Source organism: Nicotiana tabacum, chromosome 24 (assembly GCF_000715075.1).
Source record: "Nicotiana tabacum cultivar K326 chromosome 24, ASM71507v2, whole genome shotgun sequence".
NCBI classification, from domain to species: Eukaryota; Viridiplantae; Streptophyta; class Magnoliopsida; order Solanales; family Solanaceae; genus Nicotiana; species Nicotiana tabacum.
In genome coordinates this window covers 91,327,270-91,399,358 of record NC_134103.1, presented here as the reverse complement: position 1 = coordinate 91,399,358, position 72,089 = coordinate 91,327,270, and the positions used below count along the sequence as shown (strand labels likewise).

The 72,089-nt window shown below is 39.3% G+C and overlaps 2 protein-coding genes across 2 annotated transcripts; both read left to right on the top strand.

The window, feature by feature from the left end:
• Window positions 1-48,563: 48,563 nt before the first annotated feature.
• Window positions 48,564-51,479, top strand: LOC142178308 (uncharacterized). The gene is made up of 6 exons (XM_075247639.1): window positions 48,564-48,679; window positions 48,734-49,490; window positions 50,014-50,252; window positions 50,463-50,502; window positions 50,620-50,989; window positions 51,157-51,479. Exons 1-6 carry the CDS (start codon window positions 48,564-48,566, stop codon window positions 51,477-51,479), a joined length of 1,845 nt encoding a protein of 614 aa, XP_075103740.1.
• Window positions 51,480-52,213: 734 nt separating this feature from the next.
• LOC142178307 (uncharacterized) lies at window positions 52,214-52,627 on the top strand. The gene is made up of 2 exons (XM_075247638.1): window positions 52,214-52,372; window positions 52,445-52,627. Exons 1-2 carry the CDS (start codon window positions 52,214-52,216, stop codon window positions 52,625-52,627), a joined length of 342 nt encoding a protein of 113 aa, XP_075103739.1.
• Window positions 52,628-72,089: the final 19,462 nt, after the last annotated feature.

Here is a 72,089-nt window from a genome sequence, read left to right as displayed (position 1 = left end):
CCGGATGTTGCCTTATATGTAAACGACCTCGGATTTGAATTTTAATGGGTCTGTTAGCTTCGTTAGGTGATTCTGGACTTAAGAGCATGTCTGAAATGTGATTTGGAGGTTTGTAATAGAATTAGGCTTGAATTGGAGAAAGTTGGAATTTTGGCGATTTTGGCCGGTAGTGGAAATTTTGATATCGGGGTCGGATTTGATTTCCAGGATTTGGAGTAGGTTTGTAGGGTCATTTAGGACTTGTGTACAAAATTTGAGATCAATCGGACGTGGTTTGGTAGGTTTCGGTGTCGTTTGCGGAATTCGGAAGTTTAGAAGTTCTTTAAGCTTGAATCCGGGTGTAATCAGTGTTGTGATGTTGTTTTGAGTGATTCGAAGTTCAACTAAGTTTGTATTGGGTTATATGACTTGTCGTCATGTTTGGTTGAGGTCCCGGGGGCCTCGGGTGGAATTCGGGAGGTTTCGAACTTGGTTTTGGATTTGAAAGGGGCAGCTGAAGTGTTGTTGTTGCTGGTGTAATCGCACATGCGGAGTGAAAACTGCAGGTGAGAGCTAGTAGAAGCGAGGATGGGACCGCAGAAGCGGCCAAGGTTGAATTGAGCAGAAGCTGCAGGTGCAAAGATTTTCCCGCACCTGCGATGGTCGCAAAAGCGGGCAGCTAGGCGCAGGTGCGAGTTTTTGCCGCAGGTGCGATGGGTTTCCGCACCTGCGATAGGCGCAGATGCGGTCTTGTAGCCGCAGGAGTGGAATCTGGGATTTTAAGTGGAATCCGCACCTGCGATGAATTTTTTGCAGGTGCGGCGTCGCAGATGCGACAATGGGTCTGCAGATGCGAAAAGTCTGGGCAGAAGGTTTAAAATCAAGGGTTCGCAATTTTAGTCTTATTTCACCATTTGAGACTCGGACTTAGGCGATTTTGGAGAAGATTTTCGAGGGGATTATTGAGGTAAGCTTCTTGTACTCATTTTTTATCATAAATCTTGATTCCCCATTGATTTCCCTACCCAATTAGTGAGATTTTGAAGTGAAATTTGGGAGTTTAGGGCTTGAGAATTGGAGAGTGGATTTTGGGGATTTGGAGGACCAGATGATGTCGGATTTTGATGAATTTAGTATGGTTAGACTCGTGAGTGAATGGGCTTTCGGGTTTTGTTACTTTTATCGGATTTTGAGACGTGGGCCTGGGGCCGGGTTTGACCCGATTTCGGATTTGGGTTATAATTTAGTAGTTTTCTGGTGGAATTGATCCCTTTAGCCTATACTGATTATATCGTACTGTTTGTGGCTAGATTCGGGGCATTTAGAGACTGATTTGAGGTGCAAAGGAATTTCGGAGTAGGATTTTGCCTAGTTGAGGTAAGTAACACTTTCAAACTTGGTTCTGAGGGTTCGAAACCCCAAACTATATGCTTTACGATTGGTATTGAGATGACGCATATGCCAAGTGACGGGCGTGCGAGCGTGCACTGTGAGAATTATGGCATGGTTGATTCCATGGTACTGTATAGTGACTTTATTTTGTTGATATCCGTGTTTTCATCTTATGATAAAGTAATTGAGCTGTCAATCACGCTAGATATTATGTTTAGGCTTTATGCCGGAACTGTTGGGACCCCTAGTGGTCGTTTCTTGCTGTCATCTCACTGATTTCATTGATATTATGTACTTAGTCATGTTCATGCATTTCATATCCTATCTCAATCTAAGTTGTTATTTACGGATACATCATATCATTGTTTCGGGTTAGTTTTCATGTTATTGTGAGCCCGTGAGTGAGACTAGAGAGAGTGATGACTGAGTGAGGTTGAGAACCTGATTATGAGTGACAGTTATGGGATCGGGCTGCACGCCGCAACGATTATACTAATTTTATGATATCGCTTGGGCTGTAGGAGCCCCTCCGGAGTTTGTAACACACCCCCAGTGAGCGCGAATGATATTATTAAGGGATGGAACTTCCCTGGACATGGATCCTATCCGAAGTACTTGATACCTGGAGATGGATCTTCTCCACATGGCTAGATTGGCCTTTCCTCGGTACTGGGTGACATATGGTCAGTGTTGTATATGTTCTGGGATGGATCTTCCCTGGGTCGTGTGGGCCATATACAATACCGAGTGGTTGAGATATTGAGAGTGTGAGCACTTGAGGCTGTCTGCATGGTGCATCACTTACAGTATATGCATTGGCATGTAGAGATAACAAAGTTATATTCATTACACTGTTCGGATCTGCTTTACTTTACTGTTTGAATTGCCTATGTGATTTGAGAGCATGCTTACGTTTCTGCACAGTTATTTCCATTTTATCTGTACCAGTTGAGTTCGTCACTACCTTTCAGTTCAAAGTTTGAACTTATTACTTACTGAGTTAGATGTACTCACGTTACTCCCTGCACCTTGTGTGCAGATCCAGGCGTTCCTGGTCACGGCGGCGGCTGCTGATTGAGGCATCAGAGTTCGGGAACTATTGAGGTAGCTGCATGGTGTTCGCGGGGCCTTGATTTACCTTCCTTATTCTATCTGCACTTTCAGTTTTATTCTCTAGATACTATTGTGGACTGTATATTGGTTTTAGACGCTCATGTACTTAGTGATACCCCAGTTTTGGGATGGATTGTATCGTATCTTGGTTAAATTCTATTTTAAAATGGCTTTTCCTTTAATATAAATTGTTCCACTATTATTTCTAAAAGAGTGTTTTACTTTGTTGAAATTGTCGAGTTGTGGCTTGCCTAGTTCCACGATAGGCATCATCATGATGGTTATTTTTGGGTCGTGACAATTGCCCTAACCACGGGCTGAACTACAACAACATGCTATGTCGGCATGACACCTGGAACCTGACCAACGTGGACTCGCTGATCTGGAGTATAGACGGCGGGAGTCTAAGCTCCTCCCCTGGTCTACGAAGTAGCTAGTACAACCGGAACTAACCCTGCCTCAGCCAATATTCCAAACATGCTTAGGAACTGTGCTAAAGTCTCCTGAAGTCCCGGGGTAACAACATGCTCCCCCGGTACCTGTCCCCCAACAAGAGCTACTAGCGGTACCTCAACTGTTGCTCTAACAAGTGCTCTAGCTGTAGCACGTGCTCCTCCTCGGCCTATGCCTCTGCCTCAGCCCCTAGAAATACCGGCTCTGGGGGCAGCACCATCAGTAACTGCAGCTTATGTTCCCATAATCTGTGAGAAAATAGAATGACAAATGCTCAAACTCTGAGATCAATAAACTCGTACGATATGAATGAAAGAAGTGAAACTGTCCTAATAGTTTCGTAGACTCTCGAAGATAAGTACAGACGTCTCCGTACCGATCCGCAAGACTCTAAAACACTCGCTTATGACTCGTAGCACCCATGAACCTAGAGCTCTGATACCAACTTGTCACGACCCCATTTTCCTACGTAGAATATCGTGATGGCACCTAGTCTTAAGGATTAGGTAAGCTTAACACTTATTGAATTAATGGCAACTCAACCAACAACTACTAAATATGGAACATAAGTTCTTTACAAAGCCAACAATCCCAAAATCGGTAGTACAAGTCATAAGCTCTATTGAGTTTACGAGAATAGTCTTCTAAGTACAACTGTTCCGGAAAAGGAATAGACAGTTCAAGTACAATATCAGAAGGTGACTACGAGGCATGCGAACGCGACGACAGGTTTACCTTGAGTCTCTAGAGCAAACCCAAACAGTAGCTAGTGACCAACCAACTCCGAAGTACCTGGATCTCTATAAAAATATGCAGAAGTGTAGCATGAGTACACCACAGCGATACCCAATAAGTATCAAGACTAACCTTGGTGGAGTAGTGATGAGGGACAGTCAAGACACCTAGTGGACTAAACAACCTGAACAAGTATAAATGTGAACTAGCAGAGGACAATATCAATGTAGAGCTACGCATGATAAAAATAACAAAACAATGCTCGTAATAGGAAACTAAAAGCAACGATTAACAACAGGGAACAAATAGGTAATAACATTATGGAGTAAGCTGAATACAATTTAAGTCCAGTGAAACCAAATAAAGGAAATCAAGTAACAACTAAATAAGAACAACCTCTTTCACACCATATTTATTCAAGAATTTTCACGAGGTGCCAAACCTCATAATCACAAATCACGGGTCCCAATTCATGAACTTTAATCACTTGGCATCTTGTGCCCACATTACAATTCATAACCGCACGGACGACTCACGCGCCAAGAGAGTTACAATATCTAATATCCGCACGCACTACTCACGTGCCAACAATAACAATGACTCATGACCGCACGGACAACTCACGTGCCAATAGAGCAACTCTCCCATAGAAGGCAAGTAGACGAGAGTACATGTAAATGGTCAATAACATCAGGATTCATCTTCTTAAACCGATATGGGTGGTTAATTACGTGTATGCTTGTGCAAGTGTTCTATCACAAATAAAGTCAACAAGTAAGAGTAGAGACAATGAATGGCACATAAGAAACGATCACCACAAAATCTACAAGGTATAACTCACACAAGGTAGGAACACCGCTACACAAACAATCAACAGTAACAATGCCCCAGGCCATCACAAGTCATCACAAATCATTCTCCGACATAGCCCACCTTGTCTCGCCACGTGCGTAATAATAAAGTAAATGCCCGCCTTCTCTCGCCACACACGCATAATAATATTTCCACTTTGTCTCGCCATATACGCAAACCCACATATATAGCCCGCCTTGTCACGCCACATGTGCAAATATCAACAATAACAATAGCACGGATAACTCACGTGCGAACACCCCGACAATCCTCTCAATAATACAACGTGTGCCAAAACATAACAACACAATAAAATGACTTTCACAACATGTTCCCATATGCTACAAAATTTCCTCAAAACAGTTTCAATACCACAACCACGCATAGCCCTCACCTCAACAACACTGAGTACAACAACAACAATAATGAAAGGGATGGAAAAACTTCAATTAAGACTAAGCAATTACGGAAAAAATAATAATAACTTCAAGTAAGGTTAAGCAATTTCGGGAGAGATAATAATAACTTCAATTAAGGTTAAGAAACTATGAAAGAAATAATAATAACTTTAATTAAGGTTAAGCAATTTCGGGACAAGACAACAAGGCAATAAAGAGGCAACGACTTCAATTAAAGCACATAAGAGTTTAATTAGCAACAAGGGTAGAACATGAATCAATCAATTCCAAATAAGACACGTAAGGGAGAATTTAGTAAATGGAGGATTTAGCATCCTAAAACAACTTCACATCTAATGAACATAAGAACCTAAGAGTCCTAAACGGTCAAATTTCCACAAATAAGCTCGAGTACGTACTCGTCACCTCACGTACACAACCTTCACATGACACAATTAGCAAAAATGACTCAAATTCTAAGGGGTAGTTCCCCCACACAAAGTTAGGCAAGATACTTACCTCAAAGAAGTTGGACAAATACTCTAAAATGACCTTCTCGAGCAAAACAACCTCCGGACGGCTCAAATCTAGCCAAAATAACTTCAAATCATAAATAAAACTCATACAAAATAATTTCGGATAATAAAGTTTTGATTTTTAATAAAAAAAATTAAAAAGTCAACCCTTGGGCTCGTACCTCGGAACCAGATAAAATTCATAAAACCCAAACACCCATTCTGATATGAGTCCAACCATACCAAAATTATCAAATTTCGATATCGAATCGCCCTTCAAATCCTCATTTTACATATTTAAAAGATTTTACAAAATTCTCATTTTCTTCCATTTAATTCACTAATTAAATAATGAAAATAATTATGGAATCATGAACCAAGGAATTGCTTGAAAACCCCATGAAATATCGCTCAAATTCGAGGTCCCTAACTCAAAATATGCTAAAATACATGAAACCTTCGAAATAGAGTACTCAAATGTCTGTTCCAGGGGTACTCTTCGCGATCGCGATTACAAAAATTTTTCAGGACAATTTTACTCTATGCGATTGCGGCACTTTTTCCGCGATCGCAATGAACAAATTTCTATTAACTCTCCCCAATCTCTTCCAGATTATCTGTAGTTTATCAGTCATAACGTTTTGTACAAAACTCTAAATAACAAATGGTTTGATTTTTTTAAAAGTAGACACAAAGAGCTACAACTTTTATTTTTGAATCATCTACAAATTCCTTATATATTTCAAGATATAAGCTTCAAAATTCGGGTTAGTGACAACATAATTTTGCCTCTAGGCGAACGCGAAAAATCTTCCGTGATCGCGATTCACATGCTCATTTTCCTATTTTACTCTTCGCGATCGCGACCAATTCTACGCGATCGCAATGCACACTGTTGTAGCCAAAAATCAGCGACTAAAAATGGCCTAGAAATGGTCCGAAACTACCCTGAAACTCACACGAGCCCCTCGGGACCCCATCCTAATATACCAACAATACCCATAATATAACGCAAACCAGCTCGAGGCCTCAAATCACATCAAAACTATGAATTGCATCTCAAATTGAACTAAATGAGCTTATGAACTTTCAACTTCCACGACTCGCACCAAATCAACCCGGAATGACGTTAAATTTTTTATCCAAGTTCCAAATAACATAACGGAGCTATTTCAACTCCCAGAATCGCAATCCGAACCCGATATCAATAAAGTCAACTCCCGGTCAAATCTTTCAACCTTCCAAACCTTTAACTTTTCAACTTTCGCAAAAATGCATCAAATCAACCTATGAATCTCCAAATACGGACATTTGCCTAAGTCCAAAATCACCATACGAAACTATTGAAATCATCAAAACACCATTCTGGAGTCGTCTACACAAAAGTCGAACTGCGGTCATCTCTTTTCACTAAAGCTTCTAAATCAAGAATTGTTCTTCCAAATCAATCCTGAATCATCCGAAATCGAACTCGACCACACATGCATGTCATAATACATGATACGAACATGATCGAAGCCTTAAACCACTGAACGGAATGCTATTTCTCAAAATGACCTGTCGGATCGTTACATTGGGCATATGTGTTGTGATTACACGTTTAGCAAGTTTTTTGAGATGTTTAAATTTCTAATTTGACCAGGTACCTTTTTGTCAGCATCAATAAGTTTTACAAGAAGAAAAATATGAGAGAATCGAAGTATAAAAACGATAATATAGCCAAAAACGTTTAAGGTAATAAACAAAACTTCATGATAGTTGTTGTGCAGACCAAACTTGACAATGCAGACATTGTTGTCCTTTCCCATCATAACTCCACCATCAAGCAAAGAGTCGATGACCACACCGAATATGTGAATTTCTTTAATACCTCACCCAATTTACCTCAAGAAAATAAAAAACAATATTCAAATATAAAAGATAATTATCCAACAAAAGATTAACAAAACAAAGTGAAAGAAACTCATCAGAAAACTCTCTTGAATTACAACCCAAATTCAAGGCAGTTATTAAGTGCGTCAACTCTCCACATATCTTTTTTTACAAACTAACTACCTAATTTTGAAAACTGGATAATGACTCAAGGATCCACTCCTCTCCAACTCAATCTTTCTCTTAACATGATTTGTATGCCTTGATCACGTGACAACTGCCGTTATATTTTTACGATCAAATGAGGTATTTTGAGGCCTTTTGTACGCCGGAAAAACATTGTCCCAAAGCCCCTTTATATACCACCTTCAAATTCCACTTTGCATATAAAAATTTCATTGTTAATCTTTTTTATCACTTTATAATGTCCGGTAGCTCTTGAATGCTCCACAATTCTACAAGAAAAAAATAAGGTTTCTTTCTATCAAAGTGCATGTTACAAGTTGATTGGTGCATTAGGAAGTCATTTAACGATGAATTTGCAAAATGAACCTATTATTGATCAGAAACCAATCATATGATAGTACACCCTTATTTTCAAGTATTTGTATTCATGCTAGTGTAAGAGAGCACATACATGCAATGCAATAAGCAAACTCAAAGAAAAGTATATCGAAAGAATAGAAAGATCATCTCTATTAAAAGAAATAATTTTTTTTATTTATGATTGGAACTACAGAAGAAGCAAAATATTTCATAACTTTGTTAGCAAGAGCTCTATCTTTCAAAAGCTCACTTCAGATTACGGTGTGTACCTATTCTACCATGGTAAAAGTTTGGAAAAATTACGTGATAAAACAAATATATATATTGTATTTATCATTCGTAGCTATACTTTCAAAATATTATCATTCATAGCTAATTTTGAATTTTATAGTAAATTCACTTGTAGTACTGAAGCAAGAGATCAATTGTTTTGAACTAAAACAAAAGAGCAATAAGCTCTGGTAGCTAAGTTGGTTAGAGCACCCTGCTTAATAAGCGGAGGTCTTGAGTTCGACTCGCGCTGAGAGAATTCTAGTATTATGTATTTTGCCTTGGTTGTATTCGTCGCACAAACGAATACAGTCGATACAGGTTGTAGCTTTTATATACACTCATGTATTTGTTGTCCGAATGAATATAGTTGCAGGAATAAATATAATTGACACATGTTGTATTCGTTGCGCGTCTGAATACAAGTAATAAAAGCTGGTAACAGTTGTACAGTAACTATGAATGGCAATTAGGCAATCTATAGTTACATATGATAATTAGTCTCTAAACTATAGTGCTTTATGAAAATTCCTCTAAAAGTTTTCATCCTAAAATGAAACATATTTGGAAAAAAAGTATGAAGAAAAAAAAAACATGTAGGCAGTTAAAAATAATACGACATAATGGCGAACCTGTTGTATTTCTCTGGCTGGCACTCCTCGCCTTATGCAGCCAACCGCTTCACTCCAACTAAAACTTCCTCTTAAACCTTGTAAATTTAGACATTAATTTGGTCAAGAATATATTGTATTGGTAAAAATAAATATTATACTTGGAGTTAATTATGTGGTTGACATGGTAAGGCATGTGGATCACTAGAAAAGCGACAGCTGGAGAGGAGCACTAAAAGAGACACGAGTCGCATCAGATACGAACAATTCACCCATGAGATGAAAAGAAATGGTTGCTCGAGTCTCTTTAAGTTATATAAAGAGGCACCGGTGGAATGAACCAAGACAGTAAAAAGGGCAGATTCATGGATCTTCAATTAATGAGTGTGGATGATTACAAATGTTACAGAATCTTTACGAACATTTACGATTACCAATTATAAAGTTTTATTAATGTCATTAATGCTCATAATGACTCGGTCATAAAAGGAAAAAGACGTTGTACTTGAAGACCTTTATATAAGGGAAAGAAATGTCATTTGTAGGGACACGTTCTGATTATTATTGGAATATAATTACTTTCTTGTGCTTTCTATTGATTACTTTGTCATTTCTTATTAAATTTCCTTTCTTATTTCTGAGAGAATATTGAATTTCTTGATTATCAGTAACCTGAGTACTTCTAAAAATAGGCTTTGACTAAGAATCTAATTCTTTGGTTAAACAAATTGGTTCCGTTATCGGGAATCTGATAATCTTCTCTTACTTTCCAAATCACTCTCTCTTAACTGAATCATGTCGAATGTCAATAACAACAACCAGCAGGTGGAAGGAACTCCAGTTCTGTCACCTCAAGGAACCCCACACAGTTCAAGAGAAGCATCACCAGAAAGATCCACTACTCATAACAACGAACAACATAAAAATGAACAAACTGTAGAGCAGGATGCTGTGAAGCAGTTAATTGCTGAGTACGTGAATGATGCTCTCCAGGCTTTCATGAGGGGACTACCAACTGTTCCACCCATACCTCCACCAAACAATACTGCAACTGTAGAAATTCCACGATCAGGGTTGGCTAATTCTGGAAGCGGAGGAACTCCCAAAGAGTCACGTGATTGGAGACCAAGTACGCCTAATAATTCTGATTTACAAACTTTAATACTAACCTTGCAGAAACAGATGAAAGAACAAAATGACTGTATTGAGAAAATACTCAGCGTACCACCTGTGATCAAAGGAGTTGATATCGACAAATATTCACAACAACCATGGAAACCAAGTGCAACTCCATTACCAATTCCCAAAAAGTTCAAAATGCCTGACATCCCAAAATACGATAGAACGACTGATCCACGTGACCACGTTACTGCATTCACCGCAGGAGTAAAAGGCAATGATTTAACCAAGCAGGAGATTGAATCTGTGCTGGTCAAAAAGTTTGGGAAAACACTTACCAAAGGAGCGTTAACATGGTACTCTCTTTTACCTAAAAATTCTATTGACTCTTTTGCTGAGCTTGCAGATCTATTTATAAAAGCACACTCGGGTGCACAAAAAGTTGAAAAGAGAATGGAGGATATATTCAAAGTAAACCAAGGATATACAGAATTGCTTCGAGAATTCGTAGATAGATTCTAATGTGAAAGAATGTTGCTACCAAGAGTACCTGATAATTGGGCAGCCATGGCATTTGCAAGCAATTTAAACGAGAAAAGTTCAGAAGCTATGAGGAGGCTTAAAGAGAGCCTACGAGAATTCCCTGCCATGACATGGAATGATGTCTATAATAGGTACAGTACCAAGTTACGGATCGAAGAAGATATCATAGCTCAGTCAAGGGTTGAAGAAAAAACAAGTTCAAGGCGGTCAGAATCTGAGAAGAGGTCCGGTAAGAATAGGTACGAGCCTTATATAGGACCTTCGAGGTGAGAAGCTCGTTTCAAATTCGAAAACGTGCGGGCTGATCACAGGTTCGCAAATAGAGATTCAGGTTCGTTATCATAGAGATTCAGAAAAGATCGAGGTGAACGTAACAGAGATGCTAATACAAATGCAAGGATTGGGGACTACAATTTTAACGTGAGTACCTCCGAGTTGGTCGTTGTTTTAAGAAGCGTGGGGGATAAGGTACGATGGCCTAAAGAGATGAGATCAAATCCAAATAGAAGAAACCCAGATGTTTGGTGCGAGTTCCATAATGATCACGGCCATAGAACATCAGACTGCAGATTATTACAAGGTAAGGTGGAACATTTATTGAAGCAGGGCTATCTGATGCAATTGTTCAGCGAGAAAGGAAAACATGCTTACATGAAAAATAGGCAAGAGCCCCTAAAACCTCTATCTCCAAAGAGAATAGTAAATGTGATAAACGGTAGAGAAGAATTCGTGTAACCTATACAGCCACGAGAAAAACAACAAAGTTTATAATAACTCACGGGAAGTGAACTCGCCAAACTCTGGAAGACGGCGACATAACCTTTGATAATGCAGATGCCGAAGGATTAATGATTCCTCACAACGATGCACTAATAATATCTTTACTTATACATGATACTAATGTAAAGCGAGTTTTGATTGACCCAAGTAGCTGTGTGAATATCATTCTATTACGAGTAGTGAACGGAATGCTGATGGGCGATCGTGTAGTTCCAAAAGCACGTTCCTTATCTGGGTGTGATAACTCAACCATTATTGCAAAGGGAGAGATTGAACTAAGCACATACACAGAAGGGGTTATCAAAGAAACATAATTTCAAGTGATAGACACGGATATGGCCTATAATGTGATTCTTGGGAGACAGTGGATTCATGATATGGATGTTGTGCCATCCATATTATATCAGGTTATCAAATTTCCTTCAAAATGGGGAATTCAACAGATTCGAGGAAATCAACAAACTTCAAGGAGCATCAATTCGGTGATACAGCCAAGTCAAAAAGATACGAATGCAAGTCAAAAAGATACGAGTGCAAGTCAAAAAGATGCGGGTGCAAGTGAGAAAGATGCGGTAAATCAAATTTCAATAGAAATTGTATCAAAACAAACAGACGTGGACTCTAGACCAGATGTAATTTAAGAGCCAGAGGAGAACGAAAACATTAAAACAACGATTGAGGAGCTTGAAGTTGTTCCACTATTCGAACAATGGCAAGATCGAAGAATTCATATCGGAGCAAGGTTAAACCCAGAAATGAGAGGTAAGTTAATTGAATATTTAAAAGCTAACGCAGATTGTTTTGCACGGTCCCATTCAAATATGACAGGTATACCTCCGGAGGTGATGATTCATAAATTAAATGAAGATCCATCATTCATACGTGTCAAACAAAAGAAGAGGAAGCAAGGATCATTCAAAAATTAAGTGATCGATGAAGAGGTACAGAAACTCTTAAAGATCGGTTCAATACGCGAGGTAAAATATCCTAATTGGTTAGCTAATACTGTACTAGTTCCGAAAAAGAACGGTAAATGGAGAGTTTGTGTGTATTACACTGACTTAAATAAAGCATGCCTGAATGATTCGTTCCCTGTACCGCATATAGATCAATTGATTGATGCTACCACAGGCCACAAATTATTAAGTTTTCTAGATGCGTATTCTGGTTATAATCAAATAAAAATGGACCCCTTAAACGAATAAAAAACTTCATTTATTACAAACAGGGGGACTTATTGTTACAAAGTCATGTCTTTTGGCTTGAAAAAAGCTGGAGCCATGTATCAGAGGTTGGTGACCAAGATGTTCCGAGAACACCCGGGGAAGACGATGGAAGTGTACATTGATGATATGTTGGTCAAATCTAAACAAGCGGAAGATCATTTTCGACATATTTCAACTACCTTCGAGATCCTCCGCAGATATAATATGAAACTGAACCGAGAAAAGTGCGCTTTTGGCATAGCTTCAGGTAAGTTTCTAGGCTTTCTCGTATCTAATAGAGGAATTGAAGTAAATCCTGCACAGATTAAAGCTATTGAAGAAATACCTGATATACTCACAAAAAAGGGGTACAAAGATTGACATGTAGGATTGCAGCTTTGGGAAGATTCATTTCAAGATCTTCAGAGAAAAGTGTTAAATTCTTTTCAGTATTAAAGAAGCAAAATCAGTTTGAATGGACTGAGGAATGTCGACAAGCCCTCAAAGATTTGAAGGCATACTTAACAAATCCTCCCCTACTGTCTAAACCAAGGGATGGAGAAAGACTATTTGTATATCTTGTAGTTGCAAAAGTAGCTGTAAGTACAGTTTTAGTAAGGGAGGACAAAGGTAAATAATCTCCTATTTATTATGTTAGTAAATCTTTATTAGATGCTAAAACTAGATATCCTCATCTAGAGAAGCTACCTTTAGCATTAGTCATGACAGCTAGGAAATTGAGACCATATTTTCAATGCCATCCTATCTCCATAGTAACTGCATATCCATTAAGGAATATTTTGCATAAACAAGAATTGTTAGACAAACTAGCCAAGTGGGCAATAGAATTAAGTGAATAGGACATTATTTATCAACCTAGAACATCAATAAAGTCTCAAGTTTTAGCAGATTGCTTCGCAGATTTTAATATAAAAATAATTCCTGAAGTATAAAAGGAATTACAAATTTTTACTGGAGCTAATCTAGGTACGTGGACTTTATTTACTGATGGCTCTTCAAATGTCAAAGGGGCCGTTTTAGGTATTGTCTTAATCCCACCCTCAGGTGAAAGCATAAGAAAAGCAATTAAATGTTACCCTATTACTAACAATGAAGTAGAGTATGAAGTTGTAATTATAGATTTGGAACTAGCACGAGAACTCTCCATTGAGCAAATCATGATTAAAAGTGACTCTCAACTAGTAGTCAATCAGATGCACGGGACTTACACTGCTAGAGAGGCACGAATGCAACAATACTTGGAAAAGGCACGAGAATTGGTCAGGTAATTCCAATCATAGAAGATCGTGCAAATACCCAGGGAAGAAAATGCAGAAGCAGACGCGTTGGCTAACCTTGCTTCAGTTGCAGAAGTAACGAGTGAAGAAAATGCTATTGTAATACATTTATTTCATTGAGCACTTGACCAGGATAAACATGAGGTAAGCTTTAATAATTTAACATGGGATTGGAGAAGCGAGATTGTTAATTTTTTGCAGTACGGGATCGTACCTGAAGGAAAGAATGTATAAAGCTGCTCGTTACTGCCTAATTCGAGATAATTTATATCGAAAAATGTTTGGCGGTCCTTTAGCAAGGTGCCTTGGACCCAATCAAACGGAGTACGTGATGAGGGAAGTACATGAAGGACATTACGGAAATCACGTAGGTGGAAGATCTTTAGTTAAAACACTAATTTGGGCAGGATACTATTGGCCTAAAATGGAAGAAAATGCGGAAAATTTTGTAGCCAAATGTGATAAGTGTCAATGATATGCCAACAATATGCATCGACCTACAGAGTACAGTTATTTCCCCATGGCCATTTATGAATTGGGGAATGGATATAGTAGGGCCTTTACCACAAGCTAAAGGAAAGGTACGGTTCTTATTAGTGTTAACAGATTACTTTTCAAAATGGGTAGAGGCAGGAGCTTTCAAACAGGTACGAGAAAAGGAGATGAAAGACTTTATTTGGCAAAACATTATATGCCGGTTTGGAGTTCCAAAAGAAATCGTATGTGATAATGGCCCACAATTTATAGGCTCGAAAATCACGGAGTTTTTTCAAAGTTGTCAAATCAAACGAATAACCTCTTCACCTTACCATCCCGTGGAAAATGGACAAACTCAGTCAACAAATAAGATTATCATCAATAATTTGAAGAAGAGACTAGAAAAATCAAAAGGGAATTGGCCTAAAGAATTACCAGGAGTGTTATGGGCTTATAGAACCACAACAAAAATAGCCATGGGAGAAACTCTATTTTTGCTTGTGTACGATTCAGAAGCTTTAATCCCAGTTGAAATAGGAGAACCAAGCACGAGATTCACATTAGCAACAGAAGAGTCGAACGATGAGAAATTAAGAACAAACTTGGACTTACTCGAACAAAGAAGAGAAGCAGCTTTAATATGGATGGCATCACAAAAGCAAATGATAGAATGATACTACAACAAAAAGGCTCACCTCAGGTACTTCAAAATTGGGAAGGACCCTATAAAGTTCGAGGTATCGCTGGAAAAGGTGCCTACGAGTTAGAAACCATGGATGGCAAGGTTTTACCCTCGTGTTGGAATGCTGTTCATTTAAATAAATACTATTTCTGATCAAAAGAAATACCCACAGTTAGGTATCGTTCAATTACGATTTTTGTTTTGTACAGTTAAAATTATACTAACAATTTTAGATGATAGGAAAAAAGCTAGCCCACACCAAATGAAGATATTAGACCTAAAAGACACGCAGGAGCAACATTATTCCCGGTCTAGGGTTGCGACCTTTCTGATGGAAATATAAAGGGTTAAGCAGTCATCATCTAAATTATATATACCTCCTATTCCCGTATGTTTTTCCTTTTCAGGAAATGGACCACATGGAAGGAATAATCAAGTGCTCGAGATTTCATACTTCAAAGCTCAAACACTTGGGGGACTATATATATAAGGAAGGAAAAGAAGACTGGAAAAGTATATATATATATATAAGACTGGAAAAGTCAGAATTCAAGTCAAGCCTATGGTCTACCCAACGAATCGAAAGTTAAGAGCAAAGTCAAGAGCCAAAAACGCAAAGCCTATGGTCTACCTAGCAAATCAAAAGTTAAGAGCAAAGTCAAGAGCCAAAAACGCAAGCCTGATTCAAAAACCTATGAAGAATACACTCATGGATGTAAATTTCAAAATCTTACGAATGGCAATATTTAGTCATGGTTTGCAAGATGTACCCTTGAATTTTGTAAAATCTATTGTAAAGAAAATAGTTACGAACGAGTTATAGATGATATTTGAATAAAATCTATTGCAAAGAAAATAGTTACGAAAGAGTTATAGATGATATTTCAAAAGATACAAAACTTTCTCAAAGTTATTCAAAGAAACGTGTGTGTTCCTATTTCTTCTTTCGTATGTTTACACCATTATGAAGTTGAGACGTCTTTTTCATTAAGTTTCATTTATAAAAGGGCCCTCTTTTATAAATCGTTCTTGTTTCAAAAAGTCACGAAGTACTGAAGCATTTTTAATGCATAACAAAAGAGTAGTACAGAAACTCTGAATAAAATATCATAGAAGTTGAACAAAAACTTAGAAGATGATATTATAATAACTTGGTTAAAACTAAGTATGAACTTAGTTCCAACTTAATTGTCTTATACAAAAAACCCCAAAACGGACTAGGGGTAAGATTTTCCAAAAACATTACCCCCAAATGGGACCAGGGGTAAATCTCCAAATGTTCAACCAATAAGAAAAAAAACAAAGAAACATTTCAAACTTTTTAACTTTCACTGTGGGGTAGAATCTGAACCGGTAGGATGAAGAGTGGCATCATCACCAGAAGGAAGAGCAACTTGAGCAGGAGAAGGTGAATAACAGCCTCACCAGGTGCGATTTCATCACCCTCGGGAATGCCAACCTCAGGTGAAGAAAAGATTTGACTCTGCTGGGTCTTTTCAATCGTCTCTCTAGTCTTTGCAATCTCAGCATCTAAGTCAATGCCTTCCCGGCTTACTTTCATTAACGTTTCGAGGCGAGTGTTCAAAAAAGCCCAGCTAACATCAACAACTACTTTATCTTCAAGGGCCTCATAATCGTTTTCCCACTGCTCAACCTTAGCTCTTAATTTATCCTTCTCATTCAAGGCAGCATCGTAAGAAGCCTGCAAGGGGCAAGAGATCTCTCTAAAAACTGAACCTTGTCTGAGAATACACGAAGATCTTCTTGAGTTTGCATGAGCATTTGAACAAGCTCCCCAGAGTAAGCTTCATTTTGGTTTAGCATATCCTTTAAGCTCCTAATTTCTTTAGAAGCCTTGAAAAGCTGCTCAGCAAATAAAGACTAGAGAAGATTCTTGTCTTTGCCCACCTGATTGGATGAGGCTTTCTCAACCGCTAGTTCCGCTGCCATAAACTTTACTTGCTTCTCTAAGGTGCACTTTTCTTCCTCTAAAACCTCCATCTCAAGTTGAAGCCCCTCGAACTGCTCTTTCCAGTTGTCCGCCTCAGTGTGATAATCATTCATCAACTGCTCTATTTGGACGATCCTTTTCATCATCTCCATTTCGATGAGATTGATCTACACAATGAAAAGAGGAATATGATACCGGTAAAAGAGAAATCACGTAAAATAAAAAGACAAGGTTTATACCTTTAAAGACGAATGCACAATATCATTCATCTACATTAGAAAGCTGTGAATTTCCAGTTTTGACTTCTCAACAGGGCCAATCAGTGGTTTCAGCCATACATCAGCTTGGCCATATTTCTTCAAAAGATTACTATCTTCAGGAATCTAGATGGTAACTTATTTCATTGCCTTACTGTTACTGGAGGAACCAACTTCAACATGGGAAGTTGTATTAGTAGGGGCAAGTAGAGGAAGTCAAAATAGCCATGGGCACAAAACAGTGGTAGCAGCAGCAGGAACGGGTAACTGAGGTTCAATCAGAGCAGAGGCATGAAAAGTGGCAATAGGCGTTTCCTCAGATATAAAGCCAAAGCTTTCTTCATCAAACCCACGAGAAAAGAGTTGTTCAGTAGAGTCATGGGGTACAGCAGGCGTCTCTTCATCTGAACTCACTAAAGTAGCATTTTCAGGCTCGGACATGGGAACAAAACTAGGAGGGGGAGTAGCTTCGTCATCTGAAATGACCCGTCTCCTAGCCTGTGGCTTACGAACCAACGAGCCTTCGTCCCGTTCTTCTTCATCCTCAGAGTTCTATGGTCTATAAGCTTTTCTTTTTGACGAAGAACTCAAGATTATCTCTTGAGCCTTTGATAGAGAGAGCCTCGAAGCAGTGATTGAATCAGCACTCACACCTCGAATGGGAAACCATAACAAAGAAATGGGTTAATAAGTTCCAAAATAAACATGGAAGTAAGGAAGAAAGTGAAAGAGAAAGTTACCGTGAGTCTTAACTTTCCATCCAAATTTGTTTGAAAGGTATTTCCATGACCTTTCTTCCAAAGGAGCAACGGTTAACAACTTCTCTACCCAACCACGAAAATTAGGAATCTCCTCAACAATTCTCATGGTTGCTGAAAAAGAAAAGTAAAACAGTTACGAGATTACAAGTTCTTCACAAAAAAAAGAGAAATAAAAGATTGAAAGAAAGACTTACGTGCAAAGTTCCACTTCTCAAGGAAAGGCATGTTCTCTTCTCCTACTAACCCACTTGTAGGAGCAGCAACAAATCGTCCATACCAGCCACGATCTTTGTCGTCTTCAAGGCTAACCAAAACCCTCTTACTCCTCGCCACGAGAGTAAAAATCCCTTGACGAAATAATTTGGAAGAGTAAAGATGAATCAGATGGTAAAAGGTGAAGGGTAAAGAAGCCATATTTGGCAAGTATCTAAGTCATGCCACAACTCTCCATACAATAGGACCAATATGTCCTAAACACACAACGAAGAAACGACAAAACTCAATAATAATTGGATCAATAGGTGGCCTAAAACCTAATGTGAAGGGATACGTATACACAAAAGAAAAACCAGCTTTAAAGGAAGTGATCCTTTGATTTTCATGGGGGACCAGAATCGGGAAGTCAAATTTCCAATAGCAATCTCTCCGTACAATAGAAACTAAACCCTCAGTAATATGGGAAGGGTAAACATCAGCACGATCGTGAAAAGTCATGGAAGTGACCTGATTTTTAATTAATTCTCTATCAGTGACAAAGGAAAGTTCAGTGGGAATAATCTCATCGACCGTAGGTTCACGAAGCGGTTCACTAGAATCCCTACTTCTAGTGGAAGATCTATGTGAAGAAGAAGCCCTAGTTCTAAAAGATGATGGGGGAGTAGTACTAGATAGAGAAGGAAAACCACGTACAGACACTGACCCTAAACTACGTAACCTACCACCTCTCCTACTCCTGGTAGGAGCAGAAGAAGGGGAAAGTTCATCTACTATGAAAACTTTTCGAGGATCAGGATTTGAAGAAGACATAGTTGTATGGAGAAGTAGTACGTAATGAAGAACAAGAGTAAGTTATGAATAAAGAACATTGAAGAAAGTTTGTCGTAAAAGCAAAGGCAAAGGATGTATTTATATGCAGAAGCAACCGTCATGTAAAGAGGGTAATGATGGAAACGTCATTATGAAAACAGTCATTTCGTAACTGATACAGCCGCAAAAAAGCCCTAAAACCCGCTGAAGAGTTGCAGAACCAATCGATGATTGCCACGTGTCACATACATTAAATGGAATTGAAATACGACGCATTGGTTCAGAGGAAGATGCAATGGTACGTGAGAAACGGCGGCAAACAATTCCCGCCATAAATGTGATCCACTTCCCAAATATTCAATTGCTGAATAATTGGTAAGTGGGGAGACTATCTGTATTGGTAAAAATAAATGTTACACGTGGAGTTATTATGTGGTTGACATGGCAAGGCACATGGATCACTAGAAAAGCGACAGCTGGAGAGGAGCACTAAAAGAGACACGAGTCACATCAGATACGAACAATTCACCCACGAGGTAAAAAAAACGGTTTCTCGAGTCTTTTTAAGTTATATGAAGAGGCACCGGTGGAATGAACCAAGACAGTAAAAAGGGCAGATTCATGGATCTTCAATTAATGAGCGTGGATGATTACAAACATTACAGAATCTTCACGAACAGTTACGATTACCAATTATAACGTTTCATTAATGACATTAATGCTCATAATGACTCGGTCATAAAAGGGAAAAGACGTTATACTTGAAGACCTCTATATAAGGGAAAGAAATGTCATTTGTAGGGACACGTTCTGATTATTATTAGAATTTAATTACTTTCTTGTGCTTTCTATTTATTACTTTGTCATTTCTTATTCTATTTTCCTTTCTTATTTCTGAGAGAATATTGAATTTCTTGATTATCAGTAACCCGAGTACTTCTAAAAATAGGCTTTGACTAAGAATCTAATTCTTTGGTTAAACATATATGACAGACCAATTGCCCCTACAGATGATTGACTTGAAAACTAAATAGATATCTACTTTAAAATCAATGGGTTCAACCATTAAATAGTTTGCAATTTACTGTAGCAATAACTTAACTAAAAATCTATTTGGTTGGACAAGAATGACAGCTAGATGTCCAACTTACAACAGAAAGTATTTAGCAGATTCTACTGCTTCAACTGAAATATTTATTGAATTTTATGTTTTATTAACCAAATGTGCCTTCCTACAGATTCCCTCTAAAATCAGCATTTTTCTCAAAAGACCAAAAAGAAAGCAACCTTACTATAATCACGCTTCCGCTATCTATATAATATATGACTGCCATTGAATTTATAATGATCTGATCGGTTGTTTTGAGCATTTTAGCTCTATTTCCCCTACTTTATCCTTTACATATGTGTATTTATGGTCACGTGATTTGTCGGGGAATTGGTTTGCTTTCGAGAAATTTTGGAGTAAATTCGAACACTTAGTCCCAAGGTTGGAAGCTTAAGTTGTAAGGGCTGACTGAAGTTTGACTTTTATGTAGACGATCCCGTAATGGTGTTTTAATTGTTCTAATAGCTTCGTATAGCGATTTTGGACTTAGGCGTATGTCCGGATTTGAATTTGGAGGTTCGTAGGTTGATTTTATGCTTTTTGGCAAAAGTTAAAAAGTTGAAGGTTTGGAAGGTTGATAGATTTGACCGGGGGTTGACTTTGTTGATATCGGGCTCGCATTTCAGCTTTGGGGGTTAGATAGGTCAATTGTGTCAATTGGGTCTTGTATGCAAAGTTTTAGGTCATTCCGAGTTGATTTGATATGATTCGACACGAGAATTTGAAGTGAGAAGTTCATTAGTTCCCTTAGGCTTGAATTGAGGTGATATTCATGATTTTGATGTTGTTTGGTCTGATTATGGGCCTGAAGTAGGTTCGTGTTATGTTTTGGGATTGGTTGGTATGTTTGGACAGGGTCCCGAGGGCTCCGGAGGTGTTTCTGATCGAGTTCAAACCATTTTTGGACTTAGTTGCATTGATGAAGGTTCAGGGCTTCTGGTGTTTTCGCATCTGCAGGGGGACTTGGCCAAAGATGCGGCCTTTGTTGCGCAGGTGCGAGGTTGGCATGGCCTGAGGAAAGCCCGCAGATGCACACATGCTCTTCTGCGATGATGGGGCTACAAAAAAGGAATTTGGTTGGAGGAGCACGGACCGTAGATGGAGAAGGTTTACCACATAAGTTGGTGCGCAGGTATGAGAGGTTGACCGTAGAAGTGGTAGGTTGGGACTTAAGTGAAACTCGCAAAAGCGAGATTTTGACTGCAAATGTGGTACCGCATGTGCGATGTTATGGACTGCAGATGCGGTTTTACTAGGAAAAATACATATATCAAAGGGTTTGGTCTATTTCTCTTTTTTGGAATTATAGAGCTCGATTGATATGATTAGCACGTGAGTTTTCCGTGCGGATATGAGATACAGATATTATTGGCATGTGAGTTGTTCGTGCAGCACGTGAGTTGCCCGTGCGGTTTATACATTATTGGCACGTGAGTTGTCTGTGAAGCACGTGAGTTGTCCATGCACCATGTGGATATGGATCCATCCCCTTAGGATCCATCCCCCTAGGGTCACCCTCTCATGTGCCTTGTTGATGGTGTACACGCGAACAGTGGTTTGGTAGTGTTATGAAAATTCTTAGGAAAAGCTGGCCAATGTTTGATTTGGTTGTTGCATTGCATCTTTATATGCAACTTCCTAGACTGTTATCTGCTTTGCTTGCATATCTTCTTTATATGCTAGATGTTTGACTGAACAGAGTATGTTAAGAAATTTTTTGCACCAAGGTGGTTCTTTCTGTGAATCATGAATTGATCATATTTTTGTCTTGTACTTGTTGGATTTATGAACCGTACATGTTATTAGCGAGTATCATTTATAGTTCTTAATTATATTACCTCGCCGAGGTTAGTTATGATACTTGTTGAGTACATATGGGCGATTGTACTCATACTATACTCTACACTTATTTATGCAGATTCAGGTGTTGGACCGAGCCGCCAGTAGCGGAGTTTTGCTTGCTGATTTATCTGAGAAACGATGTAGAGCTGCATTTTGACCACAGTCTTGGTGTCTATTTTCATTTTGTACTGTTGTCCTTATTTCAGACAATATTGTTATTTTGCATTTCAAACTTGTATTTTCCTTTTAGAGCTCATGACTCTATATTTACGAGTTCTGGGTATTTGTTTGTATCGACGTTGTTGTTTATATTATTTGGCTCTAGACTTGTACTATTTTTGTTAATTCAGTATCTTTATTTCATTTTGTTCTGCTTGGCTTGCCTAGCAAGTGAGTTAGGCGCCATCACGGTCGGTTGGTAGTTTTGGGTTGTGATAAATTAGTATCAGAGCCCTAGGTTCATAGGTTCTACGGGTCATGAGCAAGTTTAGTAGAGTTTTGCGGATCGGTACATAGACGTATGTACTTATCTTCGAAAGGCTACCAAACTGTTAGGAAAACTTTATTTTTTCTTGCTTTCTTGTCATGCGAATTTGTTATCTCCAAAGTTTGAACCGTTAATCTTATATTCTCTCACAGATGGTGAGGACATGTGTAGTCGGATCGGGCGGATAGGCACAAGTACCACCAGGAAAGGCCTCAAGAGGCCCATGCCTAGGTGGGGCTCGTACTATAGCTAGAGTAGCATCTGTGGAGCCACCAGTCGCTCAAGTAGAGGAGCAGCTTTCGGAGACTGTTAAGCTGATGGGACTAACTCAGACACCGACGGTACCTATTGTTATACCTAGACTTCAGGTTGCCTTGGCTCAGATCTTAAGTATGTGCACGAGTTTGGCTCAGGCAGGAATAGTACCAGTTGCACCAAACTCCTGCCGCCCTTAGACCGGAGCAGCTAGCTCAGGATTATCAGACACTAGGGGTATTACCAGTTTATCCAATTGATGTTGATCGGGCCGAGGTTGGTCCACCTATGACTGATGAGGAGCAGAAGAGGTTGAAGTAGTTTAAGAGGCTTGATCCTAACGAGTTCAGTGAAGGAGAGTCAGATGATGCTCGTGGCTTTCTAAATCGGTGTCACCGGATTCTTCGCACAACGGGTATTGTGAACACTAGTGGAGTTGCCTTTACTACTTTTCAACTGACAGAGGCAGCCTACATATGGTGGTAAACTTATGAGTCAGGCAGGCCAGCTGGAACAACACCACTTACATGGCATGAGTTCTCAGTTCTCTTCTTGGAGAAATTTTACCACAGACTCGCGGAAAGGAGTTGCATAGGGAGTTTGAGCAGCTACACCAGGAGGGTATAATTGTGACTTAGTACGAGATGAGATTTGCAGATTTGGCACGTCATACTATATGGTTGGTTCCCACTGAGAGGGAGAAGATCAGGAGGATCATTAATAACCCCAACTATGGCCTTACATTATAGTTTGGCTCGAGAGGCCGAGAAGGATGCTAGGTTTGGCTAGGTGGTCGAGATTGCTAGGCGTTTTGAGTAAGTTCGCAAGCTTGAGTTTGAAGAGCGGAAGGCCAAGAGGTCTCGTGGTTTGGGTGGTTTTAGCATTGCCTCACTTGAAGGCCAGTCATATTACAACAAAGGTTGTCCGGTAAGACCCGCCAGGCAGCTCGTCATATTCCTTGTGGTTTATCAGTTATCCATAGTTCATATAGTGCTCACCTAGTTTAGTCTTCAATCAGTGCACTGCTGGCACAGAGTTCTTACCGTGCTCTATCTGCTCAGGGTTCCACAAGCACTTACTCGTATTATCAGGGTCAGCATCTTCGTCAAAGAAGGGGTTGTTTTGAGTGTGGAGACTTGAGTCATCTCAAGAGAAATTGCCCTAGACTTCTGAGTAGAGTTCCACAGCAAAGCATGCAGCCTATGATGTTAGCACTAGTAGCTACACCACCCGTACAACCAGCTAGGGGTGGGTCTTGGGCAGTTCGAGGTCACCCTAGAAGGGGAGGTCGGACAGGCGGTGGTCAGGACTGTTGCTATGCATTTCCTGTCATGCCAGAGGCAGTTGCTTCTGATGTCATGATCACACGTTGTACATTTATACACCTTAGCAAGTCACGTATACCAGTCCAGGAGTATGAAATATGATATTCATTGATCATATACTTGTATTCTTGTATATTTACTTTCAGTGTGATATGGTTTGGACTAGTAGCTAATGACCATACCTGATGAACTGTGATATTGAGCCAGTGACCACACCGGGCATATTGTGATATTGAGCCTGTGACCACGCCGGACGAATTGTGATAGTGGGCATGTGACCACGGCAGGCGGATTATGATATTGGCATATGAGTTGTTTGTACGATTAATATGATTAGCATATAAGTTGTCCGTGCAGCACTTGAGTTGTCCGTGCGGATCTGAGATATTGATATTACTGACACGTGAGTTGCCCATACGGTTGATACATTATTGGCACGTGAGTTTCCATGCAACACGTGAGTTTTCTGTGCAGCGTGTGGATAAGGATCCATTCCTCTAGGGTCACCTCTCTTTATAACGACCCAGTCAGTTGTTTTGAGTATTTGCATTCCATTTAGATATTTGAAGTCTTGAACAGTATCATATGATGTATTATGACTTATGTGAAATGTCGGTTTTGGTTCTCACATTATTCGGAATTGATTTGGAAGAATGAATTTCATGATTGAAGTTTTAAAGTTGAAAGAGTTGACCAAGTTTGACTTTTTAGCATTTGACCTCATATTAGAGTGTTAATGGTTCTGTCAGGTCCGGATGGTGATTTTGGACTCAGACGTATGCCCCGATTTGCATTTGGATATTTCTAGAAGGTTTCAGCGCTAATTGGTGAAAGTTGGAAATTTGAAGGTTTGGAAAGTTCATAAGTTTGACCGAAAGTTGAATTTGATAATATCAGGTTTGGATTGTAGTTTCGGGAATTTGAATAGCTTAGTTATATCATTTGGGACTTGTGTGCAAAATTTGAGCTCATTCCGTGTTGATTTGATATGTTTCGACACAGGTTTTGGAAGTTGAAAGATTCAAAGTTCATTAAGTTTGATTTGAGGTGCGATTCGGCATTTCGATGTTGTTATGTGTGATTTGAGGCCTCGAGTAGGTCCGTGTTATATTTTGGGACTTGTTGGTATATTCGGACGGGGTCCCGGGTGGTTCGGGTGCGGTTCGGATGGGATTCAGATCATTTTGTAACTATTTGGTTAAGGCGGTTTGGCAAAGATTCTGGTGTGACTGTACATGCGGAGCTATGGGCACGGGTGCGGAGCCGCAAAAGCAACGAGTGAGTCACATAAGCAGAAGGTGTTTCTTGGGAGCAGAGTCCGCAGGTGCGGAAATTTGAGCACTGAAACGCGACCGCAGAAATGGAATTGTGAGCCGCAAAAGCAACGTGTGGCGCAAAAGTATGCGTGGTTGTCACACCTGCGTGTGCGCACAAGCGGGGAAAATTCTGCAAGTGTGATGGGCTGGTCTTCAGTGATTTCTCGCAGGTCCGAGTCTTTTACCGCAGAAGCGGAGGTCGCAGGTGCGATTACTTGTTCGCATTTGCGAAAGGTCTGGGCAGAAGCTATTAAATCGAGGGCTTGGTCATTTTATTCATATTTGTAGTTAAGGAGCTCGGATTGAGGCGATATTTGAAGCGATTTTCACCATATGGATTGGGGTAAGTATTCTCTACTCAGTTTTGATTATATTTCATGTATCTATCCCCGCTTTTGGCATTTAGTTGATGATTTCAAAGAGAAAATTGGGGGGTTTTGTCTAAGATTTTTTAAAGTGAATTTTTGAGATTTAAACATCGATTCGGAGTCATATTTGTGTGAAACTAGTATGGTTGGACTCGTAATTAAATGAATTGTCAGATTTTGTCAGGTTACAAGTTGCGGGCCTGGGTATGACTTTTTGGTTGACTTTGGACTTTTGATTAAAGATTCGACCTTTATCGATTGGGTTTGTTTCATTTGGCATTATTTGATGTTTTTGAGTTGTTTTTGGCTAGTTTGAGCCATTCATAGGTCGGTACACGCGGGATGGCATTTTTGGAGCATCGTTTGGCTTACTCGGTATTGGATTTGGCTTGTTCAAAGTAAGTAACACTTCTAAACTTGGTGCGAAGGGTATGGACCTCTGAATGTACGTGTTATGTGTTGGTGTTGAGGTGACGTGCATGCTAGGTGGCGGGCGTGTGGGCGTGCACCGTGTGAAATTATGACTCGATTGATTATGTGATACTGCGTAGTGACCTAATCTTGTTTCCATTTATGAAATTTATACGTGCTAGAGTAATTGAGCTGTGATCCATGTTAGAAACCATGTCTAGGCTATATGTTTGTCCTGTTGGGACCCATTGAGGTCATTTCTGATGATGAGTTATTTGCTTACATTGCAATTACATATTCAGTCATACTCATTCATTTGTATATCATATCTTAGTCTCTGTTGCCATTTATTAATACATCATATCATCATTCTTGGGTTGTTTTTTATGACGTTGTGAGCCCGAGAGAATGGAGAGATTGATGACTGAGTTGGGGCCTGAGATTCGGATTGTGAGTGATATTGATGGGATCGAGCTGCATGCCGCACCAAGTGTTATTGATTCATGATGGGATCGGGTTGCACGCGCAGTAGGTATTACTGATTCATAATGGGATCAGGTTGCACGCCGCATCAGGTATTATTGATTCACGATGGGATTGGGTTGCGTGCTGCAGTAGGGTTTATTAGTGCTTAGGCTTGATCTGCCCCGCCGAAGTTTACTGACCCACAGTGAGCGCAGATTCTATTAATTTATGATGGGATCGGGCTACGCACCGCAGCAGGTACCATACAATGCTGATTGACAGAGTGTATTGAGTGATTAAGAGTGATGAGTGGGAGTGTGAGATAGTAAGATTGAGTACTCTAAGAGAGTGAGTACATGAGTTTATCACTGTGATGCATTGCATTGACATGTATACGTGACACACAGACATAGATATGCATTTCCTCATGTTACGCAATTTTGTGACATTTATAACTTCACATGCACATTGACATGTAAGCATAAAGACGTACTTCCTCATGATATCTGAGATTTAAAACATCTTATCTGTTGTTAAAAGTTTTTGGGAAAAAAACATAGATTTCTGACTTACTCATATTTTGGTTATTTCGGTGAAAGATTTGGGTTTTACTATTATATTTTAAAATCATGCTTATTTTCTGTAATTGTGAACGAGCTGAGAATCATATCTTTGAGTTGATTCTTGTACTACTTTTATTATATCATTATGAATTGATGTTGGTTATTAGTGTTGGACAACAAGTCACTACTTTCAACCTAAGGTTAGATTTGTTACTTAGTGAGTACATCGGTTGTACTCACAATACACTTCTGCATCTTGCGTGCACATTGTAGATTCTGATATTGTTGTGTATGGCGGGAGCTGGCATTGAAGGCGTACCTGCCTTCCGGTCATAGTTTCTTCTTGTTCTTGGTAGCTTTAGAATTATTAATCTATTCATGTATATTTCAAACAGATGATGTTTTAATTTCATACCAGCTTTGTAAACTCTAAATCTTATAAGCTCATGATTTGTACTACCAGTCCACGGGAATTTTGTATAAGAGTTCAGTTATTTCATCATTTATTTCTTTCTCTGTAGATCTCCTGGGGTGGATTATTACTAATTGGCTTACCTAGCGAGTTGGGCTAGGTACCATCATGACTAGTTGGATTTTGGATCGTGATAAGTTGGTATTAGAGCTCTAGGTTCATAGGTTCTACAAGTCATGAGCAAGTGTCTAGTAGAGTCTTGCGGATCGGTATGATGACGTCCATACCTATCTTCAAAAGGGTACAGGGCATTTAGGGTAAACTTTCCTTCTTTCTTTCCTTATCATGCAGTATTGATTTAGCTTGAAGCATATCTCTTTGGATTCCCTCACTCACTCGTATGCGTATATGAGCGCTCGATATCAGCAGTTCATCGACGGTTTGTGATACCATGGATGAGATGCGAGATGTGATTTTTGTGTGTTGATGATGGGCCAGTTTGGCGGACTTGAGGCTGGGTTTTGACTGTAGCTTAAGCACTGGGATTTCAGTTTTGTGAACACGTTCTTTTGGACTTATATGTATGGTAGTGTCCCTATAAGTGGAATTTGTGGCTCGATGAGTGGTTGGATGGCTATATGATGAGTATGATGTGATTGTGGGATGTGTTCATATGGCATGAATTTGACGAGAAGAGTTTTCTTGAGATGTAAAAAAGACTATTGGGTGCTTGATTTTTGTTCTGATGTGATGTATAGTATCGAGTTATGAGTGTATTGAAGGATCTTTCATGTTGTTAAATTGTGGAACAAATTAGATTCTCATGTCTTGTTGATGAGTTCAGACTCAAAAAGACTAAGTGATTACGTAGTAATTGTGGCTGCGAAAGGGTATAGAAAGATGACAATTTGAGGCTGAGCAGGTAGGTTATCTCATGCGGGGTGGTCTACGGAGGTATGACCCTTATACTGTTGCATGGAGGCTTTCTTTTCTACCAGTAGGTTATATGTGTTGATCTTGGATATTGGATTAGTTGTGGAAGTTGACTTGACTATCACGATGATGAATGCGAGCTTAGCAGATGATTTGAGGCATTTTATGGGTTGTGTTGTAGGAGCTTGTGAAGGATTTAGTTGAATCTCACCACGATATTATGTCAGTAATAAAGTATGGGCATTGTGAGTTATCGAGTGTTTTGATCTATGGCCTTGAGCCAAGTGGGGAGTCTACTATCGACGTTTTAGTTACATGGTTATGTGTTGTATTGGTTTTGGTTTGAGGCATACTTGTGGATCAATTATGACTTGCAGAGACTGGTTTTGAGGATGACATAAGCAAGAAAATTCTAGATGCATGGTGTACTACACATTATGGATATATAGTAATCTCGGAAAGATTCGAATTTGTTGTTCGTGGTAGATGTGATGTATGAAGAAAAGGGATTCACTCGGTTGCTTAGAGGTGTGGATTACTTCTTTGGGTGTTGGCGTGTTGATGGGGCACAAGTCGTTCGGCCCTTTTGGGCGGTGCAATTGAGATTTGAGCAGAGTGGATAGCTCTCAAGAAGGTTCTAATGGATTCAAGATTTATATATAGCAATTGAGAATTTATTCAGATTTGCATATGGCAAGATCTAGGATCTGCATTGGATGGTGTTGAGACTCGCGGTATTTCTGTATCACTATGAATTCTATATTTCAGTATCGGGAAGGTAAAGGAAATAATTTTAGGTTCACATAAGGTCTCTTTAGAGTGGGTGTCTCAATTGTGGTACTTTGGCGGTGCTAAGAGGGAACACAATGGCTTATGGGCTTTAGGGCGGTGTGGTTTAATGCTAGAATCTTTTGTGGTAAGCTTTGGGTAAGGATCGTGGTGTTCTAGCAAGGAGAAGTGTTAACGTGAGGGTCATTTGGAAGGAAATCAGAGAAGTAGGACAGCTTGGTAGTAGGTTGGATAAGCACAATAATGGATATGATCGGTTCTTTGGGTACTTATTATGTGGTGAGTCTCTACAAGTATTTTGTGGCAATACTCTTGGGTTTGGTGACCTGTGTGGCTTAGTTGATTTAGAGAGGTTCAGTTCTGATGGCGTGGTTATGTGCAATGAGTTTCGAAGAGTTCTTGATGGTTTCTACCATGGTTCGAGACGGATATTTCCTACCGGCGTAAAGAGCACGTTGCGTATTGTGATTTTCTCCTAGATGAGATCAAATGGAAGGTTTCTGACTGACCGAGTATGTATTCTACTTGTGGCTCAGAGTTGATTATGAGATTCTCGTGCTTTTCATATGATGGCATGATAGATGCGCTGTGTTATGTGGGATTGAGATTGCATGTGCAAGATAATGGTTCAGTTTTGAAGGGAATGTCTTGAATTCTTAGACACAATGGATGGTTTCTGATGTTAGATGAATGCTATAACTACTTGGTATTGCCTGACAAGGGTGTGCATTTCAGAAGGTGCACTGTGTTCTAACTTCGGATGCTTCATTAGTGTTGCGATACTCGTCTGGTTGATCGACTACTGATATTAAGATTTTGCTATGTGGCACGGAAGAATTATAGAAGTATTCCTCGTGGGATGACAGTGTATGAGAGATGTGTTAGACATTCGGACGGTGGAGTTGGGATCAGACATGGTGATTCGTGTGTTCTATGGATTTGGATACTGGGAGTTCTCAGAAGTAGATTGTTTCGTGGTTGTGGACTGCGAAAATATGGCCAAAGCTAGCCAGACGATAGTATGTGTTATGGTTAGGTTATTGTGGATTTTTTGTGGGACACTTATCCATTTGGGGATGACCGTAGGTGATTTAGGGGACCATTGGTAGACCCAATGGGGATGTGTATTCTACACCGGGTCGGATTAGTTGACTCAGCATGGTTAGTGTTGAGGGGTGAATCATTTGGTTAGAGTTGAGCTTGTTCATATTTTGATATGTTCGACGCATTCCTCTTCTATGCTACGAGGGGTTATGATTTGTGGGTTATATGCACACATGGTGCGGTTCTGTTTGGGCCTCGAAATTCAAGCGAGATGGTGATTGGGGTATGGAATGATTGATTGCGCCTAGGTTGTGGTCTTTTCGGGCTGTGGTATATTGTGTTATTTGCTTCTTCGTGGTTATGGTCATGCACTTGTGTACTTGACATCGAATTGCATGTGGTTGTTGATTTTGAGCATTGTGCCTTGAGGCATTTTATATGAATCGGTGTTTGGATGGGTCATGTATTACAGTTGGGTTATGATAGGATGTGATCCTTTGTGATATATTTGTGTGTCTTGGTCCTATTATGTGTGATGGGTTCTTAACATTGCGTTGTGGTGGTACTTGTTGAGCCTTCAACACGGTTCTCTCATTTGAGTCATTTTTCATTTTTGAGTGCATTTGAATTATTGCGTATTGGTGCATGGATTGCACAGTTTGTGGCTTTCGGTAGTATTGGTGTGGCATGTCAGTGGAGTAGCTTGTATTTGATGAGATGAAGTCTTTGGGCCTAAGGTGGTTTCTATCGAATTTGATTACAGTGTGTTTGGAGGAATAATATCGGAAGTCGACTTAGGATTTGGCTTTGGATTCTTGTCAGACGAAAGAGGGCACCATGACTTGTTGATCTGATAAAGTGGTTATGAGTTTCCGTGTGTTTCCTTTATCATTGGCAATGTACGAAGGTTTTAGAATGAGGTTTTGTTTGATATGAGGTTTATTACCGGTACCGGGTTTGTTTTGAGCAGTTATTGTGGTCGGGAATTTATCGCTACGAGTATGCGAGTTATGTGGTATATAGATTGTTCAGACTTATACAATGTATAGATGCGAGATTCGGGTCTTGTAAGGAATTTCGGACGTTGGGAATGGGGTACTAAGGCTCACAGGCTAAGGTTGAATTAAGGATCTTCAGTTATGTTGTGTCGTCAGGCTTATATAGCTTGAGGTGACATGGGATCACCCCCGGGTATGTGCATGGTAAGGTTACACGGTGATATGATAACTTTGGAACGACTCTTGGCACGTTCGAGGACGAACGTATGTTTAAGTGGGTTGGGGGGAGGGGGGAATATAACGACCCAGCCGGTCGTTTTGAGCATTTGAATTTCATTAAGCTATTTGAAGTCTTGAGCAGCATTGTATGATGTATTATAACTTGTGTGAAACGTCGGTTTTGGTTTTCAGGTTATTCGGAATTGATTTGGAAGAATGAATTTTATGATTGAAGCTTTAAAGTTAGAAGAGTTGAGCAAGTTTTGTCTTTTTAGTATTTGACCTCGGATTGGAGTGTTGATGGTTCCGTTAGGTCCGGATGGTGATTTTGGACTCAGGCATATGCCCCGATTTGCATTTAGATATTTCTTGAAGGTTTCAGCGCTAATTGACGAAAGTTGGTAATTTGAAGGTTTGGAATGTTCATAAGTTTGACCGGGAGTTGACTTTGATGATATCGGATTCGAATTGTGGTTCCAGAAATTTGAATAGCTTCGTTATGTCATTTGGGACTTTTGTACAAAATTTAAGCTCATTCCGGGTTGATTTGTTATGTTTCGCTACGAGTTTTGGAAGTTGAAAGATTTAAAAAAATTTAAGTTTGATTTGAGATGCGTTTCGTCGTTTCAATACTGTTATGTGTGATTTGAGGCCTCGAGTCGGTCTGTATTATGTTTCGGGACTTGTTGGTATATTCAGATAGGGTCCCAGGTTGCTCGGGTGCTGTCCGGACGGGATTCGAATCATTTTGGAACTATTTGGTTAAGGCTGGTTTGGCAGGGATTCTAGTATGACCGCACCTGCAGAGCTATAGGCGCAAGTGCGGAGCCGCAAAAGCGGCGAGTGAGTCGCAGAAGCGGAAGGTGTTGCCTGGGAGCAGATTCAACAAGTGCGGAAGTTTGAGCGCTGAAGCGCGTCCGCCTAAGTGACGTGTGGCGCAGAAGCGTGCATTGTTGTCGCACCTGCATGTGCGCAAAAGCGAGGAAACTTTCGCAAGTGTGATGGGCTGGTCTTCAGTTATTTCTCGCAGGCGCGAGTCTTTTACCGTAGAAGCGGAGGTCGCAGGTGTGACTACTTGTTCGCATTTGCGAAAGGCCTAGGCAAAAGCTATTAAATCGGGGGCTTGGTCATTTTATTCATATTTGGAGCTAAGGATCTCGGATAGAGACACTTTTTGAAGTATTTTTCACCTTATCATTTGGGGTAAGTGTTTTTTACTCAGTTTTGATTATATTTCATGAATATATCCTCGTTTTTGGCATTTGGTTGATGATTTCAAAGAGAAAATTGGGGAGTTTTGTCTAAGATTTCATAAAGTGAATTTTTGAGTTTTGAACATCGATTCGGAGTCGGATTTGAGTGAAACTAGTATGGTTGGACTAGTAATTGAATGGGTTGTCGGATTTTGTGAGTTTTGTTGGGTTTCGAGGTGCAGGCCCGAGTTTGACTTTGTGTTTGACTTTGGGCTTTTGATTAAAGATTCGACCTTTATAGATTGGGTTTGTTTCCTTTGGCATTATTTGATGTTCTTGAGTTACTTTTGGCTAGTTTTGAGCCGTTTGGAGGTTGGTACGTGCGGGATGGCATTCTTGGAGCATCGTTTGGCTTGCTCGATATTGCATTTGGCTTGTTCGAGGTAAGTAACACTTCTAAACTTGGTGCTGAGGGTATGAACCCCGGAAAGTATGTGTTATATATTGGTGTTGAGGTGATGCGCATGCTAGGTGACGGGCATGTGGTCGTGCACCGTGTAAAATTATAACTCGTTTGATTTTGTGATAGTGCGTAGTGACCTAATCTTGTTTCTATTCATGAAATATTTACGTGCTAGAGTAATTGAGTTGTGATCCATGTTAGAAATCATGTCTAGGCTATATGCTTATCCTGTTGGGACCCACTGAGGTCATTTCTGTTGATGAGTTATTTTCTTACATTATAATTACATACTCAGTCATACTCATTCATTTGCATATTATATCTCAGTCTCTGTTTCCATTTATTGATACATCATATCATCATTTTTAGGCTTATTTATATGACATTGTGAACCCGAGAGACTGGAGAGATTGATGAATGAGTTGGGTCCTGAGAGCCAGATTGTGAGTGATATTGATGGGATCGGGCTGCATGCCACAACAAGTGTTATTGATTCATGATGGGATCAGGCTGCACGCCGAAGCAGGTATTATTGATTCATGATGGGATCGGGCTGCACGCCACAACAAGTATTATTGATTCACGATGGGATTGAGTTGTGCACCGCAACAGGATTTACTAGCGCTTGGGCTGGATCTGTCCCTCCGGAGTCTCCACATCCACAGTGAGTGCAGGTTCTATTGATTCATGATGGGATCGGGCTGAGCACCGCAGCAGGTATCGTACAGTGCTGAGCGACTGAGTGTGTTGAGTGATTGAGCGTGATGAGTGAAAGTGTGAGACAGTAAGATTGAGTACTCTGAGAGAGTAAGTACATGAGTTCATCACTGTGATACATTGCATTGACATGTACACTTGATACATAGACATAGAGATGCATTTCCTCATGTTACACGATTTTGTGACATTTATGACTTCACATGCACATTGACATGTAAGCATAGAGACGTACTTCCTCATGCTATCTGAGATTTGAAACATATTATCTGTTGTTGAAAGTTTTTGGGAAAATCATAGATTTCTCACTTACTCATATTTTGATTATTTCGGTGAAAGATTTGGATTTTACTGCTATATATTAAAATCATGCCTATTTTTCGAAACTGTGAACAAGTTAAGAATCATATCTTTGAGTTGCTTTTTGTACTACTTTTACTATATCACTATGAGTTAATGTTAGTTATTGGTGTTGGACTCTGACCGTTATCCAAGCTCGTCACCACTTTCAACCTAAGGTTAGATTTGTTACTTATTGAGTACATGGGGTCGGTTGTACTCATACTACACTTCTACACCTTGCGTGCACATTTTGGATGTTGATGTTGCTGTATATGGTGGGAGCTGGCATTGAAGGCGTACCTGTGTTCCGGTCATAGCTGCCTCTTGTTCTTGGTAGCTTTAGAATTATTAATCCGTTCATATATATTTCAAACATATTATGTATTTATTTCATACCAGTTTTAAAATCTCTAAATCTTAGAAGCTCATGATTTGTACTACTAATCCTTGGAATTTTTGTATAAGTGTTCAGTTATTTCATTATTTATTTCTTTCTCAGTAGATCTCCTGGGGTGGATTGTTACTAATTGGCTTACCTAGCGGGTTGTGCTAGATGTTATCACGACTAGTTGGATTTTAGGTCGTGACAGTTTCTTCTTGATGGTGTACATACGGATTGAAAAAACTGATCAATGATTTGGTACTATTATGAAAATTATGAGAAAAAGCTAGCTAGTGTTTAATTTGGTTGTTGCATTTCCTCTTTATTTGCAACTTCCTTGACTGCTATCTGCTTTACTTGCATATCTTTTTTATATGCTGGATTTTTGACTAAGCAGAGTACGTTAAGTAATTTTGTGCACCAAGGTGGTTCTTTTTGTGACTCATGACTTGATCGTATTTTTGTTTAGTACTTGTTGAATTTATGAATTGTATAGGTGATTAGCGAGTATCATTTATAGTTCTTACTTCTATTATCTCGCCGAGGTTAGTTATGATACTTATTGAGTACATGTGGTAGATTGTACTCATACTACACTCTACACTTAATTGTGTAGATTCAGGTGTTGGACCGAGCCGCCAGTAGCGGAGTTTTGCTTGCTGATTTATCCGAGACACGATGTAGAGCTGCATTTTGACCACAATCTTGGTGTCTATTTTCATTTTGTACTGTTTTTCTTATTTCAGACAATATTATTATTTAGCATTTCAGACTTGTATTTTCCATTTAGAGCTCATGACTATGTATTTACCAGTTCTAAGGTATTTAGATCTAGACTTGTACTATTTTTGTTAATTCAACATTTATATTTTATTTTATTGTGCTTGGTTTGCCTAGCAAGTGAGTTAGGCACTATCACAATTGGTTGGTAGATATCTTTTACTTGTTTTAGGAGTAATGCCAAATGCATAGACATTAGTTAATTTCCCTTTAATTCAGTAAAGAATGATCGTTAATGTTTTACTTTTATAATTGTGATTAGGAATATATTTTCCTTGCAGAGGACTACACTTTAAAGGTTTGATGGGTGATTATATATACCTAAGAGCTTGTGTAGGACGATCAATTATATTTACTTAAATTATGTTGAAACTTATTTTATGTTATATTGTAATTTTATATAGGAGTATTATGTTATTTTTTTGGATTTTGAATTTATGTTGCATTTTCGCTTCTATTTTATTTGTTTTAGTAGTATTCACTTATTAATTCAGATTGCACGCCATTCATTTTTTAGCTAGAATTGATAGGCTAGTTTTCGTAAAATATTTGAGTAATGTTATCATATTATATTTATAAATATTAATCATTTTATCAAGCATGCAGTCCATGGTGTTCTTACAAAATATGTACTTTTAGTTTTTATAATTGATTAAAGTAAAATATTATTAATTTGAAATATATGTGTATATATATCAGTTATTTTTATAATATTAGTGTATTTTTACAATATTAGTTACAATTATATGATTAGTAAATAATATATTTTGAAGAAACAAAATCTATCTTAAATGTCAAATTTAATATTATTTATAAGGGCATATATTTATTAAATCTTAACCTTTAATTTTTGATAGTTAACTTTATATTTAAAATTTAATCTAACCGTGTAATTATACTTGTGCAAACAAACAGTACACTTGTAATTATACTGTAATTACATTATGATTATGACAAACTCACAGGTCGTCGTAATTACAATATTGTGTAATTACTAGGCTGTGTAATTATTACCCTAGTAATTACACCAATTCTAATTACCAGGTAGCTTTCCACGCAGACCCTTTAGAAAAAGTACTTCTGAAAATAAGCTGATTTTAGAAACTTGGAAAAATAGGCTATAAGCGTATTTCAATTCAATAAGAATATATTGCTTTTTTTTTTCTAATTTATATTAGAACAACGGCACTCCAAATAATATGAGTATGTGGATATTTGAGTTTTTTTTTTAATTCAATTGTCAATTTTACTATACATCACTGATCAGTGGAGGTACCAAAAGTATAGCGGAGTTTATATATTATTATTTTTCTCAAGGGTAATCGAGGTTTAAAGATGAAATTGAGAAACAAAATGACGCAAAACCAGCATTTACTCACTCCAATTGTATTATTTTATTTATTTTTCATCAATTAACAATTTAAAATTTACTTATTCATTGATATAATAATTATATCTAAAAATAAAATTTTATCTAAGATTCATGGTACGTCATTCTAGTTGACGAAAACGAAAACGCCTCAACAAAATCAAATGTCAAAACTAAGTTAGATAGACTTTGCTTGTTACTACTTACAATCATTATAAACTGTTTTCAGCGAAAAATTATTAGAGTAGATGGAACAATAATTAAGTTGAGGTGATCTTAATCCTTTAGAGAGAAAACTCATGTTTAGCTAATATAAGAATATTTTTTTATAATCATCGTATTCGAGCCTGCTTGCGCACACCTCGACTAATTTCGCGGGAAACCTTCTATCTCCTATTAGTATAAGTACCGGATAATTTTGTTCATCAAGGCTTGAACATATTAAAAGAAATATAGTATTTTTGTATGCCTCCGCACTTGAGATCAACTCACTTCATTAACCTTTAGGCCACACTCTTAAGTGCTAATATAAGAACTTGTATTATCCCATTCAAAATATATAGATATTGCATCGTACAAAGTAATTGCTCATAAATGGAATTCAAATAAAGAGGATTTAACAGAATATAAAGATAGAAGACTTAAAACACACACAAACAAGTGTACTACAAATCTACGATATGAAATGGCTAAGTAGAAATTTTATTATTTTGAATTAATGAAGCATAACCCTGATTCTAATGGCGGTCAAATGTTGATCCAAATTTTATAAGGTATACCCTCTCTGTCAAATTTTTCGATCAAGAAGTAAGGGAAAGCAAGAATTGAACCACATATTTTCACACCGCAATTTGACGTTAAAATCTTGTGCATAATTTAAAGGGAAAAAAATCACACCGCTTTAGATTTTTCATCCTTTTTCTAAGGATACAAAATTCTAGTAACAAAACTAATCTAAGTCCCATGTATCATCCTTACTTTTAGAACTATCTTGGTGTGGAAGCTGCACCATGTATCACAATGCGATATTAAACCAATGTACTCTATGTTGGGTTTTTAAAGACTGAATGGGAAATGGAAAAGGTATTTTTTGGATCGCACATCCCAATCTTAACCTTTTTATTCGCTGTAAATTTAGTGTTTGGCCTCATTTTTTATAGGCCAAAAAATCTGAAAACTTCTCCCTTCTCTTTTGCATTGTTGCATTATTTTTCAAATAAACATAAGTGTCAAATATGATTTGCTTTGCCATTTGAATTCATCGAAGTTTTATAATTTATAGTGCTACTATCACAAAATATTTTTTCCGTTATATCCGGGATCTTAAAACCATAATTGTAGCAAATTACATGTTTTGTTTGTTAATCGTTCGGGTTATGCCTCGAGCTCTTTAAATATTGCGGAAGTGAAACTTAGTAATTGCTATGTTGGTTTCAAATTGAACAACAATAACCTTCTTATATGAGAATTCATTTTTCCAAAATTTGAATATAGAAGGCGACAGAACTAATTGATATAGTTCAGGAACCGTGTGCCTTTCAAAGAAAGGGAGAGAAGGAAAAAAAAAATAGAATAAAAGCCAAACTTTCTAGTATTAGTTAGGCAACAGCTAACTTAACAAAAGTTAGATCGAGCATTCAATTTATGTAGCGTTTACCTTAAAATTGGATAACAATTAAACTTATAATGTGGTTCAAAGGATACGTGATTTCGCTTAATACCAATTGATAAATATGAAAAATAATAACATAAACGAATTATAAAGTAAGAAAAACCGGTGTTAGAATGGAAATCAACCCTCACGTTTGGATACCCTCGAACTGGTTGATGTAAGAACAACTAAAATATAACAACCTAATGAACAATAGTATAAACGAGAAAGAGAATTATATTGCTTTGATATATGTCAACAATGTGTCCTACAAATGATTAGAACCCCCCTTAAATAGTAGAGGAATTCCACTTATGGTATAATTCTAATTAAAGAAGAAAATCCCATGATTAGCTAATTAATTATTTCTGATTTGATCCGCTCCAAGATTTACGCCATGATCCTCGACCAGTCACAGATATCTCGCCTTTCTGTTACTGTGCTATCTTCGATCTTGCTCGATGTCTGTCTCATTTGATTTCGATCGCTACTAGCCTCGATCTCGATAGGTACCTCGATTCTGAACTCGGTATCTTATCCTCATGATTTAGTTTGTTCCGTTATGAGGCCATTCTTCGATCCAACCTCCCGGTTTCAGTCAAATAGTAAAATTGGGTAGGCCCGGTTTTAACCGTATACAGATAGTCCCCTCGTTGTTTGGAGTGAAATGAGGAGAAACGAATTGAGCCTTCGATTACCTCGACCTGTCAAGACGTCATCCTCGTGACGTAAGCGACAGGGGTGACCGAAACGTCCTGTCAGTACAGTTCCCCAAGTCATTAATGAATGTCAGTTGGTGGTCGGCCACTAATGCCTAAAAACTTCTCCCTTCTCTTTTGCATTATTGCATTATTTTTCAAATAAACATAAGTGTCAAGTGTAATTTGCTTTGCCATTTGAGTTCACCGAACTTCTATAATTTATAGTACCACTATCACATAATAATTTTTCCGTTCTATCCGCAATCTTAAAACAATAATTGTTGCAAATTACATGTTTTGTTTGTTAATCGTTCGTGTTATGACTCGAGCTCTTTAAATATTGCTGTAGTGAAACTTATTAGTAATTGCTTTGTTTGTTTCAAATTGAACAACAATAACCTTCTTATATGATAATTCATTTTTCCAAAATTTGTAATCTTGAAAATGTGCGTCAATTCACAGTACAGATTGTTGATTTGCTTCCACCTAAACCAGCAAAAAGAAGTCAGCAAAAGTACATCTATCAACCTCAACGGAAATGAACTGCAGAAGATTTTTTCAGACATTTCCAAATAAACAACGGACATATACAGCAACCAGCCTGATGCGTCACAGCCATGTCACAACTCACAAGGCCCCGTTTATTTATGGTTAAAACATACCGCACTCAATATCCGGGGATTCATGAACCGAAGTTTGTGACTTTTTATACCAAAATCAAGTTAATATACAATAATAATTAAGTTCATAGACAGTTTATTATTGATATTGTTTACCCGAAAAGCAGATAGAGTTAAATTTGTGTATGGTTCTAAGGATATGTGATATAATTTGATACAAATCGTATAGAGAAATAGCAATATGTGTATTATTGACTATGAAAATGAGAATAATGAGAAGAAGAACGAATAAGATAAAGGGAAATAAACACAAGGGGATATCTTTCAATATAAGAAAAAATCTTTCGTTCCAATCTGCCTCTGCTTACAATCCATTTTTTTCTTTATAGTAGAGGGATCCTACTTTATATATAATAATAAAAAATACGTAGTGGAGAGCCCATGATGTATTGTCTTTTCCCTACTTCCCACCAGGATTCTCTCCCTCAGTGCGGCTGTAACGGCCTTGTCTGTGAGCTTCGATACTGACTCGAACTCGATATCGGGTCGAGCCATTGGCCTTGACTCGAGCTCGATCCTGACTCGGAGTTTTGATATTTGGGGTGAGTGTTGGTCGTTCTGTGCATCTCCGACAACCTTTTGCCTCGTGGTTCGATTTGGTCATGGGTCCGATAATGATACCGAACTGATCCTTGATCGGACTTGGAGCTCGAATCCTGAAGCCCCTTTCTTCGAACCTCGACCTGACCTTACGTAGATACCTTTCGATCGAAGTATTGCCGTCTCGATCAGTCCGTATAACTGACTCAATCGGTTCTGACCGTACACAGATAGTCCCCTCATTTCTCGAAAAAGGATGTGGCGAGAAACGATATGATTTTCCAACAGCTGGATCATATATATATACTGACGTTTACATCGATCTCGACCATGACGTATGTGATAGCTGTCCCATCGGTTCGGTTTTACCAAGGCATTTAATGTGTCAGACGGTGGTCGGCCACCTCTGATATTGAACCGTCATTGCTTCAATCTATAAATAGCCTTCCGTCATTCAAACTTTACGTCTTCAATCTTCCAATTTTTCTAAGTTCCTTTTCGTCTCTTCTGAGTTTTCTGCTTGTAAATCTGTGAGTTTTACTGCAAACTCTTTCTTAAAAAACAAATACTTCCGTTCTTTGTTCAGAAAATTTTAAATGGCAAAAACGTCTAAAACTGTTCCGCAAAAAGAGACCGCTTCTTCATCTCGACCTGCTGGTGGCGAGGATGTGGAAGGGCCCCGCCCTGAGGAATTCGTTCTGGTAGGGTGTTCGACTGTAGGCAATTTTAAAATTGAAAAGCCTTCTCCGATACCGGGTCGGTGTGAGCCGATGTCGAGGTATCAATGTTCAATTACCAAAAACGTTCTCGATAAAGTCATACAAGAATGCAACTGGGATAATAAACTTGTAGTAATCCCATCGCCCGATGAATCAATTACTACCCACGTTGAAGGGTTCTTAAGTGTTTACACTTATCTTTTTACGTTGGGACCTTTAGACCCTGTCATCGTTGCCTTTTGTAAGAGGTACGATGTGACCCTCGGCCAAATTCACCCTTCCTTTTGGAGGATAGTGATTCTTCTTCGATTTTTCTCGAGCAACGTCGAGGGCCGTATCTTCACCCTCGATCATCTTATGTGCCTTTACAGTCCCCGACTTTATCGAGGAGGGTTGATCAAGCTTTCTCGCCGAGAAACCAAAGCGCCATTCTCGAGCATAGACGAGACCCGGGATCGGGGTTGGATGGGCCATTTTGTTCGAATCAAAACCTCAGACCTGATCCCTGCCGATGACTTGCCATTTCCCGAGAAATGGAATATGAGCCGTGAGTGAACGTTTCTCTTTGCCCGTTTTGATTTTGTGATTGCCTTTTATTTTGTTGATCCATTTTTCTTTCCTTATCACAGCTGTAGCTCGAATGTCGGAACCGATCCCGGATCTTAGACAATGGATCAAAAGTCTGGTGTTGCAGAGACCGTACTCCGAGCGTGCTTGGGTCGAATTATCAAAGGGTCGATGGGAGGCCCGGAGTCGTTGCTTCTTTTACACATAGAGTTGTAGGTAATTCTAATGTTTCTTCTTTTGTTTGCAGGCTTCGGTGTTGCATCACCAGGCCTTTCTTTGAATCCGGGAGGAGCATGATGCCGAGATTTGGAGCCTCAGTGAGAAGAATGACTCGTATAAGCTCCTTAGTGAAACACTTCGAGCAGATTTGACAGCGGCTCGGGAAGAGCATGAGGAGATGGCTGAGCAGGTATTTCGAATGTTCCGTGATAGTGAAGATGAAAAAGAGATAACCACTAATGATCCGATTCTGTAGGTTCGGCAGAGGATCGAGCAGATTGGACGGCTTAACTCACAGGTAGATGCGCTACTTGCCGAGGCAGAAGAATTTAAAAAGTGTATGGATATCCTTGCCTCGAAAAAGGAAGCCGTCGAAGCTCAGTTAGAGATGTCTGATGCCCAACTTCGATCTGCGAAAGAAAATGCTTTGGGGATGATCTAAAAGATGAAAGAGCTTTAGCATCGGTTAGATTTGGCCACTTCAGATAAAGCAGATTTGGCCAAAGAACTTGAAGTGGCCAGATCTGAGGTGATCGAGGCGAATAAAAGAGCTGATGCTAAAGTGGCTTAGTTTAGGATCGATGTCGAGGTTAACCAAGCCAAAACTGAGAGCATGGTCGAACATGCAAAATGGAAAGCTCGGAGAGAGGCTCTCGAAGAGGTCAGAGCTTAGGGCTTCAATATTGGGGCCGAGATTGAAGTCGCCACAGCGGAGGAGAACAAAGCTCGGAGGTTGGCCTTTCATGAGGAGGACTCTGATGACTCAGGGGAGTCTGAAGATGAGGACGATGCCGAGAATACGGCCTCCGATGAAGATTGAGTCATTTAGTGCCTTAGGTCATTTGCTGCGTTCTTTTGATACCGCTTTCAGTTTTTGTATAAAGAACTTCCTTTTGGCAGAGTAGCCGCCTCTGTACAAAAAAATTTGTAAATATAAATCTTTCTTCCTTTTGAAGTAAAATAGCCTTTTAAACTAAGTAGATAGTTTGAATTTTAATCTTTGTTGCCTTCGGGCCTTGTGGGTAGTCCCCTTTGCTTTGTCGGGCTCGAATATCCTTCAGCTTAAATAGTCAAGTGTTAATTTGAATTGGAAGAAATGAGTAGTTTTTCTCGAAATAAAAGTAGCCCGTAGGCTTAGTAGTCGAGTGAATAATTCAAACTCAAAATAATGTAGACCGTAGGCTTAATGGTCGAGTGAGTGCTTGTTTGAACTCAAAATAAAAGTAGCCCATAGGCTTAGTAGTCGAGTGAATGATTCGAACTCGATGTAATATAGTCCGTAGGCGTAATAGTCGAGTAAGTGCTTGCTCGAACTCAAAATAAAAGTAGCCCGTAGGCTTAGTAGTCGAGTGAATGATTCGAACTCGAAATAATGTAGCCCATAGGCGTAATGGTCAAAGTAGCCCATAGGCTTACTGGTCGAGTGAGTGCTTCCTCGAATTCGAAATAAAAGTAGCATGTAGGCTTAGCAGTCGAGTTAATAATTCGAACTCGATACAATGTATCCCGTAGGCATAATAGTCAAAGTAGCTCGTAGGCTTAGTAGTCGAGTGAATGATTCAAACTCGAAATAATATAGCCCGTAGGCGTAATGGTCAAAGTAGCCCGTAGGCATAATAGTCGAGTGAGTGCTTTCTTGAACTCGAAATAAAAGTAGCATGTAGGTTTAGTAGTCGAGTGAATAATTCGAACTCGAAATAATGTAGCCCGTAGGCGTAATGGTCAAATTAGCCCATAGGCTTAATGGTCGAGTGAGTGCTTGCCCGAATTCGAAATAAAAGTAGCATGTAGGCTTAGAAGTTGAGTGAATGATTTGAACTCGATGCAATGTAGCCCGTAGGCGTAATAGTCAAAGTAGCATGTAGGCTTAGTAGTCGAGTGAATGATTCGAACTCGAAATAATGTAGCCCATAGGCGTAATGGTCAAAGTAGCCCATAGGCATAATAGTCGAGTGAGTGCTTGCTCGAACTCGAAATAAAAGTAGCCCGTAGGCTTAGTAGTCAAGTGAATGATTCGAACTCGAAATAATGTAGCCCGTAGGCGTAATGGTCAAAGTAGCCCGTAGGCTTAATGGTCGAGTGAGTGCTTGCTCGAACTCGAAATAAAAGTAGCCCGTAGGCTTAGCAGTCGAGTGAATGATTCGAACTCGATGCAATGTAGCCCGTAGGCATAATAGTCGAGTGAATGCTTGCTCGAACTCGAAAAAGTAGCCCGTAGGCTTAGCAGTCGAGTGATAGATTCGAACTCAAAATAATGTAGTCCGTAGGCATAATGGTCGAGTGAGCGCTTGCTCGAACTCGATCCTGTTTGCATAATAAATCTTGAACATAGAATATCAGTAAAGAAGAGGGCTTTCTTTGCAAGTCATTATACATGTGTTCATGTTTTGCGTCAGGGCTCGGGCCAACTATATAAGCATGGTTCGTTTTGACCATTTGGCTCTTACAACATTTCCTGTTGAGACACTGTTTGTCATGAAATAATAAAGTAACTTCCTTTGCACCGAACTTGATAATCATCACAGATGCGTTCAATGATAAAGCCCCCCAGTATACGAGGTTGATTTTAAAGAGGCCTCGGATACTCAGCAGTAGTATCGTTTCCGCAAAAATGGCTAGTATCGATCTCTGGTCGACTTTTGCTTGGTAGTTCTTTTCGTAACGGACCTAGAAATCAAATGGTCATCTTCAACTCTTATTTTGGATTGATATCGATTATACACATCGGTTCAAGTAATAGCTGGGTACTCGATCAAATTTTGCTTCAGCCGCCATGAAGCCATCGAGTTCCGCTCGTTTAGACCTTGAGTGAAAGCTTGAACAGCCCAATCGTCTGTGACTGGTGGAAGATCTATTCGTTCCATTTGAAAACGAGATACAAACTCCCTTAGCATCTCGTTATCCTTTTGTATTAACTTGAACAGGTCCGACTTTCTGGTTTCGACCTTTATGGCTCCGGCATGTGCTTTTACGAAGCAATCTGCAAGCATAGAAAAAGAATCAATAGAGTTAGATGGTAAATTATGATACCATACCATTACCCACTTTGACAGGGTTTCACCGAATTTTTTCAATAGTACAGATTCAATCTCATCATCTTCCAAATCATTGCCCTTGATGGCACACGTGTAAGAAGTGACGTGCTCGTTGGGATTAGTCGTTCCGTTATATTTGGGTATTTCGGGCATACGAAATTTTTTGGGAATTGGTTTTGGGGCTGCGCTCGAGGAAAAAGGTTTTTGCACGAATGTTTTCAAATCCAACCCTTTTATCATTGGTGGGCTCCCGGGATCTGATCGACCCTAGAGTTATAAGTTTCTACTTTTTTATCGTTGGCTTCAACTCGCTTTGTGAGTTCCTCGAGCAATTTAGCAATTTCGGGAGTAGTCCCCGATTCTTGCTCATTTGACTTTACTATGGCTGGTTCCGTTCTGTAAGTGATTTCTCCGGGTGGATTGGGCTTCAGCCTGCTTTGTAGCTGGGTTTGGCTCTGCAACTGAGCTATTGCTGTCTGTTGGGCTTGCAACATTTCGAAAATCATACGCAAGCTAACGTCGTTTTCCTCGATGTTATGGGTATCTCGAGCCGCAGACCGAGTGCCACCATGGATGCTATTCTCGGGTTCAGCATGTAGGTTCGCCTCAATGGTTACATGCGAATTAATATAAATTGGCGCTCTGATTTGAGCTCCAACGGTATTCACAGGTGGTCTTTCAGTACTGGATATCAAGTTGTTGTTTTCGTCTTGAAGACCGGCCCCGTTATCGATCAGTGAAGCCATTTGATTGGCGGTTAGTCGTAGCTAACCCGAAATTTAAGATATTTTCGTAAAACACAATAGCGTGCTTTTTTAGATTCGTATCAAATAACCACTATTATCCTTAGCCCCCACGGTGGGCGCCAAACTGATTACTCGAAAAACGGATGGAGTTAAATTTATGTATGGTTCTAAGGATATGTGATATAATTTGATACAAATCGTATAGAGAAATAGAAATACGTGTATTCTTGACTATGAGAATGAGAATAGTGAGAAGAAGAACGGATAAGATAAAGGAAAATAAACACAAGGGAATATCATTCAATATGAGAAGAAATCTTTCGTTCCAATCTGCCTCTGCTTACAATCCATTTTTTCCTTTATAGTAGAGAGATCCTACTTTATATACAACAATAAAAAATACGTAGTGGAGAGCCCATGATGTATTGTCTTTTCCCTACTTCCCGCCAGGATTCTCTCTCTTAGTGCGGCTGTAACGGCCTTGTCTGTGAGCTTCGATACTGACTCGAACTCGATATCGGGTCGAGCCATTGGCCTTGACTCAAGCTCGATCCTGACTCAGAGTCTTGATATTCGGGGTGAGTGTTGGTCGGTGTGTGCATCTCCGACAACCTTTTGCCTCGTCGTTCGATTTGGTCATGGGCCCGATCATGATACCGAACTGATCCTTGATCGGACTTGGTGCTCGAATCCTGAAGCCCCTTTCTTCGGACCTCGACCTGACCTTACGTAGATACCTTTCGATCGAAGTATTGCCGTCTCGATCAGTCCGTACGACTGACTCAATCGATTCTGACCGTACACAGATATCTAATAAATTTTTTTAACATACACAAAGTTTGGACAAAAGTATTGAATTCACGTAAACCTATACTTTATAAGTTCAATCCTTATTTCACTGTTATTTAATGTTAAAAATAAAACTGATTCAAATATTATAATGAAAATGTCGTTTATGTGGTTAATTAAAATATATGAACTGTTATAAACTTTTGTGAACATAACACCATCTTGGTCGATCTCGTGATATCAATGAACCCACTTGATTTACGAAAGAAATAATTAATGGCTCAAGCCATTAAATAGTAGAAAATTTACGTACTCATCTATTTGGACATGCACAATATCGATATCTGGACGTAGACTCACGTCAATTGGCCAAAGTGAGAGAGTATTTAGATAATTTTAAAAGTTGGTCAAATCACTTTTTGATTTATTTATCTTATAAGTAAAAATAAGGCAAAAGCCATAAATTGATTAGGAAAAAGGGTCAAATATACCCTTCTATTTTGGTGCATTGTTCACATCTATCCTCCTTTATACGATCGGGACATATTTACATTTACCGTTAACAAAACTTTCTAAGAACGCCCTCCATCCATAGTAAATCCAACAAATAAATAACATAATCATTTTAAAAAAATTCATTAATAATAACCCATTAAACCTATCATATAAAAATACGGACCCTAGATTTCTGAGACTTCTTAATATATTTTATTCATTTAGAGAGAGATCGAGAATGATGGTGGTAGTAGGATTAGTAAAAACTTATATTTTGGTTCTTAGTTGTTCCTGGTGGCATTAGGATGTCATGTTATTACTTTTGGTTGTATTTTTTTGTCGTTGTAATATGACATCTATTTGTCTAATACAATGCACACTTGCCAACATACAAACTGATATATACTTAATAATACTTGTGTTTGGTTAATACATGAAGTTAGTGTACTTATGTTGTTAAGTTACTTTCCAACTTCTTGGTGTACTTTCTTTCATTCTTGAGGAATTCCTTAGACTGTAGCTTGATATTAAATTGAATATTCTCTAATTATTTTCTAATTTCTGTTCATTATAAGTTCAGTTGTTACTAAGAATTATGAGTATCCCATCCCATACCTTGGAATCTAACTTTGGTTCTTAAGGCGTAATTTGGCGATAATTACTCGTTGCCCAAATGCTTAAAGCAGAATAAGAAAATCATAGTGTGTAAATACTCATCAACAAAGGCTCACCGTTGGAGGAAGAAATACCTCGATAGCTGCCTTAAGATTTGAGAGCTGTCAACCTAATAAGATGCTATAAATATTAAGTCATAGTAGAAAGAAAATCATGGTGAATATTTGGTACACATCGACATGGTGAAAAAAAACAAGGAGAGAAACTAGAAGGAAAAAAAAGAATTTGGAAAAAGTAGAATAGTATAACATAAAATAAGGATATTAAAATAATTGGGGCTCAATATATAAATAATACGATCCTAATGAAGCTCTTTCCAATTATAAAACACTCAGCTCAATTCAGTTGCATTAGTTGTTAGTTTGTTAGGTTAGTTACAACTCACGTGACAAGCACGTGCGCAGGAATAAACGGAAAGGGGGAATTCAAAAAGTTAGTTATAACTAACTTTCCCACCCCTTCCTATATAGTGGATGTTTTCTCATTTTGTAAGATCTCATGAGATGATTTGAAATAAAGAATCTCTTTCTTCCCTCTCGTCTCTCTCTCACTTCATCTCTGTTTTCCAGAACTCAATTGAGTTCTTGTCGAGCAAGCTGTTCAAGGACAATTCTTCCCATTTGTCCTTTAGGTGAGCTCATTATTCTTTCCTTTTCCTTTTAAAACTGTAGAGGTTGTAATATTGGTATTAGAGCTTTTTGCTCCTTGGATCTGTGAAAATAGGGGACCATAATACTCGTATGCAAGAGCTACGCAGGGAAGTTAATAATCTCAAGGGTTCGATGGATGCAGTCACGACTTCTGTTTCAAAATTGAGAAGTTTTGTGGATCATAAAGTGGCCCAAGCTATGAAGGAAATCAGGAAATTTTTGGTGAATAATTTAACTAATCATCACAAGGGTCCTGCTGAGAATGAAGGTCCAGAGGTGGTGGTTCCTCGGCCTAGAGGTTACCAATTGCCAACTCGCGATTATCATGTGGAGTTCCCAGCTTTTGATGGCCTAGGTTTGAAGGACTGGCTGTATAAATGTGAGCAGTTCTTCATTGTGGATGGCACTCCCGAGGATTCTAAGATGAAACTGGCTTCGTACAAGCTGGAAAGGAAGGCATTATAGTGGCACCAATCTTATATGAAGCATCGAGTGACTAGAGACTATCCTCGTTGGGGTGAGTATGTAGCTTATTTGTATGCCAGATTTGGATCTGAACTGTTTGACGATCCCATGGGAGACTTCAAGGACTTGAGGTAGGTAAGCTCGGTGTAAGATTATGTTGACACGTTTGATGAATTGCTTATTAGAGTAGAATTATCAGAGGAGTATGTTGTTAGTTATTTTGTTAGAGGATTGAAAGCAGAAATTGGTTTACCTATCAAAATGTTAGCACCCAGAACTTTAGCTAAGGCGATTAGTCTATCCAAAATTCAGGAACAAACATTGATAGTACAGAAGCAAGTTTTCATGGCCACCTCAATTCCATCTTATTCAACCAAAAACACTCCAAAATTTCCTTGTGTTAACTCTCAGTTCCCTAAATACACTGCCTCAATGCCCTCCAAATTTAGCCAACCTTCCAGTAGACCTCCAAATGTTCTTACCACATCCATAAAACCTACCTACAGAAATACCAAGAAATTAACTCCAGCTGAAATGGAGGAAAGGAGGAGTAAGGGACTATGTTATAATTGTAATGAGAAGTATAGATTTGGGCATGTATGTAAGAACATGAGGCAATTTTTTTCTATGGAGGTGGAGGAGGAAATAGAAGAAGTTGAGTTGGAAGATGAAGTGATGTTAGACTCACCAGAATTGATAACAATGATAGGTCAAGGGTTAGAGACTAATGTTGAGGGGTCTATTCTACCTCATGTATCAGTCCATGCCATGAATGGACTGCATGATTTTAGAACTATGAGGGTAATTGTATCAGTCAAGGGTAAGGATGTGCGGGTTCTAATTGATATAGGGAGCACTCATAATTTCTTGGATCTTAACACTGGCAATAAGTTGGGATGTGTTTTGACAACTATTGATGTATCTGTTGCTGATGGAAAGAAGGTACAGAGCAACTATATTTGTAAAAAGCTAGTTTGGAAAATGCAATGTTTCTTTTGATTCTGATATGTTAGTGCTGCCAATTGGAGGGTGTAGTATGGTCTTGGGAATTCAGTAGTTAATCACGTTGGGTGACATTATGTGAAACTTCGAGAAACTTAGAATGGAGTTCAGTATCATGGGACATAAAGTGTCATTGAGAGGAGTTCAACCTCCTGCAACTAAGATGATTCAATAGGCCAGCATGGACAAGCTATTAGCCAAACCTGCAGAGCTGTGCATGATATTTGTGGGTTTATTTCTTGAGAATCAATAGCAAGGAGTAGAAATCAGCCTTTTTACATTGGAAGGCCTGCCAAGGGAACCAAGTATGAACTGGGATTTGCAGTCTATATTGCAGAAGTACAGTGATTTGTTTGAGGAGCCAACATAACTCCCTCCCTCTAGATTACATGACCACAAGATCACCTTGAAAGAAGGTGTCTCCCCCATCAACATCAGGCCTTACATATATCTTAATGTTCAGAAAAATGAGATTGAAAAGATAGTGAATGAGATGCTAGTCTTTGGAGTTATTAGGCACAGCACCAGCCACTATTCATCTCCTATTGTGATGGTAAAAAAGAAGGATGAATCATGGCGATTGTGTGTAGATTACAGAGAGTTGAACAACTGTACAGTGAAGGACAAGTTCCCCATTCCTGTGATTAAAGAATTGCTGGATGAACTTCATGGTGCCAAATACTTCTCTAAGCTGGATTTAAGGTTAGGATATCATCAAATTAGGATGTTTGAACCAGACATACTTAAGACTGCATTTAGAACCCATCATGGCCATTATGAATTCATGGTTATGCCTTTTGGCTTAACAAATGCCCCTTCTACTTTTCAAAGCCTAATGAACCAGATCTTTCACAACTATCTCAGAAAATTCATCTTAGTTTTTTTTTGTGACATCTTAATATATAATCAAAGTTGGGATGACCATCTGTTACATTTAGAGAAAGCTTTCAAGGTCTTTCGATCCCATACATTATTCATAAAACAAAGCAAATGTGCTTTTGGAGTCACACAGATTGACTACTTAGGCCATATTATTTATGAGTAAGGTGTGGCTATGGATAAACAAAAGGTTCGGGGTGTGCTGGATTGGCCACTACCCACTACCATAAAAGGTCGAAGGGGATTCTTAGGGTTGACAGGCTACTATAGGAGGTTTATCAAAGGATATGGCATCATTGAAAGACCCCTCAATGATCTACTCAAAAAGGAGAATTTTCAGTGGAATCCTGCAGCAACTGCTGCATTTGAAGATTTGAAACTAGCTATTACTTCAGCTCCTATATTAGCTCTTTCAGATTTTTCAAAGGAATTCACAATGGAAACGGATGTTTCTGGTAGAGGAATTGGAGCTGTTTTAGCACAAGACAACAGACCAATTGCCTTTTTAGCAAGGGATTATCAGACAAGAACAAGGCATTATCTGTCTATAAAAGGGAGCTGTTGGCATTGGTTTCTGCTATACAAAAGTAGAGACCTTATCTACTAGGGAGACCATTTATCATCAAGACTAACCACCACAATCTTAAATACTTGTTGGAGCAGAGGCTTACCACTCCCAGTCAACAAAAATGGCTGGTCAAATTACTTGGCTATGATTATTCTATAGCCTACAAGAAGGGGAAGGAGAACATTGTAGCTGATGCCTTGTCCAGAAAAGAAGAGTACATTCAGCTTTACAGCATCTCTGGTGTCAACTCAGATCTTTTAGACACAGTTAAAGCCATATGGAGGCAAGAACCTGCACTTAAACATCTTATCCAATCCATACAGGATATGCATGTCAACAAACCTTATTACAAATTCCAAAATGGGATCTTGAGCAGGAAGAACAAACTGATGGTAGGAGTTAATTCCATAATCAGAGCTCAACTTATCTCCTTTTACCATGACTGCCCTATGGGTGGCCACTCTGCATTACAGCCACCTTAAAAAGGCTTAAACAAGACTTCTATTGGAAGAAGATGAAGCAGGATGTTTATACTTATGTAAGAGCATGTGATGTTTGTCAAAAATACAAAAGTGAGAATGTAGCCTATCCTGGTCTACTACAACCTCTCCCTATACCTGATAAGGTGTGGCAAGACATCTCAATGGACTTTATTGAGGGCCTTCCTAAGGCTGCTTGGAAGGAGGTGATATTTGTGGTGGTTGATAGGTTGAGCAAAGCTGCCCATTTCATACCCCTTAAACATCCTTATACTGCTTTGGATGTGGCTCGGGTGTTCATGAATCAGGTGTTCAGACTATATGGAAAGCCCAAATACATAGCATCGGATAGAGATGTTGTCTTTACAAGCATGTTTTGGAAAGAGTTATTCAGATTGCAGAAGGTTTCACTGCTGACTTCCACTGCATACCATCCTCAGACAGATGGTCAAACAGAGGTTGTTAACAGATGTTTGGAATGCTACCTTAGATGCATGACATTTGAGAAGCCCAAAGCATGGCCACAGTGGTTGCCTTTGGCTGAGTGGTGGTAGAACACCACTTATCATTCCAGCACAAACATGATACCATATGAGGCAGTGTATAGTCAGAAACCACCTCCCTTACATCCCTACATGAGTTTTGATTCCCAATTGGATGTGGTCGATAGAAGTCTCCAAGCTAGAGAAGCTACTCTGAGATTATTGAGGTTCTAACTGGAGAAAGCTCAAAATAGAATGAAGGTGCAAGCTGATAAACGAAGGACTGACAGGACATATGCAATAGGAGATTGGGTCTATGTCAAGCTACAGCCCTACAGACAACTTTCTCTAAAGCAGCATGGTTTTCAGAAACTATCATCCAAATATTTTGGACCCTTCAAGATCCTTGATAGAGTGTGATCAGTAGCATACACCGTGGACCTCCCTGCTAGTACCAAGATCCATCCTACATTCCACATCTCACAGCTGAAAAAGAAGATAAGGTCTCACTCAGCCACAGTCACTTTGCCTATAGTACTTTCAGAAGCTGGTCATGTGTTGCTAGAACCTGAGTCCATACTTGATAGACGGATAATTCAGAAGAATGGGAGAGTTGTATCCCAAATTCTAGTCAAATGGTTTAATGCCACACCTGAGGACAGTGCATGAGAAGACTACCACGACCTTAAGCAGAGATTTCCTCATTTCAGTCCTTGAGGACAAGGATTATTTGAAGATGGGGGTATTTGATACGATCCTAATGAAGCTCTTTCCAATTATAAAACACTCAGCTCAATTCAGTTGCATTAGTTATTAGTTTGTTAGGTTAGTTACAACTCACGTGACTAGCACGCGCACAGGAATAAACGGAAAGGGAGAATCCAAAAGGTTAGTTATAACTAACTTTTTCACCCCTTCCTATATAGTGGATGTTTCCTCATTTTGTAAGATCTCATCAGATGATTTGAAATAAAGAATCTCTTTCTTCCCTCTCATCTCTCTCTCACTTCATCTTTATTTTCCAGAACTCAATTGAGTTCTTGTCGAGCAAGCTGATCAAGGACAATTCTTCCCATTTGTCCTTTAGGTGAGCTCATTCTTCTTTTCTTTTCGTGCTAAAACTGTAGAGGTCGTAACAACAAATGAATATATGGTTGTCGGTATTTTTATGTCTTTCACTTCTTAAGTCCATCATGTGACTACGAAGGAGATGACTAATCTGTGAGTAAGAAGTACATTAAATAAAAGGGGTTTAACTTTATTAAAGATTTTTAAAAAAAATAAGTCTTTTTTTAATTTGGTGGCTTTTCGTTAGGTGGAGAGTATTTTTAAAAAGTTTGGCAGAATAGATGTGGCCCGGTTGTATAACGAATGGTACATGTGAACAATATACTAAAGTAGTGTCACGATCCAAAACCTAACCCGTCGTGATGGCGCCTATCATAGTACTAGGCAAGTCGACCTTTCCAAAACACTTTCAAAATTTAACAGAAATGAACTAAGACATTTAAAATAACCGAAATTTCTCATAAATACGGGGTAAAACACAATTAAACATAAGTGCGGAAAAATAACCCAACATCGGGGTGTCACTAAGTCATGAGCATCTAAACCAGACTAGAACCAGAGTTTACAATGTTCCAATAATACCCAAACAGAAAGAAAAGATAATAATAGAGGAGAATCAAGGGTTACGGACGCCGACAGCTACCTCGTAAGTCTCCGACAAACACAAGTGCACGGACTTAACGATCACTGCGAACGGTCTCACCTGAATCTGCACACAAGGTGCAGGGAGTAACGTGAGTACTTCCAACTCAGTAAGTAACAAAATTAAATAAGGAACTGAGAAGCAGTGACGAGCTACACAAATGTCGTTCATTTCAGTAATTTCAGCAAGAAAAGTAGGCATGCTCTCAATTCGGTGTCTTAAATCAAAACATTTCGAGCTCAGGTACAACAATATAAGCCCTCCAGAAAATTCCACAACAACAACATCTAGCAACGAAGTACAACAGCAAAATAAGAGCAAGTACAGCCTCACAGGGCTACTGCCACTCATCTATCTCAACAGCTCAATCACTCAGCTCCCAGCCTCAATACTCACAATCAAAGGTACCTGTGCTCACTGGGGGTGTACAGACTCCGGATGGGCTCCTACATCCCAAGCGCTATATTGCTGCAGCGTGCAGCCCGACCTAATACTGATGCGGCGTGCAGCCCGATCCATATATTGTTACGGCGTGCAGCTCGATCCAAGTACTGTCGTAGTGTGCAGCCCGATCTAATATCATGGCCTAAAGGCTTGTTGCGGCGTACAACCTGATCCAACATTTACTGCGGCGCGTAGTCCGATCCAACATATCTCACACAGCTCTCAACCCACTCATGCCCTATATCAGTCACTAGCCTTTCCAGCCTCAGAATTATCACAACAACAGCCCAAACAAAGACTATAACAAGTACAAATCAAATCATGGGAGAGAGCTGGGACAAAATGCATAAGCAAATAATGACTGAGTATAAGACATCAATTTAACATTCAATACAACAAGTTCACGAACATTGTGGGTCCCAACATGGTTTCCATATAACCTAAGCATGATTTCTACCATGTAAGACAGTCAATAACTCGAAAACAAGAGTGAACAGGTAATAACAAGGTGTATTTGACTTTACAGTCCACCAGGACGGACCAAGTCTCAATCCCACTCGGTTCACACTCACACGCCCGTCACCCAACGTGTGCGTTACCTCTAAATATCAACATCATATGAATTTCTCGGGATTTCATACCCTAAAGACCAGATTTAAGACCGTTACTTACATCAAACCGAGCAAATCTATATTCCGATATGCTTTTGCCCCTCAATTCGGCCTCCAAATGCTCCGAATCTATTCACAACCAGTACAACACCAAGGAATGAATTCCACAAGAAAAACTACCAAATTAGACTCAAAAAGCCGAAATTGGCTCAAGCCCGACGCGCAGGCCCACGCCTCGAAATCCGACAAAAGTTACAAAACTTGAAAGTACATTCACTCACGAGTTCATACATACAAAATTTATCAAAATCCGACGTCATTTGTTCCCTCAAATCCTTAAATTTAAACTCTCCAAAATCCCAAGCCCTAACCCCCTATTTTCACCCCTAAATTCCACTAATTAGATGATAATACAATGAGAAAACACCATAGATAGGAGTATTAAAGCCCAAGCAACTTACCTCACTGAAAACCCTTGAATCTCCCTTCAAAATCACTCTAAAAGCTCTAAAACCCGACTTGAAAATAGTGAAAATAAACCAAAATTCGCGAAGTGCCCTATTTATAGTTTCTGCCCAGGTCTTTCGCACCTGCGGCTAAATATGCGCACCTGCGGCCACGCGGGTGCAGAAAAGACCTCGCACTTGCGGCCACTGCCTGACCTCCTCACTTCCGCTTCTGCGGACTCGCAGATGCGACCTCTCCTACGCACCTGCAGACCCAGCCTACCTTAACACTGTCCGCACCTGCGAACTCCCACGCGCGCCTACGACCTCGCACCTGCGGCTCCCCTTCCGCAGGTGCGGAAAACACCAGCAGCTTCAGAAACCAGCAAACGAGCTAACTCCCAACACCAATAATTGATCTGTTAACCACCCGATACACACCCGAGGCCCTCGGGACCTCAACCAACCATACCAACAAGTCATATATCAACATACGAACTTAGTCGAACCTTCGAAACACTCAAAACAACATCAAAACACCAAATTACCCTCGGATTCAAGCCTAAGAACTTCTAAACTTTCAAATTCGACAATCAATACCGAAACCAACCAAACCACGTCCGAATGACCTCAAATTTTACACACACGTCACAAATGACACCACAAACCTACTCCAACTTCCGGAAATCCATTCCGACCCCGATATCAAATTTTTCATTGCCGACCGAAATCGCCAAATTTCCAACTTTCGCCAATTCAAGCCTAATTCCACTACGGACCTCCAAATCACATTTCGGATGCGCTCCTAAGTCCAAAATAACCTAACAAAGCTAACGGAATCATCAAAATTTGAATCCGAGACTGTTTACACATAAGTCAATATCCGGTTGACTTTTTCAACTTAAATTTATCCCAAAGAGACCAAGTGTCTCAATTCACTTCGAAACCACTCCGGACCCGAACCAACTAACCCGATATAACACAATATAGCTGAATTACATAAAAAGAAGCAGAAATGGGAGAAACATGGCTATAACTCTCGAAACGATCGGTCGGGTCGTTACAAGTTGAGGGGTATATTTAGCCCTTTCCCCAATTGTTTATCTTGGTTTGATCCATACGTTTACTATTTTGTCCCTACCTTTGTTGTAATCCAATCCTCTCGACATATTGTTCCCAAAACAGAACTAATTCTGACTTCCTCTCAATTGAATATTACAGTTGTTTGTCCTTGTCTGAGTAAGGATACGTTTTGATTTTTAAATTTTTATTCCTTTATCGCCATTTTTCATCAAAATCATTATTTATGTGATATTAAATACCAGAAATCACTATTTATGTGATATTAAATACCAGAAATCACTATTTAGGACTTTGTCAATGTGACTCAGTTCTTGACTGGTTTGAATTGGGCCAAAGTAATCTCATTCTTTTTGGGTCATTTCATGCAACTTGGGCTTGCCTTAAAAAAGGAGGGGATAATATTTCTAGAAGAATTATAGGAAATCTTAGAGGAATTTACATAGAATATAATCTTTTAAAGACTTATTTATATTTCCTATAATTGCTTTTACAAAATTACTTTTAGTACAATTTATTTTAAAATCTTACCTTTTTAATTAAATTATGTACAACTTTTCATATCCTAAAATCTCTCCCTTGAGATTTTCTCTCGATTAAAAAATATCTCTTTCTGATTCTCTCTCAGCCAAAGTATCTATCACTATCAATTTCTCCCCAATTCCTTCAGTAAAAGATATTCCTATATATCACATGCGTATATCCCCTTTTCTTCGTCCCATATATTCTGTGTAGATCAAAATGCATAAAAAAGACTGAACAGATCATCTCTCTGCATCATTTCCACCACAATTTCTCAAGCCGTCATCTCTTCACAAAAACAATCAGAAGAAGAGCAAAATCAAGAAGGACAATTAAGAGGAAGAAGAATACCTCGAACTAGATGGCAGAAGAGAAGTAGAAACATGAAAAAAACATAGCAAAAATAAAGAGGAAAAGAGGATTTAATTAAGAAATCTACTTTCTTCTTTTAATTTTTTACAGAACTGCATGTCAATTATTCTGCCGTTTTCTATGCAAGGTTTGAAAATTTAATTAATTTTAAGATTGTGTTAACTATTTAAACTTACACTTCTTCTCTTCAATTGGGTAAATGCCAAATCCAAACTTCAAACGTAACATGTAGAAATATAGACATATAATTAAATGTACTAGTATATATCGTTAATATACCAAATATATATACAAAATATGTCACACATACTATACATGCATATTATACTAAATATATATAAATTATATATATATATACCTTATGTTAGTAAAAAAACGTTGAATTGAAAATTCACAAGACTGGCTTTCAAAAGCGTCAATAATAGCTACTAATATGTATGTTCAAGAAATTTTAAAATAATTAAAACACAAATAATTCCAACAATTTTTTTTGTCATTAAAAAAAATAAAAAAAATAAAAAAAGGAGGCCAAAGAAAGAGAAAACCTTATCAAAATGACTTATCGAAAAAATTAGTTGAAAGAATGGAGATAGTCTTGGATTCGGATAATTATAAATCTTTAATGTAATTGACAATATTTAGGGATAGATTGATGAAGAGATATGTTTCAGAATTGGTAGGGTATATCTTTTTATACTTTTACTATGTTCAGGTTGTATAATATGTTATTCAATTAATAGTTGTAGATTATGGAATATTTTATGATACCATAAGTAATTATCAATAATTGACCATTTTAGCCATGCTATCAAAAATATCCCAAATTATTATTAATGATATATAACATTCAAAAAATATAGGCAATTTGTTTTTCAATAAGTATTATTGTGATTCGTCGAAAATACATAGATGATGCAATATACAAATATGATGAAGTTTGAAGATGAGTTAGACTAGTTTGAAGTCAAAATTCATTATCAATGATAAACAATATTAAAACAAATTATGCAAAAAAGTTTTTTTTCAATGGGTATGGTTGAAATTCGTCCCAAACATATAGATGGGGCAATATATAAAATTTGAGCAAGATTGGAGGTGATTTGGACTGGTTTTGTATCAAAATTCGTAGGTAAAATCAAGTTAAAAAAATTATTCCACGACACATGTATCAAACAGGTATCATGCATGTATCTCACATAGGTATACATGAATATATATATATATATATATATATATATGTGTGTGTGTGTGTGTGTGTGTGTGTGTGTGTGTGTGTGTGTGTGGTGTGTGTGTGTGTGTGTGTGTGTGACCCGATAGGTCATCTCATGTTTTGGAACCTAATTCTGTGATCCGAATTAGGTTGTCGGTATTTTTATGCCTTTCACTTCTTGAGTCGAACATGTGACTACGAAGGAGATGACTAATCTGTGATGAAGAAGTATAGTAAATAAAAGGGGTTTAATGTTATTAAAGGGTTTTTTAAAAAAATAGGTCTTTTTTTTAAATTTGGTGGCTTTTCGTTAGGTGGAGAGTATTTTTAAAAAGTTTAGCAGGGTAGATGTGGCCCGATTGTATACCGAAAGGTAGATATGAACAATATACTAAAGTAGAGGGATATATTTAGCCCTTTTCCCAATTGTTTATCTTGGTTTGATCCATATTTTTACTATTTTGTCCCTACCTTTTCTGGTAATCCAATCTCTCGACATATTGTTCCCAAAACAGAACTAATTCTGACTTCCTCTCAATTAGGTATATATATATATATATATATATATATATATATATATATATATATATATATATATATATATATGTGTGTGTGTGTGTGTGTGTGTGTGTGTGTGTGTGTGTGTGTGTGTGTGACCCGATAGGTCATCTCATATTTTAGAACCTAATTCTATGATCTGAAACCTTAAAAATTATGGTTTAGCCCTCCTCGATTTGCGTGCGCATTCGGAGCGTCTTTCCGGAAAGCGTTTATGTTAGACACTGAAAAAAATAAGAATTTTTGTCTTAAAATTAATTTGAATTGACTTCGGTCATTATTTTAAATAAACGGATCCGGATTTATATTTTGACAGTCCTGGTAGGTCCGTATCGTAATTTGGGACCCGGGCGTATGCCCGAAATCGAATTCTTAGGTCCCTACCTCGAGATATGAAATTTTGATGAAAAATTAAACGTTTGAAAGTTTAATGATTTTTAGAATTGACTGATGTTTGGTCTTGTCGATATCGGGTCCGTATTTTGGTTTCGGAGCACGATACAGGTCCATTATTATATTTATGACTTGTCTGTGAAATTTGGTGAGAAACAGAGTTAGTTTGACGTGATTCGGACGTTCGGTTGTAAAAATAGATGTTTTAAAGTCTTCTTGAAAATTTCATTTGATTTGGAGTCCGATTCATAGTTCTAGGCGTTATTTTGGTATTTTGGTCGCGCAAGCGAGTTCGTATGATATTTTTGGACTTGTGTGCATGTTTGGTTTGGAGCCCCGAGGGCTCGGGTGAGTTTCAGATAAGCTACGGGTGTTTTGAGACTTAGAAAAATCTATTTTTTTGGCTTTAGCTGTTATGTAGTGTTTCCTTCATCGCGTTCGCGGAGGTACTCTCGCGAACGCGAAAGGTAAAATAGGGCAGGATGATTTTCTTTAAAGCGAACGCAGTAGCTATGTCGCGAACACGAGGCAGTGGGGGCTTACCCTTCGAGAACGCGACCAGCTTCTCGCGAACGCGAAGCTTGAGGGACTTGGGGGAGGGAACACCCATTCTTCTATGCGAACACGAGCACTGGCTCGCGAACGCGGAGGCCTAGTGGAACAGCCTTCGCGAACGCGAAAGCCATTTGGGCTGCTGCACATCGCGAACGCGGCTGGCCCTTCGCGAACGCGAAGAAGGCCTGACGCCCAGACCTTAAAACATTTCCAAAAACGGGATTTTACCCATTTTTGATAAACTCTTCATTAGAGCTCGGCCTAGGTGCGATGTTTAAGGAAAAACTCAACACGAATTCATAGGTTTATACTCTTTAACTCATTTTCTTCCATTTCTATCATCACCCATTAAATTTCTATCCCTAATCTTTGTTCTTTCATGTAGAAAACTAGGAATTTAGGAAGAATTGGGGATTTAGATCTCAATTTGGGGTCGGATTCCGAAACTAATTATATAATCGGGATCGGGGGTGAACGAGTAAATAAATTTTGGTCCTAACCTTGGGTTTTGACCAAGCGGGCTCGAGGTCGATTTTTGACTTTTGGGGGGGAAGTTTAGGGAATCTAAATTTATGCAATGTAATTGATTTCTTTAGCAATTTTTGATATTATTGAGTCGTTTGTGAATAGATACGAGTGGTTTGGAGGTGGATTCTAGAGGAAAAGCGATAATTGAGCATTGAGTGGCCTTTGGAGCGAGGTAAGTCTCGTGGTTAACCTTGATTTGAGGGAATAGAACTTGTTTGTCTATTTGCTACACGTTTAAATGTTGGGGAATAACGTATATGTGAGGTGACGAGTACTTATGCGTTGTAGTCGGGTTAAAGCATGCAGGCGGGGCTTGGTTTCTTGCAATTACAGCTTCATTTGTTCATGTTATCCATGTTTAGACTAGTATTGTTAAATTGATCATTCTTATCATGTTTACGGATCTTCTGGTGATAATTGAGTATTGATTCCGAAGTTGAGGTTGATATTGTGGAACCAAATGTTGAAGTAAGGCTTGTACTTGTTATTCTATCTCCCTATTGTTATTTGTTTATTGCATTATAGTAAGGAAGAGTGTTAATGCACGAAGGGTGATGTCGTGCCATATTGTGAGTGTTAATGTACGAAGGGTGATGTCGTGCCATATTGTGAGTGTTAATGCACGAAGGGTGATGTCGTGCCATGTTATGAGAGTTAATGCACGAAGGGAGATGTCGTGCCGTTTCTATTGATTTTTATGGTGAGGTTGAAAGTAAAGGCATAAAGGGTAATGCCATGCATTTTTTCTTTACGGTGGTTACTTGTTCTTATTGGTTCATAGTATATTGGCTATTCAAGTTACCATTCTGTTGTAGTTCTCTATCTTGTATTCCCCTCAGCATGCTCCCCCTCCCAATAGTACATGTTTAGTTGTTATTTATACATATACTGTTAAATATCACAGGGTTGTTATGTAGGTGTCTTGTCATAGCCTCGTCACTACCTCGTCGAGGTTAGGCTCGACACTTACCAGTACTTGAGGTTGAACTGATACTACACTCAGCACTTCCTGTGCAGATTTTGGTATTGGCCCTAGCTGATCGAGAGGCGTAGCAGCTCGGACTGGTTTATCGGAGACTCAAGGTAGATCTGTTGGCGTTCGCAGACCTTGAAGTCCCCGTCTATCTTTTTAGTTCTTTTTTTTTTACTATTTCTTTCGTTCAAACAGTTGTATTTCTTTCATACTTTTACTTGTAGTAAATCCTAGAAGTTCGTGAATTGTGACTCCAGATCCAGGTGGTAGTAATTAATGAAGTTTTTACATTATTCTGCACTCGCTGTATTTCATTTTAGCTTAATTGTTATTATTTATTAAATTGAATAAGGATTGGCTTAATAATTCTCTAACGTCGGCTTGCCTAGCAAGTAGAATGTTAGGCGCCATCACGGTCCCGACGGTGGAAATTCCGGGTCATGACAAGTTGGTATTAGAGCACTGGGAAGCCTAGGTCTCACAATTCACTAGCAGGCTTAGTAGAGTCTGGAGGATCGGTACGGAGACGTCTGCACTTATCTTCCAGAGGTTATGAAGTTTAGGGACAAATTTCACTTCTATTCTTCTTTGTCGTGCGACTTTATTCTATCATTGTTGATTGAACTCTTCTATTCTTGTCCTTCCGCAGATGGCAAGAACATGTACCGTACCTTCAGCTGAGCAGCAGCTAGAGCCTCCAGTGGAAGCTCCTACGAGGGGCAGAGGTCGAGGCCGAGGTCGTGCCAGAGATCGAGGCAGAGGCAGAGCTTAGCCTAGAGCTCGAGCAGCAGCACTAGCGGTGGAGCCTTAGGTAGAGTTTAATGAGGAGGTCCCCGCCCAGACTGTTCCTGTCGGGCCACCTCAGTCCCGGAGGGGTTCATTGCCACCCCAGTGCTTCAGGATGCTTTGGCCCGTTTGGCGAGCCTTATGGAGAGTGTGGCCCAGACTGGTACATTTCCCATGGCACCAGCCGTTTCTCAGGCTGGAAGAGCAACACAGACTCCTGCTACTCACACTCCGAAGCAGATGGCTCCCCAGTATCAGACTCCAGCAGCTCAGCCAGTCGGAGTACTTCAGCTGGTTGTTGCGGCACAGGCTAGCGATGGGTCAGTTATGTCTTTTGAGGCTTTGTGGAGATTGGACAGGTTTACCAAACTCTTTCCAGTTCACTTCAGTGGTGCTTCTTCAGAGGATCCCCAGGAATATCTTAACAGTTGTCATGAGGTGCTACAGAACATGGGTATAGTGGAGACCAATGTGGTCGATTTTGCTACATTTCAGATGACTGGTTCCACCAAGAAATGGTGGAGAGATTATTTATTGACCAGACCAGCTAGATCGCCTGCTCTTACTTGAGACCAGTTCTCTCAGCTTTTTCTAGAGAAGTTTCTCCCTATCATATTGAGAGAGGAACATCGCCGTCAGTTCGAGCGTCTCCAGTAAAGCAGTATGACTGTTACTCAGAGAGAGAGAGAGAGAGAGAGAGAGAGAGAGAGAGAGAGAGAGAGAGAGAGAGAGAGAGAGAGAGAGAGAGAGAGAGAGAGAGAGAGAGAGAGAGAGAGAGAGAGAGAGAGAGAGAGAGAGAGAGAGAGAGAGAGAGAGAGAGAGAGAGAGAGAGAGAGAGAGAGAGAGAGAGAGAGAGAGAGAGAGAGAGAGAGAGAGAGAGAGAGAGAGAGAGAGAGAGAGAGAGAGAGAGAGAGAGAGAGAGAGAGAGACTGGGAGTGAGATTTCTTTTCAGGCGGCTGCCAATGTCGCCAGACGAGTCAAGATGGTTCTTGCTCAGGGAGGTCAGGGGTCTGACAAGAGACCACATCAGTCCAGAGGGTTCAGCGGTGCCTCATATGGAGGCAGTGGTACTTTTGGTAGAGGCCATCCTCCCAAGCCATTTCATTCAGCACTCCAGGCATCCCATGGTGCCTCAGGTGGTCGTGGCCCTCATATGCCTTATTCTCACCAACTAGCCTACTGTGTACCACCAGCTCCTATTAGTGCACCTCCGCTCCAGAGATTTCAGGGTAGTTACTTAGGTTAATAGGGTTAGTTTCAGGGTCAGCAATCACAACAGCCGAGGTTCTATTATACTTGTGGTGATCCGAAGCACATTGCTAGATTTTGTCCTCGGGCATCGGGCAGCTCACAGCATCAGGGTTCTCGTGCCATGGTTCCGGCACCAGTGGATGCACCGCCTACTCAGGCAGCCAGAGGTAGAGGCCAGACTGTTAGAGGTGAAGGTCAGGGCGTTACAGGTGGAGGCCAGCCAGCTAGAAGCCGTCTAGGGACGTAGTTCAGGATGATGGGGCCCAGCCCCGGTGTTATGCTTTTCTAGCCAGGCCTGAGGCTGAGTTATCTGACGCTGTTATCACAAGTACTGTTTCAATTTGCAGCAGAGATGCTTCAGTTCTATTTGATCCGGATTCTACTTATTCCTACGTGTCATCCTATTTTGATTCATATTTGGTTGTGCCTCGTGATTCTTTGAGTACTCTTGTGTATGTGTCTGCACCTGTGGGAGATGCTATTGTTATAGATCGTGTTTATCGTTTGTGTGTGGTCGCCATTGGGAGTCTTGAGACTAATGTAGATCTTCTACTTCTCGATATGGTCGATTTTGATGTTATCTTGGGTATGAATTAGATGTCACCTTATCACGCTATATTAGATTGTCACGCCAAGACGGTGAGCTTAGCCTTGTCAGGGTTACCTCACTAAGAGTGGAGGGGAACTCCGGGCCATTCTACCAGCAGGGTTATCTCTTATATGAAGGTTCGGCATATGGTCGAGAAGGGTTGTCTAGCTTATTTGGCTTATGTCCGCGATTCTAGTATGGAGGTTCCTTCCATGGATTCAGTACCAGTTGTTCGTAAGTTTCCAGAGGTGTTTCCTGTAGACCTGCTGGGAATGCCACCCAACAGGGATATTGATTTCTGTATTGATTTGGCTCCGGGCACTCAGCCAATTTCCATTCCGCCATACCGTATGGCCCCGCCAGAGTTAAAAGAATTGAAGGAACAATTGCAAGATTTGCTTGATAAGGGTTTCATTAGACCTAGTGTCTCACTCTGGGGTGCACCCATGTTGTTCGTGAACAAGAAAGATGGATCGATGAGGATGTGTATATATTATCGACAGTTGAACAAAGTCACCATCAAGAACAAGTATCCATTGTCGAGGATTGATGATTTATTTGATCAGCTTCAGGGTGCCAAGGTGTTTTCGAAGATTGATTTGAGATCTGGCTACCATCAGTTGAGGATTAGGGCATTTGATGTCCCTAAGACAGCTTTTCGGACTCGTTACGGGCATTATGAGTTTCTGGTGATGTCCTTTGGGTTAACAAATGCCCCAACAGCATTCATAGATTTGATGAACCGAGTGTTCAAGCCTTATTTGGACTCCTTTGTGATCGTGTTCATTGGTGATATATTGATCTACTCTCGCGGTCGAGTGGAGCATGAGCAGCATCTTAGGATTGTACTTCAGACTCTGAGAGCCAGCTAGTTATATGCTAAATTTTCAAAGTGCGGGTTTTGGCTGGATTCAGTCACTTTCTTGGGGCACGTTGTATCATCATGAATGGTTAGACTTAATTGCCTTTTTGGGGCATGTTGTATCGGCAGAAGGCATAAAAGTGGACCCTAAGAAGATTGAGACAGTTCAGAACTGGCCTAGACCCACTTCAACGACAAAGATCCGGAGTTTCCTGGATCTGGCGGGTTATTATTGCCAATTCGTGGAGGTGTTTTCATCTATAGCAACCCGATTGACCAGACTGACCTAGAAAAAAATACCCCGTTCAGATGGTCAAACGAGTGTGATGCATTATAGTAAGATGCATTCATCTATAGCAAGCTTTCATAAGATCAAGACTGCTTTGACTACAACGCCGATGTTGGTGTTGCCCACATGTTCAGGACCTTATACGGTATATTGTGATGCATCCTTTGTTGGGCTCGGTACGGTATTGATGTAGGAAGGCAGGGTGATTGCATATGAGTCGCGGAAGTTGAAGGTTCACGAGAAGAATTACCTTGTCCATGACTTAGAGTTGGCAGCCATTGTTCATGCGCTGAAGATTTGGAGGCACTATCTTTATGGTGTGTCGTGTGACGTTTTCACGAATCATCGGAGCCTTCAGTATTTGTTCAAGCAAAAGGATCTCAATTTGAGGCAGAGGAGGTGGTTGGAGCTATTGAAAGACTATGATATCACCATCTTGTATCATCCCGGGAAGGCCAATGTGGTGGCCGACGCATTGACTGGAAAGGCAGCGAGTATGGGCAGCCTTGCATTCATTCCAGTCGGTGAGAGGCTGATTGCATCAGATGTTCAGACTTTGGCCAACCAGTTTGTGAGGTTGGATATTTTAGAGCCCAACTGTGTTCTAGCTTGTACCGTCGCTCGGTCTTCCTTGTTTGAGCGTATCAGAGATCGGCAGTATGACGACCCTCATTTATTAGTCCTTAGGGACACAGTGTGGCACGATGGTGCCAAGCAGGTTACTGTTTGAGATGACAGAGCTTTGAGGATGCAGGGTCATGTTTGTGTGCCTAATGTGGATGGACTTCATGAGTTGATTCTTAAGGAGGCCCACAGTTCCCGGTATTCTATTTATCCGGGCGCCGCCAAGATGTATTAGGACTTGGGGCAGAATTATTGGTGGAGGAGGATGAAGAAGTATATAGTTGCTTCTGTAGCTCGGTGTCTAAATTGTCAACAAATAAAGTATGAGCATCAGAGACCTAGTGGTTTACTTTAGCAGATAGAGATTCCTAAGTGGAAGTGGGAGCGTATCACTATGAATTTCGTTGTTGGACTCCCACGGACTCAGAGGAAGTTCGATGCCATTTGGGTCATTGTGAATAGGCTGACTAAGTCATCATATTTCATTCTTGTGGCAGTTACCTATTCTTTAGAGCGGTTGGCAGAGATTTACATCCGCGAGATCGTCCGTCTTCACGGTGTGCCCGTGTCTATCATTTCTGATTGAGGTACGCAGTTCACCTCGCACTTCTAGAGGGTAGTGCAGTGTAAGTTGGGCACGCAGGTTGAGTTGAGCACGGCGTTTCATCCTCATAAGGGCGGACAGTCTGAGCGCACTATTCAGATCTTGGAGGATATGCTCCACGCATGTGTTATAGACTTCGAAGAATTGTGGGATCCGTTCTTGCCCCTTACAGAGTTTGCCTACAACAACAGCTACCAGTCAAGCATTCAGATGGCTCCCTATTAGGCACTATACGGTAGGCGGTGTCGGTCACTAGTTGGGTGGTTCGAGCCGGGGGAGGCTCGGTTGTTGGGTACATATCTAGTACAGAATGCCCTGGATACAGTCAAGATTATTCAGGATCTACTTCGCACAGCTCAATCCAGGAAGAAGAGTTATGTCGACCGTAGAGTTCGTGATGTTGCATTCATGGTCGGAGAGAGAGTGTTGCTTCCGGTATCACCCATGAAGGGTGTAATGATATTCGGAAAGAAGGGCAAGTTGAGCCCTAGGTATATCGAATTTTTTGAGATTCGGGAGAGAGTGGGAGAGGTGGCTTACAGGCTTGCATTGCCACTGGGATTATCAGTAGTTTATCCTATGTTCCACGTGTCCATGCTCCAGAAGTATAACGGCGATCCGTCCCATGTGTTAGATTTTAGTTCTGTCTAGTTGGACAAAGATTTGACTTACGAGGAGGAGACGGTGGCTATTCTAGCTCGGCAGGTTCGATAGCTGAGGTCTAAGAGTTATCCTTCAGTTTGAGTGCAGTAGAGAGGTCAGCCCGTTAAGGTAGCTACTTGGGAGTCCGAGTGAGATATGCGGAGTAGATATCCACATCTGTTCACCAGTTCAGGTACTTTTCTATGTCCATTTAAGGATGAATGGTTGTTTTAGATGTGGAGAATTTGATGACCCGATAGGTCAAATCATGTTTTGAAATCTAATTATTTGATCTGAAGCCTTAAAAATCATGTTTTAGCTTTCCTCGATTTGCCTGCGCAGTTCGGCCGTCTTTCCGGAAAGCTTTTATGTTAAAAACTGATAAAAATAAGAATTTTTGCCTTAAAATTAATTTGAGTTGACTTCAGTCAACGTTTTGAGTAAACGGACCAGGATCCATATTTTGACGGTCCCGATAGGTCCATATCGTAATTTGCGACTTGGACGTATGCCCGGAATTGAATTCCGAGGTCCCTAGCTCTAGATATGAAATTTCGATGAAAACTTTAAAGTTTGAAAGTTTAATGATTTTTAGAATTGACTGATGTTTGGTCTTGTCGATACCGGGTCTGTATTTTGGTTCCGAAGCCCTGTACAGGTCCATTATTATATTTATAACTTGTCTGTGAAATTTGATGAGAAACAGAATTAATTTGACGTGATTCGGACGTTCGGTTGTAAAAATAGAAGTTTTAAAGTCTTCTTGAAAATTTTATTTGATTTGGTGTCCGATTCGTAGTTTTAGGCGTTATGTTGGTATTTTGGTCACGCGAGGGAGTTTGTATAATGCTTTTGGACTTGTGTGCATGTTTAGTTTGGAGCCCCGAGGGCTCGGGTGAGTTTCGGATAGGCTAGGGTGTTTTGAGACTTAGAAAAATCAGATTTTTGGCTTCAGTTGTTATCTGGTGTTTCGTTCATCGCGTTCGCTAAGGTACTCTCGCGAACGCGAAAGGTAAAATGGGGCAGGATGATTTTCTTCTACGTGAACGCAGTAGCTAGGTCATGAACGCGAGTCAGTGGGGGCTTACCCTTTGCGAACGCAAAGCTTGAGGGACCTGGGGAAGGGGACACTCGTTCTTCTACGCGAACGCGAGCACTGGCTCACGAACGTGGAGGCCAGGAGGGAACATCCTTGGCGAACGCGAAGAGGAACTCGCAAACGCGAAAGCCATTTGGGCTGCTGCACATCGCAATTGCGGCAGGCCCTTCGTGAACGCGAAGAAGGCCTGACGCCCAGACCATAAAATATTTCAAAAACGGAATTTTACCCATTTTTCATAAACTCTCCATTAGAGCTCGGCCTATGTGTGATTTATAAGGTAAAACTCAACACAAATTCATAGGTTTGTACTCTTTAACTCATTTTCTTCCATTTCTATCATCACCCATTAAATTCCTAGCCCTAATCTTTGTTCTTTCATGGTAGAAAACTAGGGATTTAGGAAGAATTGGGGATTTAGACCTCAATTTGGGGTCAAATTCTGAAATTAATTATATAATCGGGCTCAGAAGTGAATGGGTAAATGGATTTTAGTCCAAACCTCAGGTTCTGACCAAGCAGGCCAGGGGTAGACTTTTGACTTTTTGGGGAAAAATTTGGGGAATCTAAATTTATGCAATGTAATTGATTTTTTTAGCAATATTTGATATTATTGAGTCGTTTGTGAATAGATACAAGTGATTTGGAGGTGGATTCTAGAGGAAAAGCGATAATTGAGCATTGAGTGGCCTTTGGAGCAAGGTAAGTCTCGTGGTTAACCTTGACTTGAGGGAGTAGGACTTGTTTGTCTATTTGCTACATGTTTAAATATTGGGGAACAACGTATATGTGAGGTGACGATTACTTATGCATTATAGTCGGGTTAAAGCATGCAGGTGGGGCTTGGTTTCTTGCAGTTATAGCTTCCTTTATTCATGTTATTTATGTTTAGACTAATATTGTTAAATTGATTGTTCTTATCATGTTAATGGATCTTCTGGTGATAATTGAGTATTGATTCCGAAGTTGAGGTTGATATTGTGGCACTAAATATTGAATTAAGGCTTGTACTTGTTATTCTATCATTATGGTAAGGGAGAGTTTTAATGCACGAAGGGTGATGCCGTGCCATATTGTGAGTGTTAATGCATGAAGGGTGATGTTGTGCCATATTGTGAGTGTTAATGCACGAAGGATGATGTCGTGCCACATTGTGAGTGTTAATGCACAAAGGGTGATGTCGTGCCATATTATGATAGTTAATGCACGAAGGGTGTTACTGTGTCATTTCTATTAATTTTTATGGTGAGGTTGAGAGTTAAAGCACGAAGGGTGAGGCCGTGCATTTTTTCTTTATTGTGGTTAATTGTTCTTATTGGATTTGTAGTATATTGGCTATTAAAGTTACCATTCTGCTGTAGTTCTCTATCTCGTATTCCCCTAAGCATGATCCCCCTCCCAATAGTACATGTTTAGTTGTTATTTGTACATATATTGTTAAATTGTACAGAATTGTTATGTAGGTGTCTCACTACTAAAAATTCGGCAAAAACCGACCAAGGTCGACCGACCAACTTTGGTCGGTCAAAAAACCGACCAAAAAGCCGACCATAAGTTGGCCGGTTTTTCAAAAAAAAAAATTTAATTTTTTTTTCACGAAACCGACCAAAGTTGGTCGGTTTTCTTTGGCGCAAAAATGCGGGAAACTCTTTTTGAGTCCCGCGAAATTTATGTTTCAAGAAACCGACCAACTTTGGTCGATTTTTCAATTAAAATAAATAAAAATTAATATTAAAAAAACCGACCAAAATTGATCAGTTAATTCGGCAGGTCATTTAAAAAAACCGACCAACTTTGGTCGGTAATTTTACTTTTTAATAAAACCGACCAACTTTGGTCGGTTATTTTCGTGCGAAAATATAATTAAAGAGTATAAATCAAATAAAAGACAATCTTAAAATAAAATGTACCAATGGTCTAGTGGTAGAATAGTATCCTGCCACAGTACAGACCCCCGGTTCGATTCCCAGATGGTGAATCTTTTTATTACATAATTAAAATACCGACCAACTTTGGTCGGTTTGTTTTGCAATATTTTTTTTTTGAATTTAATTGACCGACCAAAGTTGGTCGGTAATTTCCGACCAACTTTGGTCGGTATTCCTTTCCGACCACAAAAATACCGTCCACACGTAAATGGTCGTGTTTTGGTCGGTTTTTGGCCATTACCGACCAACGTTGGTCGGTTTTTACCGAATTTCTAGTAGTGAATCACATATCCAGATTTTGGCTCTAATTTAGTAGTTTGCTTGTGGAATTGATCCCTTTAGCTTATATTAATTGTATTGTACTACTTGTGGCTAGATTCGGGACATTCAGAGGCCGAATCGCGAGGCAAAGGCATTTTGGAGTAGCGTTTTGCTCGCATTGTGTAGATTTTGGTAATGGCCCCAGCTGATCGAGAGGCGTAGCAGCTCGGACTGGTTCATCGGAGACTCAAGGTAGATCTGTTGGTGTTCGCAGACCTTGAAGTCCCCGACTATATTTTCAGTTCTTTTTTTTTTACTGTTTCTTTCGTTCAAACAGTTGTATTTCTTTCAGACTTTACTTGTAGTAAATCCTAAATGTTCGTGAATTGTGACTCCAGATCCGGGTGGTAGTAATTAATAAAATTTTTACATTATTTTACACTCGTTGTATTTTATTTTAGCTTATTTGTTGTTATTTATTGAATTGAATAAGGATTGGCTTAACAATTCTCTAACGTCGGCTTGCCTAGCAAGTGAAATATTAGGCGCCATCACGGTCCCGGAGATAAAACAAAAGGATTCAAGATATTGCATTTCTTGACACACACACACACACACACACATATATATATATTTATATAAAACACTTTGTGTTTAATGTGATACACATAATATACATCTATGTTCATCTTGTGTACTTTGAACTTGGCTCAAATTTTAATTCAAAACCGCCTAAAATCTCCACCAAATCATCCCAAAATTGGGATTCACGCGCTTTAAGATGTACACAATCTATTCCAACAACACCCACTTGAAGTAAATTCCAATTTCGAAAATTCAACATTTTGAATTCAAGCTTAAGCAAGCTTCAATAGTTGTCCATGGCATTTTCAGTTTATCCTTTCGATAAATCCAACAAGCTAATGTTTAATAGTAATTTTTAAATCGAGTTAAGGTGCTTGATTCTCTAAATTGTAACTTAGAGGAATTAGAATATTGCTGAAGTTTCAAAAAATTTGAACTATCTTTGTGTTTTAGCAAAATAGACATGTCATAAAATGACATTTGGGTAATTTTCGATAGATATTTTACTTTGGGCTAGTTTTGATTAAACTTATTTATGGATTAACGGTTTGGAAGGTTTAGCCTTTTATTTTTGTCTATTTTTATCTTTCAAAAGAAAACCAAAAGTAAGAAAATAAATAAGAGTTAATTTCCACCTCTTCTTTTGTCTTCTTCCTAAAAAGAATCCCTCTAATCCCTTATACTCCCTCTATTTCAATTTAGATGACACATTTTGCTTATCGAAAGTTAATTTGACTATACTTTGAAGCTAAATTGAATTAGTTCAACTCAATATTTTAAAATTAAAACTTAGATATTCAATAACTATACAAAATTCGGTAGCCGAAAAAGTGTATTATCATTAGTAAAATTGGTATTATCACTTTTAGCCTGTGATGAAAAATTCGGTAGCCGAAAAAGTATATACAATTTGTATAATTTTTGTATATATAATGTATATATATACACAAAATATATGTATTTTTTAGGCTATTATTTTGAGAGCGGCTATACAATAGTATTATCACTTTTAGCCCGCGCCAAAAGTAATATACATTCAGTAGCCGAAAAAAGTATAATTTTTATATATAACATTCTGATACCAGCTTCTCCTTCAGCAGCTAATGAGAAAACGACTGGTCGCCCAATCTGCAGAGGCAACAACAAATGTCATTTTCTCTAAAACATGTGAAGTATAAGAAGAAATTGCACAACACTATGTCATTGGC

Bases quoted from the DNA above. Each gene is read 5' to 3' on its own strand.
- LOC142178308 (XM_075247639.1), top strand. From the start codon at position 48,564: ATGAAGCATCGAGTGACTAGAGACTATCCTCGTTGGGGTGAGTATGTA. The intron at 48,680-48,733 runs GTAGGTAAGCTC...ATTGCTTATTAG, and splicing joins GGAGACTTCAAGGACTTGAG to AGTAGAATTATCAGAGGAGT. The intron at 50,990-51,156 runs GTTGGCATTGGT...ATTATTCTATAG, and splicing joins TCTGTCTATAAAAGGGAGCT to CCTACAAGAAGGGGAAGGAG.
- LOC142178307 (XM_075247638.1), top strand. From the start codon at position 52,214: ATGAAGGTGCAAGCTGATAAACGAAGGACTGACAGGACATATGCAATA. The intron at 52,373-52,444 runs GTGTGATCAGTA...CACATCTCACAG, and splicing joins CCTTCAAGATCCTTGATAGA to CTGAAAAAGAAGATAAGGTC.